This window comes from Gossypium hirsutum, chromosome A08 (genome assembly GCF_007990345.1).
Source record: "Gossypium hirsutum isolate 1008001.06 chromosome A08, Gossypium_hirsutum_v2.1, whole genome shotgun sequence".
Taxonomy (NCBI): Eukaryota; Viridiplantae; Streptophyta; class Magnoliopsida; order Malvales; family Malvaceae; genus Gossypium; species Gossypium hirsutum.
The window spans coordinates 62,264,339-62,336,427 of NC_053431.1; the positions used below are offsets into that span (position 1 = coordinate 62,264,339).

At 35.3% G+C, this 72,089-nt stretch overlaps 1 protein-coding gene across 1 annotated transcript; it reads right to left on the reverse strand.

The window, feature by feature from the left end:
* Positions 1-20,664: 20,664 nt before the first annotated feature.
* On the reverse strand, positions 20,665-55,628 carry LOC107945524 (uncharacterized). The gene is made up of 4 exons (XM_016879608.1): positions 55,424-55,628; positions 24,220-24,285; positions 21,221-21,434; positions 20,665-21,067 (listed from the first exon to the last, which is right to left on the reverse strand). The coding sequence occupies exons 1-4, from the start codon at positions 55,626-55,628 to the stop codon at positions 20,665-20,667; spliced, it is 888 nt and encodes a 295-aa protein (XP_016735097.1).
* Between the last annotated feature and the right edge of the window lie 16,461 nt (positions 55,629-72,089).

A 72,089-nucleotide genomic window follows, 5' to 3' on the forward strand; every position in this document is an offset into this window, starting at 1 on the left:
AATTTTGCGCATATAAACTATAATCTGTATTGGACAGCCTTGAGAGCCTGATGAAAGAACTCTGAGTAGATTCTGATAATATGTTAGTATCTGAAAAGTATTGGTATGCTTCCAAAGGAACGTTGACTTCGATCTGAAATATCGTGTAAGACCCTGTCTAGGACACAGGCTTCGATTTAAGATTTACGTGTAAGACCATGTTTGGGACATCGACATCATATCTGATTTCATGTAAGACACTGTCTAGGACAGAGGCATCGATATTGAATTACATGTAAGACCACGTCTGGGACGTTGGCATTGTACTTGTTTATGAGTATCTGTTTCGCTTCAGAATCGTCTGATGATAGCGTATGAAATATGAGAATGAGTATATGAAATGTATAACCTATGCAGGTACGTTTGTATCGTACTAAATTTCTGAATATGAAAGACTCTGTCTCTGTGAAATATATGTGGAAGTTGCAAATGAAGCATGATATAAATGCAATAAAGGAGCATGGTTAAGCTTATGATTTATTCTATGAAATGGTTATGAATCTTTATGGTTAAATTGTACTTGTATGCTTTAGTAATTAGACCAATTGTAATTGGCTTACTAAGCTCTTTGTAGCTTACTTTGTAAAATAGACAGTAATCACACAGAGTAAGCTTTTGAAAGTGTAAATACTTTTAAGTATGGCATGTATAGGGTAGAATATCCATGTATTAAGTTTTGAATTGTATATATGTTAAGCCATGCGAGTTGGTTAGAAAATGGTATGTGTGTGTTAAGATTTGGTATGGTTTTGAATGGGTTGTTGAATGATGATGCTATAGTTGTAATGAAGCATGTTTTGAGCATGAAATTGGCTGAAAATTTGTTGTATGAATGTTGCTTAGTATTGCTAGTAGGAATGACCTAAAAAGGGGTGGCGAATTGGCTTAAACCAAGCCTACATTATTCCACACAGTCAGAGGCCACGGGCATGCCTGGTGGCTGTGTTAGTTTGGTAGTAACCTATTAAAATTTGCATGGTTAGGGAACACCGGCATGTCATAAGGCCGTGGGCTAAAGTCAGTAGCTAGCTAAGTATCACACAGCCATAGTACACGGGCGTGCCTATTGGCCGTGTGAAAAAGTCAGTATAAGACCTATTTTTGGCACGACTGGTTCACATGGGCATGTCTAATGCTCGTGTGTGACACACGACCTAGTCACACGGGCGTGTGGATTTGACAGTTTTGAAATATTTGGTCAAGTTCTGAAAATTTTGAATAGGTTCGGTTTAGTTCCTACCTTGCCTTAAATGTATGTTTTAGGTATTGTAGACTATATTTGGAGATGATTGCTTATGAAATGATGTTAAATAATATCTGTGATTTTGAATTGGTCCGAAATGTTTTGTCTGTCTGGTAATGCCTCGTAACCCTAATTTGATGTCGGTTACGGGATTAGGGGTGTTACAAAGGGTGCATTACAATTCATGATCTAGAAAAGTTAATAGAAAATGTGCATGAGCAGAATCTAGGTGAGCAAGAAGAACCAACTAAGCCAGGTAATGATGAGTTAACGAACGAAACTGAAACTGAATTAGTTTCAAACACTGAAGAAGAAGAATCTAATAAGGAACCAGTTGAAGATCCTAAACCAAGGGTTGAGCCAGTAGAAGAACCAGTCAAGCTAAGTATTGAACTTGAATATACAACTCCCTTGCCGACTTCTACGAGTACTTCAAGGAAATCAGAGTTGTCAATGTTGATTGATATGTGCAAGTTCATGCATAATCAACAACAAGCTTACTGGAAATATGCAAAAATTAGAGATGATTCGATTCAAAATACTTTTAAGAATATCTCTAACACTTTTGTTCCTGAGTTCCCAGATGCTATCTTTGAGACGCGGATGGACGATACTGATTATACAAGCAGAGAAGGATCTAAAGAAGACAAGGGGAATGAGTCAAAAGAATAAAAGAGGGGATTCTTGTCTTTTTATTTATTTATTTTAGGTCTTTAGGAATTTGTTTCTTTAGTAACTAGGATTTAATTTCTGCAATATAAAATGTATGAAGCATGAATAAATGCTTCCTTTTGAAAGAAAAAGACTAAGTGATGTGGTAATGGGAATAAACATGTCTAGGATTGGATTTTGAGGAAAGACTTGGTATTTAAGCAGTCTTAATGACTCACCTCTCTTTCTTTTTAACCCTACCTGGTGTTCAATTTTCATTCATTACTTTGTTCTTGCAATGAAGACATTGCTTCTTTTTAAAGGAGGGTAAGGCAAATAATTGCTGCTCAAATTTTCAAGTATGTTTCAATTATTTTTTTCATGAGTATGTTTTTATAAATGAATGTTTAGAGAGATTCTTTTGTTAATAAGATAACTTGTATGCAAGCATGAATGATGATTTTATCTAAATGACTGTATGCTATCATGAAGAACGAAATGATTGTATGATCTTAGTCTTTGGTAATGTTTGCCATGAAAACTTAGTTTCTTTTGAGATTAGACATGCATGAAGGTTTATATCTTTAGAATTGACTTAGTAACTTTCTTGAGGCGAAATCCTAGGAGACATAAAAATCTAAAATGATATAGGCACCATTTTCTTTAGATCGTTTGAGCCTTTTCAAGCCCACCTTATGATATTAGACCCTTGAAACTATAATTTTGAGCTTAAAGGCCTATTTATTGCAATGAACCTACATTACAAGCCACATTACCATCTTTGTAAGTTATCCTAATTTTGTGCACTTATCTTAACTTGAGTTGTCTTGGTAATCAACATTTGAGGAAATTTTCATAAAGATGTATGTGCTCATGCTTATAAAAAAAAAAAAGAGGGCAAAGAAAAGTTTGCTCAATCTTCAAAAAGGAAAAAAAATATATGAGCTTAAGTTTAAAATAAGTTTGGGGGAGCTCCAAAGGTTCACGTAAAGAAAAAGGTTGTATTATGAGAAAACCAAGACAAAGTTAAAGGTTAAGATCTTGAAATTGAAATATCCTATCTCTTAAAATCCCTACCTTTGACTGAGCCCCATTACAACCTTATAAAAGACCTATTGATTTGATAATTATGTCACCTACATTAGTGGAGAGGAAGTCCTAAGTTCAACATATGAAGATTATAAATAAGCCTGATGATTTTTTTGCTTGATTAATGAAAAATTATGTTGAATGAAAGAATACTATCTATGGGGGCCATGCATGATTAATTACATAATAAAATATAAAATTATATTTACTAATTCATTTTAAAATATTTCATTAATAATTTGGATTTTAATTAATTTAATTAAGTTGGTAAAATTTAATTCTTTGGTCCTCTAACTTATTGATTTATTTTTGGACATGTGACAGCCCTAAATTGACCCTAGTCGGAAAGTGGTTTCGGGACCACGAAACTAAGCCATAAGAAAATAATTAACAGTCATATTTAATGCTTATTATATATGAACATGCACGTGTGAAAATTTCATGCTTAAATTTTGTATATAGTATGTGAAATTTATCAAATAGGACTTGTGTGAGAAAATTTAGGATTGTGCTAGGCAAATGTCAAAGTGGCCTATTAATGCATATTAGAAAATGCTTGTACTTGCATGTCAAATTACCCAAATTTTAGATAGTGGCCGGCCATGCTATGGGTTAAAACATATTATAAATATTTTGTGTTAATATTTTGTGTTAAAAATAATAAAATAAAAGGGTTAGTAATAAAGTAATAAAAATTCGGGGGTGAAGAAAACAAAGTTCATCTTTGTTCTTCCTTGCCGAATTGAAAAGAAGAGAAGGGGGGGAGACTTTCGGTCATGGAAGGAGAAGAAAGGTTAGTGAAACGTGTTAGATTTGTTTTGAAATTCAAGCTTGTTTTAGGTTAATCATCTTGTTTCTTACTTAGCCCATGCCAAAAATCTTGAATCTTGATGGATGTATGGCACATTCGGTTATGGTTAATGAGGAGATAATTTGATTTTAGCCTTTAAACTTTGAGGAAGAAATTGTTGTTGCAAGGAGTTGACCTTATTGATAGTATAAATTTCTAATGCACCTATGGTAATAGCCGAACATGTAGTTGTTTAATGTTTTGAACAAGTGCCGTTTAGATGTTCTAAAATTGTCTAAATTAGATGTTTAATCATCTAAGGGTTCGGCATTGTGCATTCTTGTTAAGAGTTTGATTTGAAATCATGAGATCTTGTTGACTTGTGTTTAAATGGCATTCGGTCATGGTCTATGGGTGTTTGCTAATCCAGTTTAAGTGCATAGGTGCTAAATACTTTGTATTGGAAATTTTGATGTATAAGTATAAGTTAATTAAGATGATATTGGGTAAATTTTTAGCTTAGTTGTGTTAAGTATTCGGCAATATTCATAATAATGAATATGAGAGTGTATATAAATACGTGGTTGTGCATAACTTAAGTAATCGACTAAAATATGAACACCACATAAGTATATATATATACTTATATGTATGTTAGTGCCTTATGTATGCACCTTGTGTCATTGAGACCTTTGAAAATAAATATGTATTAAAGTTATATTTGTAGTAGTTTAATGTGACTTACCAAGTACACAAATTTGAAAGCGAAATGGTGATAGACTTAAGTGGTAAATTGATTCAAATAAATTGGTTCTAAAATGTATATGAATGCCGTATGATTGTGTTTGATTGAGAGGTAAATGTTTGATTTAGCTCAAGAGATTAGAGGATCAAAGTTGGATAGGGGAAAGGAAAAAGTAATCGAATAGCCGTTGAAGTCGTTCGACAACATCCGAGGTAAGTCTTTGAGTAATGGAACTTAGTTTATGATTTGATTAAGTCATGACATATAAGCATAACAAATAAACGGTGATATAATGATTCTACTTGAATTATATATCGAGGTAATTAGTTATACTTATGACTGGTAGCCGAATGTGTATAGAGATCATGTTACAAAGCCAATCAAAACCATGCTCTTTGTATGTGGCTATTGAGCCGAAAATGGTAAAGGTTGATAAGTGTCTTGTGTTTGAGTTCTAGTAATGAAAATGAAATATAAATGTGTTATGATTTATTGATATATGTGCATGATTATTCGGATGATAACCGGACTTAGATCCGAAGGCATTTGTGCTAGTTACTATATCCGGGCTAAGTCCTGAAGGCATTTGTGCTAGTGACTATATCCGGGCTAAGTCCCGAAGGCATTTGTGCTAGTGATTATATCCGGGCTAAGTCCCGAAGGCATTTGTGCGAGTTACTATATCCGGGCTAAGTCCCGAAGGCATTTTGTGCTAGTGATTATATCCGGGCTAAGTCCCGAAGGCATTTGTGTGAGTTACTATATCCGGGCTAAGTCCCGAAGGCATTTGTGCTAGTGATTATATCCGGGCTAAGTCCCAAAGGCATTTGTGCGAGTTGCTATATCCGGCTAAATCCCGAAGGTACTTGGGTTTGGAAATGAGCGATCTTGCTGTAATAACTTCAATTAATACGCTCATAAATCCAAACGATAAGGTATGTTTCGTATATGCATTGGAAAGGTTGATTCCTTTTAAATAGTATTCGCTCAATTGATTAACAAGCTTCCGGCCTTTAGTTAGGTTTGATCCTGAGTGTATGAATATAATGGCTGAAGAGTGAAGTAAACATGATTTTGGGAATATGCGTATACGCAATCATTCATTTAGTCATACGAACGCTATATTTTAGTTGTAAATAATTTCATTACTTAAAACTTACTAAGCATCAAAATGCTTATTCTGTTGCTTTAATTCTCTGTTTTATAGATTTTGTTCATCAGCTATCGGACTCGGGAGTGTCAAAGTCGAAGTCGTCCACACTATCTAAGCCCTTTTGGTACTCTTTTAGTTGAATTTTGATAATGGCATGTATAGGGCTGACCCTTGTTGTTAATTAAGTATCTTTTGGTAATGTATATTCGTATATCCATGCGAAAATGGCTCGTATATTTTGAGTATAACATTATGGTCATTTTGTATATATGGTCTTATGACATGGTTATTAAGTGGTGTGGAAATGCTTGGTAATGATTAGCCATTGGAATGGCCGATCATGGTCCTATTGGTGCTACGTACGTCATGGCTAATCGTGATTATACTTGAAAATAATGTATGTCAATTTACTAATTGATTCATGGAAAATTATGAAATAGGTAAAATTTACCTTAAATATATGCTGACAGCAGCAATGATGTGAATTTGAAAAATCACTAAAAATAGTAGGAATGGAATTAAATAGTGAATAAATTATGTAATCGAATCTTGATGAGTCTATTTTCATATGAAAGAAACGAAACAATGAGAAGTCATGCTTTATATGTACAGATTCCTTTTTGAGTCTAGTTTCATTAGAAACAAATGGCATAAGTACTGAAGCTCAGTACAGGGAGATATCTAAGTCGTAATGCATGAAGGTCAGTGTAGTCGAACCCTGAAACAGGGGAGACTTTAACTATTAAACTGTACTAATTGGCTCGACCAAAAATTCTAGAAAAAAATTTGTAGATGGATATATGAGTCTAGTTTCAGGAAAAATTTATGGAATCAGTTTTCGAGTTTTGGAACTCGAGATATGATTTTTAAAGTGACGGTGATGCAGTTAGCCAGCTTGTCTGGAAATTTTAAAATGAACTGTGTAAGTAAATGAATTAAATCCGTTAACACCTCGTGTTCGACTCCGGCAACGGTCTCGGGTACGGGGCGTTACAGGACAGGTCTGAGAACTTTAATTTGATTACAAAACCGTCCAAATGGAGGGCCAAGACAACCCAAAGTTCGGTTGAATATGGAGGTTCATAAACCATCTTTTGGTTTAATTACACAAGGTCCTTGAAGAGTTGAAGAAATCAGAGATTTGCCCGAAGATTTGCTGGTGACCGAGTCTTAGTCTTGAGTTATTGTGGCACTCAAATTGACCAAGAATCAAGCAAAATCAGCCACATTCCCTCAATTCATGGCCGGCCACCCTTGGAAGGAGTTTTGAAAGATGGACACTCCTATTTTTAGCAACCTAGCTCCCATGCCTCACTTATAAATAAAAGCCCCTTTCTCACTTTTTCCCTCATCCCTCATTCATTCATCATTCTCTCCTCTCTCAATTCTCTTAGCTTTCTTAGCCCTCATGCCTATCATTATCTTTGCATAAATATTTTGAGAAAATTAGCCTCTTAAAGAACCCTTGGTCGGCCATCTCAGAGAGCCATCAGCAAAGGAGCAAAGCGAAGTAATGAAGGAGCCCTCATTAGTCAGAGTCTTGGGTGATAGCCACTCTGAATTGGGTTTAATCTTTCTTACTTTAATTTAATTCAAGAATCTTTGCTATGTATTCTTTTTTCTTGTTTACAACAATGATAGCTTAATTTTATTTCAGCTAGGATGATTGCTTTGATTTAATAATAATTATTTTATTCATGCTTATAATATTTGTGCCTCAACCGATCATGTTTTCAATTAAAATCAAGACTGTATTTTGTTTATACGTGATTGAAATGCACCTAAATTAGCTAAGCGATCCTAACCAGACGACCGCTAATGGACGCATAATTGAACTGTGCATGCTCAATTTAGATCCTACCCCGATTAAATTGCAGGTTACATAACATCCCTAACCAGGCTCTGTTATCTGCATAGTTTTTAGATTTGTGTGATTAAAATGTTTCAAACCTAACACGTCCCTGTTACCTCACACTAATACTAAGAAACCCTTAGTAAATAAGGATCAGTAAAATGCGTATTTACTAAGTAAAGGATTCTGAAAGGACCTAACATGGGTATTGGTTTCTAATTTGGGATGTTACAATTCTCCCTCCTTAGGAATTTTCGTCCCCAAAAATCTTACCGATAAACAAATGTGGGTATTGGTTTCTCATGGCCTCTTTGGGCTCCCATGTAGCCTCTTCTAACCCATGTCTATGTCATAACACTTTCACTAAGGCAATATTCTTGTTTCTCAACTGTTTGACTTCCTAAGCCAAAATCTTTTGTGAGGGGTCCGATTTATAATGGTGCAACATAGACACATGGAATACATCATGGATCTTCTCCAACTCAGATAGCAAAGTGAACCGATAAGCTACCAGTCCTATCCTTTCGATGATTTCATAAGGTCCTATGAAACGAGAACTCAACTTGCCTTTCCTGTCGAACCTCAGAGCCTTTTTCCATGGGGATACTTTCAAAAATACCTTATCGCCCACTTGATATTCAATTTTTTTTCTTTTTTAATCCGCATAAGACCTTTGCCTATCTGATGCCACTCTCAAACAATCTCTAATCACTTTTACCTTATCTTCTATTTCTTTGACCAAGTCAACCCTGTGAATCTAATTTTCCTTGAGTTCTGTCCAATACAAAGGAGTTCGACACTTCCGGCTATACAATGCCTAATAAGGTGCCACTTTTAAACTCGTCTGGAAACTATTGTTATAGGCAAACTCAACCAAAGGTAAGTACTTTTCCCAACTACCCTGGAATTCTAAAACACAACATCTCAACATGTCTTCCAAGGTTTGAATCACTCTCTTGGATTGGCCGTCAGTTTGTGGGTTAAAGGTGGTACTAAAATTCAATATTGTGCCCAAAGCTTCTTGCAATTTTCTCTAAAATCGCGAGGTAAACCTCAGATCTCTATCTGATATAATCGATAAGGGTACTCCATGAAGTCTCACAATTTCAGAAATACACAACTCAGCCAATCTATCTAGCGAGTAGTCAGTATGTGCCGAGATAAAATGAGCAAACTTTGTCAATCAATCAACAATGACCCACACCGCATCTTTCTTACTTGGCATCAAGGGTAAACCCGTTATAAAGTCCATTGTAATTCAGTCCCATTTCCACTTGGGAACCGTGATAGGCAGTAGTAATCCTGAAGGTACTTGGTCCTTAGCTTTCACTTGTTGACAAATTAGGCATATCGCAAAAAATTCAAAAATATCCCTTTTCATACCATTCCACCAATATATTTTCTTCAAGTTGTTATACAATTTAGTACTACTGGGGTGTACTGATAGATGACCATTTTGTGCCTCATGCAAAATCTTATGAATCAACTTAGCATCCTTAGGAACACAAATCATATCTCAAAACATCAAGCAACCATCGGAACCAATCCAAAAATCAGATCTAGTGTCTGACTCGTACTGGGCTCTCTTAGCTTGTAAATCCTCATCATTATTCTGAGTTTCACGGATCTTTTGGAGAAACATCGGCCTAGCTCTCAACTCTGCTACAATGGCACCATCATCTGATAAAGCTAACCGCGTAGCCATGGCTCTCAAAGCAAATAAGGATTTTCTACTTAGGGCATCGACGACCACATCCGCCTTTCCTGGATGATAGTCGATTACTAACTCATAATCTTTTATCAACTCTAACCATCTCTGTTGCCTTAGATTTAAATCCCTTTGAGTCATCAGGTATTTCAAACTCTTGTGATCGGTGAATACTCTGCATGTCTCACCATACAAATAGGGTCTCCAAATCTTCAGTGCAAACACAATGGCAGCTAGTTCCAAGTCATGTGTCGAGTAATTTTTCTCATGCAGTTTCAGTTGTCTAGATGCATAGGCTATCACTTTTCCTTCTTGCACAAGTACACACCCTAATCCATTCAAGTATGCATCACTAAAAATCACAAACTCCTTTCCCAGCTCAGGTTGAACTAGCACTAGAGCCTCGGTTAACAATGCTTTTACTTTCTCGAAACTCTGTTGGCACTTTTCTATCCACTCGAACTTAACATCCTTTTGTAATAGCCTCCTCATTGGAGTAGAAATCATTGAAATCCCTTTGATAAATCGTCTGTAATAACCGGCCAAGCCTAAAAAGCTTCTGACCTCTGTCACATTCCTCGGCGGTTTTCAATCAACAATAGCTGAAATCTTACTCGGGTCAACTCTAATACCGTCTCCTGAAACAATATGTCCTAAAAACTCGACTTCGCGAAGCCAAAATTCACTTTTACTAAACTTAGCATATAATTGCATATCTCTCAAAGTTTGCAAAATCATCCTTAAATAATCAGCATGTTCGGTCTCATCACGAGAATAAATCAATATGTCATCAATAAACACCACAAGAAATTTATCCAGATAAGGTCAAAATATTCTGTTCATTAAATCCATAAATACGACGGGAGCATTAGTTAAGCCAAATAGCATGACAAGGAACTCATAGTGACCATACCTCATCCAAAATGCAATTTCCGGTACGTCTGACTCCTTGACCCGCAACTGATAGTAATCAGACCTCAGGTCTATCTTTGAAAATACCGTGGCTCCCTTCAACTGATCAAATAGATCAACAATCCTTATCAAAAGATACTTGTTCTTTACCGTCACCTTGTTGAGCTGTCGATAATCTATACATAGCCTCATCGAACCATTTTTCTTCTTCACAAATAATATGGGAGCACCCCAAGGTGAAAAGCTCGGTCTTGTAAAACCCTTGTCAGTCAAATCCTATAGCTGAACTTTCAACTCTTTTAATTCAGTCAAGGCCATTCTATACGGGGCAATCGAAATAGATGCAGTGCTGGGAAGCAAATCAATGCCAAACTCTACTCCCCTAATAGGAGGTAACCCAGGCAATTCTTCCAGAAACATATCTAGATACTCACATACTATCATTACTGACTTAATCTTTGATTCAGACTCTTTAGTGTTCAATACAAAGGCAATGTTAGCTTTATAACCCTTCCTTATGCATCTCCGACTAGACATGGAAGAAATCACTATAGGCATGCTATTTAATTCACCTGGTTCAACCCGAAGAACATTACCATTCTCACATTTCAGTTCGATAAAGTTTCTTCCACAATTCACTACCACATCATGAGCGGTCAACCAATCCGTACCAAGAATTACATCAAATTCATCAAACGGTAATAGCATGAGATTAGCCAAAAAACAATGACCCCTAATCATCAAAGGGCAATTCTTACACACTTTATCAACTAACACATACTTGCCTAATGGGTTTGACACTTTTATCACAAATGTAGTAGATTCAACAAGCAAGTTCATATCAAACACCAATTTCATGCCAACATACGAATGGGTAGACCCCAGATCAATCAAAGCAACAATAGTAGTATCATAAATAGAAAATGTACCCGTAATCACATCAAGAGACGAGGCCTCTTCACGAGCGTGAATGGCGTAGGTCCTTGTAGGTGCCCTACCCTCGGGTCTCATAGCAGACTCCCTAGGTGTACCCTTACTACTCGTTCCACTACCCGAATTCTTCTGAAGTCTCCCCTTATTAGCAATGCTATCTGATCTTGTTCCTTGAAAATTTCCTCTTTCTATCCTTTCGGGACAATCCCTAATAAAGTGGTCAGGGGAATCGCACTTAAAACAAGCCCTATCACCCCATTGGCACTCGCCGGGGTGATGTCTCCCATACTGGGGGCATTCCAGTCTATTGGGTTGAGCATTCTAGTCTATTGGGTCAAGCATTCCCAGCACTAGCTATTGAAGTGGTTTGAGCTTTCGAAATCATGTACTGTTTACCCCCATTCTTGCTCGAATACCCAACAAAAGCATTAGATCGAGTAGTGAACTCTCTCGAATTTTTGGATAAAGATTGAAAAAATTACCCAGTTGCCTCTTCCTCGAGTCTTAGGACTCCAAATTGGCTTTTCACTTTTCTTTAGCCAATTCTTCGGCCCTGCATGCTCTCTCAACCAGCACTACAAACTCCTTTAGCTCAAGGATACCAACCAACGATCGGATATCTTCATTTAACCTATCTTCAAATCTTTTAAACATGATGGCCTCAGTAGATACACATTCTCGAGCGTATTTGCTAAGCCTCACAAACTCACGCTTATATTCGATAACTGTCATCTTACCCTACTTCAACTTGAGGAACTCCTTTCTCTTTTGGTCCATAAACCTTTGACTGATGTGCTTCTTGCGAAAGTCTTCTTGGAAAAACTCCCAAGTCACTTTCTCCCTCGGCACAACCGACACGAAGGTGTTACACCACTGATAGCCTGAGTCTCTTAAAAGTGATACAACGGACTTCATACACTCTTCCAGGGTGCATGACAGCTCATCAAAGGCCTGGATTGTATTCTCGAGCCAAAATTCTGCTTTTTCTGGATCATCATCTATATTAGCTCGGAACTCTTCAGCTCCTTGCTTTCTAATTCAGCCAACCGGAGGCCTTTCCCTTCTCACCATCTCAACAACTTAGAGAGCTACAGGGGTAGGGTGAGGAATAGGTAGGGGTGGGGGAGGTTGAACATCCAGTTTTGTCCGAACAAACTCGGTGTACCAGTCATTCATCATCTTTAGGAAGGCTTCTCTAGCCTCTCCTCCCAAACTAACGATCTCGGGTCTACTATCGAAAGGCACTGATCCTTGAGCGAGAGCCAGTGCGTTACTTTCTACATTGTCAGCAACTGCTTGTTCAGGATCCATTTACTATATATAAAACACAATTTGAATTGTCAGAAGTTGTCATACTATCATAATATACGTATGGCATGTATATCTAGACTCTTATACTCGCTACGTAGTCCTAGAATCGACTAAATCGTAGCTTTGATACCAATAAATTTAACACCCCTTACCCGTATCCTACACCGAGACAAGGTATGAGGCATTACCGGTCTTTGACATAAACTTTGACACAAACCGAGCCATACAAATTTCATCCGATCTTAAAAATATTCAAACATAAACACAATGTCCCTTCTATGGCCCACATGGCCTTTAACATGCTTCAAGGGTGGTTCAGGACTAAACTGAGTCCTTCTAAAAATTTTACAACACTTAGGAAAAACTTTCCAAGTTGGGAGAGTCACATACCCGTGTAGATAGGCTTGTGGATTTCACACGCCCGTGTCCTCAACCCGTGTAACTCTCTATTTATGATGTCAGCATAAATTAAAGATCACACGACCAATTCAAACGCCCGTGTGCTAGGCCATGTGGCGAATATAATTTTCACACTTAAGGTGCAGACTTCACACGGTCTGGGCACACGCCCATGTCCTGAGGTCGTGTCTTCCACACAGTTGAGACACACGGTCGTGTCTCTGTCCGTGTGATTACTACCATGCATACTGACTTACAAAACTAGGGTGCAGGAGACACAGGCAGGACAACACGCCCATGGGGCTGACCATGTGTTACACACGGCCTAGACACATGCCCGTGTATCTACCCGTGTGGACAACTTTGAGGCTATTTTCCAAGCCATTTTGTCACCCTTACTAACACATGCACAGTCTCGTATGCCAATAGTGAATATCATGGCATAAATGGGTTACTTAAACATCCAAAGTTTAACTCCTGCGTGACAATTACATGCCAAAGTAGACATATTTGGGACTTCATAACTTACTAGGATCGTTCAAAACATTTCCTTACTTTAAACCATTCTATGATCTAACCAAGTGACATCAATCATCCATCAAGCATAGATTCCATATTTTATTATTCATTGCCAACAACCAACTCATCACACACCTCAAAGGCATCAACACATCTCATGCATGCATCAATATCTAGGATTACAACCCAATAATCAATATGAGCCATACTTCATGGCCATATACAAAAATTAGTATACCAATATAGGCCCTCACTTTGGCCAACCAATATGACACGTATAACAAAATAATAAGTCCCCCCTATACATGCCATACTTAAATGTATTAAACCAAATATACCCCAAAATATTTGTTGATAGTGTGACTAGAGCTTCGACATCCACGATCCTCGAGCTAGCTTGGCGATGCTAAGAAAAAGGGAAAAGAGAAAGGGAGTAAGCATAAAGCTTAGTAAGTTGTCTATAACTAATAAATAACGTAGATCATACAATTTCATAAGTTAATCATGCTACTAATTACCACCACATTATCAATTTACACACAATAGACATAATAAGAATTGACAATAAATGTCATTGAAGTTCACAACTTATCTTACTCATGCTAAATTTTCCATCAAGAATCAAATTCCATACTCATGAGGTTTACGTACATACCTGTACTACTCATAGCTTATTCATATTTCTCCATCTCTTAACCTTAATCTTGAATGACCCGTTGAGCCACTTGGAATACGGAAGGACATTTGGGATTATCATGCACCAAATAGGGTGCCAAAGCCATGTCCTAGACATTGTCTTACATAAGACCACCATCGATGCCATATCCCAAATATGGTCTTATACAAAATCTCAAATCATTGCCAACGCCATGCCCCAGACATGGTCTTATACGAGACCTCATATCGATGCCATGTCCCAGTCATGGTCTTATACGAAATCACTTATCGATGAAGAAGCCATATCCCTGATATGGTCTTACATGGGATCTCGTTAATCATGGTGTCATGACATCCAAATCCTAAGTATTTCTTAAGGTCACCCGGGATTTCTGATATACAAAGCTATCATCAAATTGTTATTAAATCATTTCAAGTCAAATTCCATAAGGACATATACACATATTTCCTATAACATCAAACATTAAATACACGAGAATGAAATTGTTGAATTACTTACACACAACTTACCTCGGTCCCAAAATATTGCTACCTTTACGTTTTACTCCAAAACCTTACTTTTCCCTCGGTTTAGGTCCGAACTCCATTTTTCTTGATCTATAATAGAAAATTCCACTTGTTTAATTATCACATTGCCCAAATTAGTCCATAAATCGCAATTTGACAAAATTACAATTTTTCCATGAAACTTTCACAAAATTATAAATTAGTCCCTAAGCTCGTATAATAAAATATACTCATTTCATTTACTACCCAAGCCTAGCCGAATATTTCTTGTACTCATAGTAGCCCACATTACTCATCAAAAATAGATTTTTATCACTCAATTTCTCACCTTTTTCAATTTAGTCATTTTTAGGTGTTTTCATGCAAAATCACTTAGTAAAATATGTTAAACACACATCAAGCTCACATATTCCTTCATTAATCATCAAAAAACATGCATGTCACACATGGGTAAATTTTTAAACATAAACCCTGCTTCAAAATAAGGGTGGAAATAGGTAAATCAAGCTACGAGATCTTTAAAAATGTAAAGAACATTAAAAACGGGCTAGAGAACACTTACTATTGAGCTTGAAAATGTCAAAAACCCTAGCTATGGAGAGCTTAGAAATTTCGACAGCCACATGAAGAAGATGAGTCAATTTTTTCTTTTATTTTCCCTTTTTATTCTTTTAATTACTAATTAACCAAAATGCCATTAAGGTCTTTCCTTTAAATTTTTCCTATGCATATCTATTTTTGTCCAAAATTTTAGAAATTGGTCAAATTCCTAATTAGGACCTTCTAATTTATAATCTAAAGCAATTTCATGCTTGAAGCTTCTAGAACACAAGTTTTGCATCTTATTCAATTTGGTCCTTAAGGTTTAATTGGACATTTTATGCATAGAATTTCTCCATGAAATTTTCACACAAGCATGCATACCTATCATGGACATCATAAAAATCATAAAATAATTATTTCTATCTCGAATTTGTGGTCTCGAAACCACTGTTTCAACGAGGCCCTAATTTGGGATGTTACAGTATTAATCTATAACATAGTGGACGACAAGCTCACTAAATTGGACTCACAAATTCAATTCAACCCAACTTGGAAGATGGTTATTGAAAAGAATGAAGTTTTCTCTCAATTGGGTTGCTAAAACTGTCCAATAAGGGGGGAGAATAGCCCAAATTCGGCAAGCCATCAATAGCAATACAACTTAGCTTTGAGATAATTAAATTTAAGGCCCTCACACTCGTGAAAAAGGTCATAAATCAGCTCCCAAATAACTTTGTTAAAACCATCCAACCTCTTGCATGATTCATTCATGAAATAAAGTATGAATCAATCAACCATCAACCTCCCTCTCCACTTTCATGGCCGGCCAAGCAAAGGAGAAAACCAAGGGATCTCCAAGTTATTTTTAGTAAACTCTCATGCCATCCCTCTACTATAAATACCACCCCTCAGTTCTCATTCAATCATCATTCACTAATCTCTCAAATCACAACATTTCTTATATTTCTTTCACCACTTCCACGCATAAGCCTTCTCATTTCCCCATTTCCTTTAACTAGCATTTTCCCTTAAGGAAAAACACTCTTCGTTGTCACCTTGAGGAGCATTTTGTGAAGGAGCAATAACAAGAATTGGAGGAAGACACCATGATCGATCTTCGAAGAACTGCCAAAATCATCAAGAGTTTCTTCTTTCCCATTCTTTAATTTTGTTCTTAGTTATTCAAAATGTTTGCAAATTGTTTTGATGTTTCTCCGTTAACAATGATGACTTAATTTTGTTTTAGCTGGAATGATTACATTAAGTCGATGAAGTTCATTTAATTTATGTTAACGATGTTTTGTGTCTCAGTCCATCAAACTTCCAATTAAAATAATTTATGTATTTTATGCATTAAAATATGTTCTAATGCATTAGAATTAGTTTATCGATATTAACTAGATGGCAATTAATGGACAAAATTGGAAGGTGCATGCTTAATTTAGATCCTAACCTAATTAAATTAAAGGTTCATAATAACTCGAAAAAGCTTTATTACCTTGCATAGCTTTTAGGTTTGTTTGATTAAATTGTTTCAAACTTAACCCATCCCTATTACTTCACATAAATTCTAAGGAATTCTTAGTTAAATATGGACATAGAAATACGCATGTTTTTTTTTCTATGTATAAGATTTTGAAAGAACTTATATTAGATTTCAAACTAATGAAAGATCGAGTTGCCATGGAATTCCGGAATATTGTTTAGCATGATGAAAAAGTGAATTGAGTCAAATGTTGTAATTATTCTAGCTTATTCATGTTATTGTTGTTAACTTTTGAAAATTGCTGCTAAACCATCACATTGCATTTCATTTGCATTTAGGTTAACTTGCATTTAGTTAATTAATTTAATTTGACACCTATCACCCAAAATTATTGTGTTTTTCTTAACCAACTTGTGAATAGTAATTTTACAATTATCGATTTAAACATAGTCCCTGTGTAGATGATAACTCTCACACTTACTTATTACTTGGTAACAGCTGTGTATGCTTGCACATTCTATCGCGAACCAGCTATGTAGGGGAGCAAACCCCTATGTCAGATATATGAACAACGGTGTTCCGCGAGGTACATTATTTTGCAAAAATTAGGGTTTGCATGTTATTTATTTATTTTTCCTTTGTCAAATATCTTTGACTTTAGGAGAAGAGTAAGTTAAGTTCTTGCAAGTGAAGCAGGTTTGCATGTTATTTCCGCTACATATTATGAAACAAGTGAAGTGGGTTCGTGAGCTTGTTTTTCCTTAAATCTATACATGTTTTATGTTTTAACTTGTGGTTTATTGGAGGTTAGGTTGGGTTTAAATAGAGTGTCACTTGGGTGGCTAATATGGCGTTTCATAGTTAGGTTCGACCAAGTATGGGGTGTTACAACACGCACATATCTACGTAAATCATCCATCTCATTTTGCCAAGGCTTTGCATGTGCTCCCATAGCCTCATCTTGGAGAGGCGTGACATGATCCTGAAGATCAAAGTTGTCAAACTGCATCTTCCTCCTCAACTCCTCATTCTGCTGTTGTTTAAATCTAGAACTTTGTTAAGTCATTTGTTCCTTCATCAACCTCAGCTACTTTTGTAAACCAAATAGTTGTTATAGGGATGCGCCTTGGTCAAAGGGAAATGATAGTCCTTGACCAAAAGGATCATTGAGGTCAAAAGAATTGGAGGCACCTGCTTGGTCTGTGTTACCTAGATTTTCTGGTCGATCAGCAAACCAACCAGCAAAAAGTTCATTTCTCTAAGTTGATTATCAATGCTAGAACTTCCTGTATGGTCCAACGAAAAATTACCAGTGAAATTCTCGTTTAGGTGGGTCATTTTTGTTTTTTAGCAATATGAAAATTTGAAAATCAAAAGTTTGTCAATGCTCATCGCACCAAATTGTTGAGTATTTTAGAGTGTATGTCCCTTTCAGATGTGTTAAACTATGTATTTATATGATATGTTTATCGTTCATGGATGTGATATCATAGGTAGGTTCTCATGCATGTCGACACGTACCTTACTCTAGAGCTAACACGTGTTCTCTGGATGTGGGTTCACCTACATGGTGGTGCGAACCCATATCGTGCAGTCTCATAGAAGGGTGCGAGCACCTTACATGCGAACCCAAAGTGTGAATCGCGTAGAGTATGGGTCAGGACCCAATTGGGTTATCGGGTAGTGGGTCAGTAATAGTGAGTATAATAACAATTATTTTTCTTTACTTTATAAAAAATTTCTCAAACTTTTTCAACCAAAAAAATCATATTTCTATTTTTTTATACTAAATTTAATACTTGAATTGCTAAAATACATTAAAAAAAACTCTTTTGACAATTAGCGTTAACGGTTAATAGTAAAGTTAATAGCTTTTAATTTTTTATTTATTTTTAGTTATTTCAGCCATGTGCTATGTTGTGATTGTGACGTGTATTTCGAGAGGGCACCAATGAGTTTCTGAGTGCAAGAAGATAACTTTGTCTTTCTTCTTTCCCCGAAACACAAGAAAAGAAAAGGAATAAAAGAAAAAGCTAATCATCATTATAGATCATAATGGGAGCAGAGTTTAGATTCAAAATTTATTTTATCTTTTTCTTTTCTGGCTTCATCTGCCTTCCAAGTGCAATGGGAATAGCTCCAGAGTTCTGGTTCCCTCCTTTTTAAATGACAATCTGCTTGCTTCTTCCATGCACTCAAATGATCCGCTCCTGCATTTCTCTTATATGAACTATCCTCCTGTATTAGAAAATGCATGCTTAATTTCTTGAGCTTCATATTTATTAAAATAAAACTGGAAAACTAAGATATATAATAATCAAGGCGTTTGGAGGTACCCTAGTATTCAAAGTTACAGTGGTAATGGGAGCTGAGTTTCTGGGACAAAGGTGGTGTTGTGCTTATACTTTTGTGTCTCACGTGCTTTGTGGTTTTGGAACCAGTAGAAAACGTTTTTGCCTTCGATATTGTCGTACTTCCCCCCCCCCCTGTGCAGTGATTTGTCGTACGTTTGGGGTTCGCATCTCCCTATACTTCATCTCCAAATTTTTTATTTGCTCGTGTTGGACTCCACCACATACCTCCAGTTTGCATATCAAAATGTTACTCGAATTTGTCATGTATTCTATATATATATATATATAGAATAATTTCCTATATATTTTTTAGAAATTTCTAATTTTTTAATTTCTTTATCTTTGTGCAACATTTGTAATATGTTTATATCTTTTTAATATGTTCAATTTTTTCTATATTTTTTATAAATTTTAAATAGTTTTTCTATTTTTTTATATTTTCTAAAATTTATAATGTTCAATGTTTTTATATATTTTTAAAAAATTGTAATAATTTTTATATTTTTTATAAATTAAAATATTTTTTACATTTTTTGCCACTTGTCACAAACATTACGTGACACATGGTGAGGACAACACAAAAAAGAGAGAGAGTTATTTTTTTTTGTATTTATTGAAAGTTTTGTTACTAATGTCTGCTCTTTTTGACATAATATTTAGAATTATTCATAACCCCTATTCAATCGATAAATAGGAGGATAATATGTTTCAACTCACTTGAACTCACATCTATTTGCATTGGTTACAATACCCATACGAGTCGAACTAAGACTCTATCATCAAAGATATATACAATTTAAAAAAAATTTAACTCTAACATAATTCTTTGAGTAATATGTGTCATCAATAACTGACACATCATCATCATTATGTAATTATATTAACATTGTAAACACTGTTTAAATTACCCATTAGCCATTATGAAATCCTTAATACTTTCTTACAATATGTTAATAACTCAGTAGCACAAACAATGAAAAATAGAAGAAGATAATAGATTCAGAGATAATATCAGTTTTTCGTTTTTCGATAGCCTTTTTGCTTACAAACAAAATATTAAATAGTAATCCTCATAACCAATTCAATAGCAAACAAAATCCGTTAAATTTGTTGGCACCCTCCTTTCCTTCACTCCTCTGCGTCGGTGCGTATGTGCATTATCCTCCAGCTGGACATTCTCATGCTGCCTCGCATCTTGCTTAGGAGATCCAGTGTCAACATGGTCAATAGGGTCTTGCACCATGACATCACCCCTTCTTCAATTGGAACCTTGCCCCCAAGGTTCGAATGGACTTCTTGATGGCCATCATGGTCGAGTAGAAAGGGTAACGGTGTAACCTATTGCGCTGGTTGGCCCCGGCAAGGTTTAAGTTGTGAAATGTGAAAGACAGGATGGAGTCGAACGGATTCTAGAAGTTTCAATTTATACGCTACTGCTCCCACCTTTTTTTCCACTTGATATGGTCCAAAAAAACGTGGACTGAGTTTTTGTTGCCTTCTCAACTGAAAAGATACTTGCTGATATGGTTGAAGTTTTACAAAAGCCCAACTTCCTATTTCCAACTCCAATTCCCTTCGTTGTTGATTTTCCTGATTCTTTATTCTAATCTGAGGTTGCATCAGATTTTTCTTTAACACTCGAAGTATCTTATCTCACTCCTAGAGCATGGTTAACCAGTTCATTTCTTGAAGCACCTTCTAAATAATCTATCATAAGGGGCGGGTCTCGGCCACAAAAAGCTTTAAATGGCGTCATGCTTGCTGAGCTTTGATATGCTGTGTTATACCAGTATTTTGCCCAAGGCAGGTATTGTTCCTATTTACTTTGATCTTCATCGGCCATACTCTTAAGTACATCTCCAAGCATCTGTTTAAGGCTTCAGTTTGTCCATCAGTTTGGGGGTAGTATGCAGAACTCATACATAGCTCTGTACCTTGAAGTCGCGCCATTTTAGTCCAAATATCACTAGTAAACACTCTATGCCGATCACTAACCAAGGATTTAAGGATTCCATGTAGCTTCACCACTCCTTGGACCAATACCCTCGCTACTATTTTGCTATCAAACTTCTTCGGTAGTGAAGAAAAATGAGCATATTTGGAAAGGGGACCTACAAACACTAAAACAGTTTCTTTCCTATAAGATTTAGGCAACCTGACAATAAAATCTAATGATAAATCCTAAAATACTTGTTCTGGTATAGGTAGTGGTTGTAAAAGACCAGCAGGTTTCAAACTCTCACTTTTCATATGCTGACAAGTCTGACAATTCTTCACAAAATTTCTCACACCACGCTTCAAATTTTACCAGAAGAAATAAGCTGCAATTCTCTGATACGTACGGTTTATTCCTGCATGTCCTCCAGTTTTGGAATCAAGAAACTCTCTCATCAACAAAGTCCTGAATGCAATTTCATTTGGAACTACAATGCGCCCTTTGAACACTATTAGCCCTTCTTGCTCCTTGTAATCTTCGTGATCCTGTTGATTTTCCTTAAGTGAAGATCTTAATTGGCGCAATTCTGGATCCAAAACACTGGTCACTCTTATATCTTGGAGTACACCAAACCTAGGTTGGGATAAATGTAACAACCCTAACCCCTACCTGTCACCGGAACAGGGTTTCGGAGCATTACCAGAATATCTAGAACATGTTTCAATTCATTCATGCAAATCACTATTCATTAACCGAGATTATTCATAACGTCCCTTAGTTGGACCCTCAAGATCCAAAACGAGCATTAGAATCGAATCGAGACTTAATCGGGACCTCTAAGAATTTTTCATGAAATTACAAAATTTTTCCAAGTTGCAGGGCTCACACGCCCCGTGCTAGAGGCCGTGTTCGACCCTGTGTAACTCTCTGACATGCACACACAGCCATGCCACACGCCCGTGTGCTAGGCCGTGTGGTTAAATAATTTAATTCATATTAGGCAAAGATTTCACACGGCCAAGTCACACGCCCATGTTACCAGGCCGGGTGTCACACACGGTCTAGACACACGCCCGTGTGTCTGCCTATATGGACAAAATGAAGCCATTTTCTAGCTTCATTTCTCACCCAAAATCACCCAAAAACCTGCACAATAAACACTTAACCAATTTCAACCAATTCAAGTATTTAAAGTAAGCAATTTCATCATTTAACAAGGCATACCATTTCATACATAAATAGTTACCAACTCACCTTATCTTAAATTAGACATTCACGAAATTGGGTCACATGAACTTAGCATAACACATGTGGATATATATATCATAACAATTTACTAATCTTTTCCCAAAATGAACCATCATTAGCCATTCCAATGGCTAGGTTACAAAATGACACTTCAAGCCACTATTGGCCAAGTTTCCCTATACATGCCATTATACCAAAATGATTTCACTAAAATCATAGATGAGCTCATCAATCAAACATATACATGCCACTATTGGCTAAATTCCCTAAACATATACAATCAATCAAACATGTTGGTCACTAAAATCTTCATATTAATCAAGTAACATAGATGAGCTCATCAAGCAATGTTCTTTTAAGTCATTATCATTTATCTCAAGATTTTCATTCCAAGTCAAAATTTATATGTCCATTGGATCATTGAAATTCCAATGAAGTCTAAAGTAGAACACTTGAGGTGTACGATTCAATAATTTGTCAATTACTATCGAGGGTAACCCTTAAGGAACTTAACCAAGGAACACACTCTCGAGCCATATGTCGTATGACAGGATCACCAGTCCAAGCTAAATCTTTTATATAGCGTAGGCTCCAAAGCTTGATTAGGATTACCAGTCCAGGCTAAACCCTAATCTTAACGCATTGATTAGGATTACTAGTCCAGGCTAAACCCTAATCTTAACGCATACTCGAGAGGTATTGTATTAGGATTACCCGTCCGGGCTAAATCCTTTATATAATAAAGTCATTGGGATTACTCGTCCGACCTAAATCCTGTCCACAACAAATGCAGGACCTTATTAATTTCGGGAAAGCATATACATTCATCAGAATTCAATGTTCAATTGGGACTTAACCTTTTATCATCATTTCATGCATGTATAAATTTTTCCATCATAACATACAAGTAACGCACATTAACATAAATCACATTACATACAATAAAACATTCAATTTACATAATTACATATTCGGTTAAGTTACACGAACTTACCTCGACACTTGTCCGCATAAGAATCTACTAATCCGAAATCTTTTCCTTTCCTCAATCTAACCTCAAGTTTGTGTTTTTTGGATCTATATAAATGAATTTAATCATTAATTTCATACATTTCTTACTTAAACGGACTCAATTTACGTCCTAGGAAAAATTATCATTTTGCCTCTAACTTTACCAAAAATTATGATTTTGTCCCTAGGCCCAGAAAATGAAACTTGTGCAAATTACTCCCTATTCCAAGTCTAACTAAAACCCCATTACAAATTTTCTAGTACATGTTTACATAAAATTTCAAAATTTTTCCTTCAATTTCACAAGTTTACATTTTGGTCCCTAAATCAAGTTTTCATCAAAAATCACTTTGTAAAAGTTGTTTATCTATCAAGAATCTTTCATTTTCTACCATAAATTTCTAATTTCCTGCATAATACATCCATGACCCATTTTCATACCTTGATAACTTTTCAAATTAATCCCAATTTTTCTTTACAACCAAACTGGGATCTCTAGCTCTTGTGCTCTCTAAGGAGTCATATTAACAAGTGCCCCTCGACTTGCAGAATCTGTCATTCTCATTTCCATCGGGAGCAACCCCTCATAGAAATACTGCAAGAGTGACTATTCAGTCAGTCCATATTGTGGGAAATTTGCACACAACTTTTTGTACCGCTCTCAGTAATCTAGAGCGACTCAATCTCTTTTTTATGGATTCCTACAATATCCCTCCTTAGTTTAACTGCTCGAGCTTCTAGAAAGAACCTGTGAAGAAATAAATGAGACAAGTAAGACCATGTATTGACAAATCCTGGAGGTAAATAAAATAGTCGTTCTTTAGTAGAGTTGGCTAGCAAGAAAGGAAAAGCATGAAGTTTAATTTGATCCCTGGTTACTCCCTAAGGCTTCATGCTTGTGCAGACCATATGGAATTATTTGATATAGGCGTTCGAATTTTCATTTTGTAACCCATGGAAGGTGGGCAATAGATGAATCAGGTCAGATTTAAACTCAAACAGTTTTCTCCACAGTTGGCATATAGTTTTCTCCACCATCTCGTTTGGTTTGGCGAATGAGAAAATGCCATCTATGTAAGATACGATTTCGAACTTGGGATGTGGTCATTTACCATCTCGAATGGCTTCTCTTTGCAGTTTTCTAGCCAACTTCTCTATTTTGAGACCCCAGTTTTGATCTGGTCATAAAGAAAACAAAAAAAAAGTTAGAAAAAATTATTTCCAATCCCCAGCAACAGTGCCAAAATTTAATGGGCGTCGAAACCACCAAATAAAAATAATTTCTATAATAAAATAACTCTAAATAATAGTAAAGAGTAATAGGGTCGACTCCATAAGGATTGATGATTATGATAAACTTTCATGTTTTTCTCATGAACAAAATTTTTTCGTGTCGATAATCGTGGTAATAGACGTGCCCACGACTCCAAATGACCTGCTAAAAAATAAATTAAATAAATTATAGGAGTTTCAAAATGACTAGAAATTAAATAATTGTGATAGCATAAATAAATAATTAAATAAATGGAAACTAGAATTAAATTGGGAAATAAATTCAGATTTTGTAAACAAAGTTATAAAGTCTTCGCCCTAGACTCGGTGGATTTTGATTTTTTCAACCGATCCTTGAAAATTAGTTGATCCCTCCAAACAATAAGCTGGTTATAGCAGCTAAGAATGTCCTAATCGCCAATTTTTCCTCTCATAGTTGATCCCAGTACACCCCTGCAAACCAACCCTTACCGATTGTCTACCCGTAATACATGCATTCGCAATTCAAGACCCTGATAGCTTTGCGTTCTGAAGAACCCAACTCAGATTAATGGACTCAATCGCATAGGAAGTTTAAATCCGATCACAATCGCTGTTAACTTGTTCACAAAAATCTGAATACAGCAGGTCGACTCGTCTTCCCAACTGTATGCCAAATCGACTCCAACCCAATGCTCTTTTTGAATTGAAAAGTTAACTTTAAGGGACAAATTTGTCAATCCAAATATTCTAGAGAGATAGTGAATACCAATTTGAAGGATTTTTAATACGGATACGTTTCTCACGACTCCTGACCAGAAAGAATACTAGCCTAAAGCTAATTTGAATTTAGTGAAGCATCAATTTAATCATGCTTTGGTTGGCTATGCAAGTGGATTTGAATAGAAATAGTCATAGATGAAATGGGAAGGACTTGGGAAACAATTAAGCCAAAAATTGAAATGGGAACAAAAGTTGGTAGAATGCCTCCACACTTTCATGCAAAATAAGAAAGAAAAATAAATTGATTTCTATTCAATTGCCAGGCAAATCAAAGAGTCTTTTTTCAAGTGCACCACACCACCTATCTATACATAAACCATATGCTAATTTTAGGCTTGTTCCACCTACCACTAACTACATACATTAATATCAAATTTATTTTCTAATTTTGGCTTTTACAAGGTAAAATTCTAACCAGCCCCTCAAATGTCTAAAATTTACAATTTAGTCCTTATTATATTTCCCATGCTTCAATTTAATCCCTTCTTTGCTTGTCTTTGATTTAAAGCACCCGAATTTCATCCTTGTCAATATTTAAACACAAAATTCATCAACTAGCAGGAATTAATTCAAGAACAAGTCGAGTTAAGAATGAAAAATATGCAAAATAAATAAGCTATCCGTTTCTCACCCCCTAAGGTATTATATGTCTATAGGCGTAGGATTAGCAACTACTACTAAAGCGCAACCCTCTAAATCATATAAGGTAAAGCTCTTTTTCTAAATTTTACTTGATTATTTCACTCAACACTCACTTATATTACCCAACTTCGATCCAGGGAACCTCATCTTATCGGTGTCAAGCTACCTTAAGTCTTATTGAGCATTCATCAACACACTTTGAAGCATTTAAACAAAACAACCATTGGGTAAAGTAGTAATATAAACCATATCAATCCATAACATTAATCGAAGTTAAAACATCATCCAAAGCAATCCCCAGCCGTATTAAGTTAGCTCATGGTTGGGCTACACAAATTCAAGAACAGAATCATCAATATCCCAAAATATAAGTTTAGAACAGAAAAATTGAAACAAAATGCAAAGGAAGAAATCTAGGTTTCAAAACTCCAATCCCCCCAACTCGGCATGTAACACCCCGTACCCGAGACCGTTTCCGGAGTCGAACACAAGGTGTAAACGGGTTTAATTTATTACTTAAACAGCTCATGCAATTCATTTTAAAATTTTCTAGACAAGTTGGCTAACTGCATCCCAGTTTCATTAAAAATCATATCTTGAGTTCTGAAACTCGAAATCCAATTCCATAAATTTTTCCTGAAACTAAACTCATCTATCTATCTACTAAAATTTTTCCAGAATTTTTGGTCATTCCAATTAGTACAGTTTATTAGTTAAAGTCTCCCCTGTTTCAGGGTTCGACTACTCTGACCTCTGTGTATTACGAATCAGATATCTCCCTGTACAGAGATTCAATGACTATTTTGTTTATCTCAAATAAAACTAGACTAAAAATAAGGAATCTGTACATATAAAGCATGACTTCTAATTATCATTGTAAAATTTATGGTGAATTTCCAAAGTCAGAACAGGGGATCCAGAAATCGTTCTGGCCCTATTTCACAAAATTTTAAATATCTCATACAATATAGCTCATATATCTGTTTTACTTCTTCCATATGAAAATAGACTCATCAAGCTTCGATTCAATAATTTATTCATTAGTTAATTCCATTTCTACTATCTTTAGTGATTTTTCAAATTCACACCACTACTGCTGTCTGAATCTATTTTATGGTAAAATTTACCTATTTCATGGTTTCTATGGATTAGCTAGTAATTTGACATACATAACACCATATATGATCAACCATGCCATACGGCATAATAATCAAATAGACTTAGACTATTACTCCATCAAAACCGAATTATCAAGGCCAAATCTACTGAACCTTATAACTAAGCACCTATAAGGCTAAATTCAAACTTAGCATTTAAGCCATATTCGCATGGCTAAAAGTTTACATATTGAGGTTCAAACAAAACATAATAGCCTATACATGCCGTAATGTTCACCTATATAACTAAGAAAAGATACCAAAACGTTGCAAGCTGGTGTGATGACTTTGACGATGATCCAAACACGCAAAATGGGTCAAGGAAATCTAAATAGAAAACAAACAAACACAAACAAACAAAAAAAAATGAGTATTCAACCCAGTAAGTCATAAGCAATACTATACATACCGTTGATATGAGATTACGAGAAAAATAATATAAAATCAATCAATTTCAGTCATGCCGAATTATGTTACATTCACATATTTTACTGACCCAACCACAGGCCAATGCTTACTATCAAATCAACTATCAACCAACCAAATGCTTTAAAACCTTCTCTCAATGTATAAAACAATGTCAAATTATATACACTCATGCATATTCGTTTCAGGCCTCATTTTGATATTTCGATTAATAGCACAAACGCTATATGCTTTCCATATGCTACTTAAACCATCAACCGAATTCGCACACATAGTGCACAAGGATTTTCGCACACATAGTGCCAAGATACACCGCACACTTAGTGCCCCAAAAATTCAATCACGAATTTAACATTCAAATCAGCACACATATTGCCTTTCAACTACGCACACGTAGTGCTAGTATCGATTTCTTATAGTAAGGCAATTTAATTAACTCAATTGGCACATACGGCCACAATTATAAATGCATATATATATGTATAATCAATCTCATGAAAGCTTATGGACTTACCTTATATAGTTCGAAATGATTTCCAACCGTCTACTCAATATTCTTTGTTTTTCCCTTTGCTTGACTCCCCTCCTTTGGGTTCTTGATCTAGGATAATTAAATTCGGTAGTTTAATCACTTTGTTAAATACTTATACATATAATTCAATGATTTTTACATCATCTTACAATCACCATTATTCAAGACTTTGAAATTTCCACAAATGTTCATCTAATGCCTCTAGGTCAAATGTAATATTACATCCAAATTCACATAGTTTCTGTTATATCTAATTCTAATGTACATAATCATAATTCAATTCAACATTATAAACCATTATCACCCATTTAGCCGATTATAGGGAATTAAATATAATATCTCTAGGATATACTCTACATGGCCGAATATACCACATTAATTTTTTTAACATTACCTATGTAATTACCTATAGGTTCTTATACCTTAAATTTCACCCATTTAACCTTTTAGTGCCTATTTATCATTCCTTTGATCTTAACCTAAATGACAACTCCCATTCTCCATATGTCAACCGATTATTCATAACATCAAGACTAAAATTTTGCACCTTGAACTTCATACATTTATAAAAACTTTCATAACTCATTCGCCCCTATCAAGAACCATTTAACATGCAAGGAAAATAATCATAGAGGAAGGAATTAACATTCTAAATAAACTCAATTTTTTTTGACCGAATGTACAAGGTGCCTCTAAACTACTCATCCAAAATCTTTACCCCATTCTAGTCATTCCCCTATTGTTCCATACAATATGAAAATAACCCCTAATTCTAACACTTAATCATTCGGCATATTGCCCAAATCACCATCAGAAATCTCAACTTTCTTGACATTACCGAGAGTGCATCCACAATTTAACTTAGCATATTATAAAACCAAATCAACAAATTCAAAGCTTACCTCCTAATAGCTAAAGATGAATGCCGAATTGCTCTAGGTAAATTTTCCCTTCTTTTTCATCTTTGTTTCGGCTTTGAGAGAGGTAGGAAAAGAAGATGAACACCATCCTCTTTCTTCCCTTTTATTTAATTCATTTTATTACAATTATTAAATCATTTGTTAATATAAAATTTTTTTAAATTTGAATTAGTGAAGCATTATCATTTCTTGGCCGGCCACTATGTTTATTATGGGTAAATTGACATGCAAAACCACTCTTTTCAATGCATGTTCTAATAGACCATTGTAAGATTAACCTATCACTTTCCAACAATGTTTCATATAAGTCCATTTTAATAAATTCACATAAAAATGATCAAATTAATGCATGAAACTTTCACACATGCATTTACTCACATCATAAACACAGAATATAACTTTTAATTACTTATAAGACTCGGTTTCGTGGTCCCGAAACCACTTTCCGACTAGGGTCAATTTAGGGCTGTCACAACTCTCCCCCACTTAAGGAATTTTTCGTCCCCGAAAATCTTACCAGTGAAAATGTTTGGGTATCGTTCTTTCATAGAGTTCTCGGTTTCCCAAGTAGCTTCTTCAATCCCATGTTTGAGCCATAATACCTTCACTAACGGAACCTTTTTGTTTCGCAACTCTTTCACCTCGCGAGCTAGGATACGAATCGGTTCTTCTTCATAACTCAAATCGGATTTAATTTCAACCTCTGCTGGATTAATTATGTGTGATGGATCGGATCTATAACGTCGAAGCATCGAGACATGAAAAACGTTGTGAATCTTTTCAAGTTCAGGGGGTAAAATCAATCTGTATGCGACTGGTCCAATTCGTTCAGATATCTCATACGGTCCGATAAACCTCGGACTCAATTTGCCTTTACGGCCAAATCTGAGTACCTTTCTCCAAGGTGAGACTTTAAGAAACACCTTGTCTCCGACTGGATATTCAATGTCTTTTCTTTTCAAATCCGCGTACAACTTCTGACGATCTGAAGCTGCCTTCAAACTTTCACTGATTACTTTTACTTTCTGCTCAGCATCTTTAATCAAATCGACTCCGAAGATTTTACTTTCGCTAAGTTCGGTCCAAAACAGTGGTGTACGGCATTTACGACCATATAAGGCCTCGTAAGGTGCCATCTTAATGCTTAACTGAAAACTATTGTTGTAAGCGAATTCAATCAAAGGTAAATACCGCTCCCATGAACCACTAAACTCAAGGATGCAACATCTCAACATTTACTCGAGTATCTGAATTATCCGCTCGGATTGACCATCAGTCTGGGGATGAAAAGCGGTGCTAAAATGCAACTTGGTACCCAAAGCTTCTTGCAATTTCTTCCAAAATCGCGAGGTGAACCTCGGATCTCTATCCGACACAATAGAAATAGGTACCCTGTGTAATCTTACAATCTGAGAAACATACAATTCAGCTAGTTTATCCAGTGAATAATCCGTACGTATGGGAATAAAATGAGTCGATTTAGTCAGTCTATCAACAACAACCCAAATCGCATCTTTCTTACTTGCCGACAATGGCAACCCAGATACAAAATCCATCGTGACTCAATCCCATTTCCATTCAGGTATCATGATCGGCTGAAGTAAACCTGTAGGCACTTGATGTTCCGCTTTCACTTGTTGACATTTTAAACACTTCGAAACAAAATCGGAAATGTCTCGTTTCATACCATGCCACCAAAACTGACGTCTCAGATCATTGTACATTTTCATACTCCCCGGGTGAATTGACATTCGGCCACAACGAGCTTCGTTCAAAATCATCGAAATAAGTTTTGAATTTCTTGGAACACATAAACGACTTCTGAACCTCAAACAATCGTCATTATCAATTTGAAACTCTGATTCCATATTCAAAACACATTCAGCCCGTTTTACAACCAATTCATCATCGACTTTCTGAGCTTCACGAATTTGATGAATCAACAATAGTTTGGCCTTTAATTCTGCTACTAACACATTATCGAATAGAACAGACAAATGTACGTTCATCGCTCGTAAAGCAAACAGTGATTTACGACTTAAAGCATCCGTAACCACATTAGCCTTTCCCGGGTGATAGTCAATGACAAGCTCATAATCTTTTAACAACTCAAGCCAACGTCTTTGTCGCATATTCAGATCTCTTTGAGTCATCAAATATTTGAGACTTTTGTGATCCGAAAATACATGGCACTTCTCACCAAATAAGTAATGTCGCCATATTTTCAAAGCGAATACGATGGCAGCTAATTCGAGATCATGGGTTGGATAATTTTTCTCATGTGACTTCAATTGCCTCAACGCATAAGCTACAACTCGACCTTCTTGCATCAATACACAACCCAACCCAAGTAAGGATGCATCACTGTAAATGACAAACTCTTTGCCTGATTCGGGTTGCACTAGTACTGGAGCTTCAGTCAAATAAGTTTTCAACTGATCGAAACTTTTCTAACATTTTTCTGACCATTCAAACCTAACATCCTTCTGAAGTAGCCTCGTTATTGGTGTGGCTATCATCAAGAAACCCTTTACAGACCGTCTATAGTAACCAGCAAGCCCTAAAAAGCTTCGAACTTCAGTAACATTTCTCGGGGGTTTCCAATCAAGTATGGCTGAAATTTTGCTCGGTTCAACTCGAATTCCCGATGCAGATACTACATGCCCTAAAAAGCTAACTTCTCTTAACCAGAACTCACATTTACTGAACTTAGCATACAACTGCTTATCCCGTAAAATCTGTAACACTAATCTCAGGTGCTCAGCGTGTGCAGTTTCATCATGTGAATAAATCAAGATGTCATCTATGAACACAACTACAAACCGGTCCAAATACTGCCAGAAGATTCGATTCATCATATCCATAAATACTGCAGGGGCATTAGTGAGCCCAAACGGCATCACTAAAAACTCGTAGTGACCGTATCTCGTCCTAAAAGTAGTTTTAGGTATATCCGAGTCTCGAACTCGCAGCTGATAATAACCCGATCTCAAATCTATCTTTGAGAACACTGAGGCTCCCTTCAATTGATCAAACAAATTATCAATACGCGGTAACGGATATTTATTCTTTATTGTCACTTTATTCAACTGACGATAGTCGATGCACAACCTCATGGTTCCATCCTTCTTTTTCACAAACAATACTGGTGCACCCCATGGTGAAAAACTCGGTCGAGCAAAACCTCTATCCGTCAACTCTTGCAACTGAGCTTTCAAATCCTTTAATTCGGTTGGTGCCATGCGGTACGGCGCTATCGAAATTGGTGTAGTCCCAGGTACAAGTTCGATGCCAAATTCTACTTCTCGAACGGGTGGTAATCCCGGTAACTCCTCAGGAAAAACATCTGGATACTCACGAACCACTAGTACCTTTTCAAGTTTCTTTTCTGACTCTTTGTGACTAAGTACATACGCAAGATATGCTTCACTCCCTTTTCTCATATATCTCTGAGCGATCATCGAGGATATTATTTCTGGCACTCCGTTCAAGTCAGTAGACTCAATTCGGACTATCTCATTATTTGCACACCTCAAATCAATGGTCTTTCTTTTGCAATTCACCACTGCATCATGCACGGTCAACCAATCCATACCGAGAATAACATCAAATTCATCAAACGGTAAGAGCATCAAATCGGCCGAAAAACAGGAATCTCGGATTATCAGAGGACATTTCTTACACACTTTGTCAACAAGTACATATCGACCCAAGGGATTTGACACTCAAATTACGAACTCAGTAGACTCAACTGATAGAGTCTTACTGGATGCTAAAGTCTCACATTGTGACAGCCCTAAATTGACCCTAGTCGGAAAGTGGTTTCGGGACCACGAAACCAAGTCATAAAAATAATTTACAGTCATGTTTGATGCTCATTATATATGAATATGCATGTGTGAAAAATTCATGCTTAAATTATGTGTATATGGTGCGAAATTTATTAAATAGGACTTGTGTGAGAAAATTTAGAAATGTGCTAGGCAAATGTTAAAGTGGCCTATTAATGCATGTTAGAAAATGCTTGTACTTGCATGTCAAATTAGCCAAATTCTAGATGGTGGCCGGCCATGTTATGGACTAAAACATATTATAATTATTTTATGTTAATATTTTATGTTAAAAATAAAAATATGGATGATAAAAAAATGTTGAATTGTGGGAGGAGAAACCAAAGTTTCTCCATCTTTGCTCCTCATTGTCGTAACTAGAAGAGAAAAAGCTTTGAGAAATTCGGCTATGGTGGTTAGCTAAATGAAGGTAAGTTCAATGATGATTCTTGGATTTTTAACATTTTTGAGTTAGTCATTAAGTTCTTTGCTCAACCCATGACCAATTTGGAATGGTGTGGTGTCTTAAGCATTCGGCCATGGTAGAAAATGGAAGAGATATATGGTTGTTTTCATGTTTAATGAATAAGTTACAAATGGTTGTTAATTGTGATAGTTTAAGGTAATTTTAAGTAGTTTGAATAAATGAACAATAATAATAATAAATCATCTAGTGAATTGGTGTAATTGCCGAATTTGAACTAGGAAGTTATTGAGTAATGTTTGTACTTTAAGTGATAGAATAGAGTGAATGCTTGGAATGTGATATGTATGAATTATAAGTTGGATTAAAGGCTGTTATATTGCCTTATCATTTTCGGAAATGTGCTTTGTCAAAGAAATTGAGGGTTGATGTTTAAGTGATGTAAGTATAGGTATATTCGGCTTGTAGTTTTATAGATGTAATATGAGTGTTAGGTCGAAATGATGTTTAAGTACGAATGTATTTGGATGGATGTGCTTATAGGTATAACTTGAGATAAAATGGTGTTTAGTCATTATAAATAACCATATTTGTAGAATGTGTTAAATTATATATATTCGGCCTTAACATAGATATGCATATATCTATAAAGTTGTTAATGCCTAAGTAAGATGTTGGGTTGTGCATGACAAGAGAATATATATATACATATATATGCGTATGGTGTTTGATAGTTAACCATTAAGTCATATGTACCTCAACCTTATAATATACGTGTATTATATTAAATCGCCTATTTGATTTGAAATTAAATGAATTCAATTGTTTTAAATTAAGCTCAAGAGCAAAGAGGATCTAGATCTGATAAGGGAAAGGAAAAACTAATCGAATAGTCGTTGAAGTCGTTCGACAACATCCAAGGTAAGTCTTTGAGTAATGGAACTTAGCTTATGATTTGATTAAGTCATGACATATAAGCATAACAAATAAACGGTGATATAATGATTCTACTTGAATTATATATCGAGGTAATTAGTTATACTTATGACTGGTAGCCGAATGTGTATAGAGATCATGTTACAAAGCCAATCAAAATCATGCTCTTTGTATGTGGCTATTGAGCCGAAAATGGTAAAGGTTGATAAGTGTCTTGTGTTTGAGTTCTAGTAATGAAAATGAAATATAAATGTGTTATGATTTATTGATATATGTGCATGATTAATCGGATGATAACCGGACTAAGATCCGAAGGCATTTGTGCTAGTGGGCTAAGTCCCGAAGGCATTTGTGCTAGTTACTATATCTGGGCTAAGTCCCGAAGGCATTTGTGCTAGTGACTATATCCGGGCTAAGTCCCGAAGGCATTTGTGCTAGTGATTATATTCGGGCTTTGTGCTAGTGATTATATCCGGGCTAAGTCCCGAAGGCATTTGTGCGAGTTACTATATCCGGCTAAATCCCGAAGGTACTTGGGTTTGGAAATGAGCGATCTTGCTGTAATAACTTCAATTAATACGCTCATAAATCCAAACGATAAGGTATGTTTCGTATATGCATTGGAAATGTGACACCCCTAATTTGACCCTAGTCGAAAAGTGGTTTCGGGACCACAAAATCGAGTCATAAAAATAATTACCCGTCATATTTTATGACTATTATATGTGAATACGAATGTGTGAAAGTTTTAAGCTTTGATTTAGTAAATTGCATGTGAATTTAGTCAATAGGACTTATGTGTGACACTTTTGAAATGTGATAGGTCACAACATAAGGATCTATTAGTGCATGAAATAAAAAGGGTGGACTTGCATGTCAATTTTCCCCCCTAATTAGTAGTGGCCGGCCATGAGCATGAAAGTGGACAAAATGTTATGGGGTGAAACATGTTGGAAACATGTTGTGTTAGTGTGTTATGGGAGAAAGAATATAATAAAGGGTTAGTAATAAAGAAATGAAAAGGGAGGGGTGATGAGAACAAAGTTGTCTCATCCATGTTCCCCCCCCATTGCCGTGACTTGAGAAGGAAAGAAAAGAAGAAATCGGTTCTTCTTGGCCGAAATGAAAAGAGGAAGAAAGGAATGAAGCTAGAAAGGAGAGGGCAGCTGCATGTAGTGGAAAACCATGAAATTTCTTTGCTTAGAAGTTAAAATTTTCAAGTAGAAGGGTAACTCTTCTAAACTCTCCCTTGCCCATAGCTTTTCGTTGACAAATGCTGGTTGCATTGTTGATTTGATCTTGACGAATATGTGGGAGAAGAGAAGATTTTCTTTTCTAGTTGCAAATGTTGCATGTCTAGTAGATGAAGAGTTTCTCACTTGTGTTAAAAGAATTTAGTGAATGCTTGTGTTGTTATAATCCATTTTTGTAACTTTGGGGTTGATTGTATTTAGCTAACAAGGTAGGAGAAGGTTGTAGTAGAAAAGGGAAAGAGCAAATTGAATAGGTAGAATCGGTGTTGGGAACCTTAGTGAGCTTTCCTTGAACTTTTATTCTCTTGTGTTTGACAATTGTTGAAAATGTTAAATCATTGTCCGAATTTTACCTTGTTGGTATCGTTCATTGCTGCCCTGCTTATGCTATCTGATTGTGGTATTGATGTTGTTTGAATATTGTGTTGTTAATGACGTTCAGATAGTGGTGTATTTATGTTGTTTTAAGGACTGTTGTTTAGTGTTTTAATGCAGCAAAAAAATTGTTGTTTAGACGATAATTAATGTTATCTAAGTGATTGTAAATTTATATTAATAATGGTTGAAGTTGTTAATGAACAAATGATATATAAATGAGCTATTTAGATGTTAAAGAATGTTGTCTAAATAGGTGAAGACTATGATGTCTAAAACTGCTATTAATTGTTTTACAAGCTGAAATTTAAGGGGATTGAATGCCGAAATTAATTGTACATGAAGGTTAAAGTTTTTGTATCCGATGCTTCAATCCAAGCTGAGTGATTGTGTTCGAAAGTGCTCTGCGGCTTTAGCTTAAGAGCAAAGAGGATCAAAGTCGGATAGGGGAAAAAGAGAATGTAAACGAATAGCCGTGGATACCTATTCGTCGACCACTTCCGAGGTAAGTTTTAAGTGATCAAACGTTGAGTAAATTCAATCAAAATAGGACATAATGAGTTGAGTTAATAAGATATGATGTGGCCATGATATGTCTTAAACTCAAAAGGTAAGTTCATAAGTGTTTGGACTTGGAAATTTAAGAGCAAATTGTAATAATTTGCTTTGGACAGCAGCAGTAACGTGATTTTAGAAAATCACTATAAATTGTTGGCGTGGAATTATAGGCTGAATAAAATATGTAATCAAAGCTTAGTTAGTCTAGTTTCTTATAAAAGAGACCGTGGAAGCAAAGAAATTTCCTATAAAGAGATCTTTAAAGTTGTGTGGGACTGTGTCAGAATGACTCCGAAATCCCTTGTTCTGTTTTTAGAAAATCATTATAATTTGTACAAAAATGGTTATAAGATAAAATTTATATTCTTAGACTCCTTAATGAGTCTAGTTTCAAATGAAATCAAATAGAACACATTTTGAATTCCGTACAATGAGAAATTTGATTCGTAGTGAAGAGTGGTCAGATTAGTCAAACAGTGAAACAGGGGAAACTTTAAGAAAAATCTGGTATTGATTGGCCAAACCAAAAATTCTGAAATTTGCTAGATAAGATATGTATGAGTCTATTTTCAGAGAAAATTAACGGCACTTCATTTGGAGTTTCGTAGCTCCATTTACGAATAATTTAATGACTGTTGCTCAGGAAAAACAGCTTGTGCTGAATTTGGGATTTTGTTGTAAACCTTAATAAAACCATTTGAGTTGCTTATAAGCTATCGATTAAACATTGGTAATCAAAGTACCAAATCCGTATTAAAGTGAAGCTATAAGCCACAAATGACTAGTATACCTAGTCAATTTTGTTATGATGAAATTGATGTACAAGTATATATATGTGATAGGGCCGAGTGGCCAATGTGATGAATGTGAAAGTATATATATGTGATAGGGCCGAGTGGCCAACGTGATGAATGTGAAAGTATATATATATGTGATAGGGCCGAGTGGCCAACGTGATGAATGTGAAAGTGTATATATGTGATAGGGTCGAGTGACCAACGTGATGAATGTGAAAGTGTATATATGTGATAAGGCCGAATGGCCAATGTGATGAATGTGAAAGTGTATATATGAGATAAGACCTAATGGCCAATGTGATGAATGTGAAAGTGTATATATGTGATAAGGCCGAATGGCCAATGTGATGGATGTGAAAGTGTATAAATGTGATAAGTCCCGAAGGGCATTTGTGTCAGTACTATATCCGGGTTAAAACCCCGCAGGCTTTATGCGAGAATATTATCCTGATTAATGTCCGTAGGCTTCGTGCTCGTACTATATCCGAGCTTTAAAGACCCGACGGCTAAATGCTAGGATTCAAGTAAGACTTTGATATTGAGTATCTGCATTAAGTTACCATCAAATAAGTATTATGTATTTAAGATGTTCAGGTACGTATTACTTACTCATCGGTGGAGTGATTTCGAGGTGAATTATTAGTATCAAAGAGGTAGGTAAATGTGATTAATATTATAACTCCAAATATGAGAATGATCTAATTGGTAATGGTATGTTTGTATAATAAAGTATGCGATGAAATATTCTTATGTATTAGTGCATATTCTGCCCAAAAGCCTTATGATTTGAGTATGGGTTGGGTTGAGCTAGATGTGCCAGTACAAGGTAAGGATTATGATTTGTAAGCTTACGTATATGTGATAAGGAATATGTTTGGTTCTTTATGTGTCTATGGTAATTTAGTACTTGTCATGTTGAAATACTTAAAAGTATGGATGTGATTATGAACAAGTGGAAAGGATTATTGAAAGTTGAAAATCGATGAAGAATGTGCTTTGGAAATATTTGACCATCTAGGTCATTATTATTCGAAAGTATATATGTGGCAGCCAAGTGTTGCGTTTAATGATATTATAGATCGAGATGAAGCTCTAGATTAACTTCATCGAACAGTTGAAATGAATGACCAATGATAGTGATTGAGAACACTTTGTTTTGCTTAAAACTTACTAAGCATTAAATGCTTACTCCGTTCTTTGAATCTCTGTTTTATAGATTTTGGTTCGTCAGCTATTGGACTCGGGATTATTGAAGTCGAATTCGCCCACACTATCAAAGCCCTTTTGGTACACTTTTGGTTGAACTCTGAAAATGGCATGTATAGGACTACCCTTTTTGTTGTTGGTCATGTATCCTTCGGTTTTGTGTAAATTTGGAGAGCCATGCGAAAATGGCTTAAATATACTTTGATCATAGCATTAAAATCGTTTTGTATGTTGTTTGTCGAGAGGTATGGAAATGTTGGTAACGGTTAGCCATGGGAATGGTCATTCATGATCACTTTTGGTATATGTATGACAAACTCTAGTTGATCCATAGAGGATCATGAAATAGGTAAAGTTTACCTTAAAAATAGATGCTGATAGCAGCAGTGACGTGAATGTGAAAAATCACTAAAAATAGTAGGAATGGAATTAAATAGTCAATAAAATATGTAATCGAACCTTGATGACTCTATTTTCATAGAAAAGTAACGAAACGATCATATGAACAGTATGTTAAGAGATATTTAAGTTTTCGTGACACAGGGCCAGAACGGTTTCTGGATTCCCTATTCCGACTTTGGAAATTCATTATAAATTAACCAGAGATAATTATAAGTCATGCCATATATGTACAGATTCCTTTTCGAGTCTAGTTTCTATAGAAACAAACGGTATCAGTATTGAAGCCCAGTACAGGGAGATATCCAAGTCGTAATGCGCAAAGGTCAGTGTAGTCGAACCCTGAAACAGGGGAGACTTTAACTAATAAACTGTACTAATTGGCTCAACCAAAAATTCTAGAAAAAAATCTGTAGATGGACATGTGAGTCTAGTTTCAGGAAAAAAAATTACGGAACTGATTTTTGAGCTTTGGAACTCAAGATATGATTTTTAAGGTGACAGTGACGCAGTTAGCCAACTGCCTGGAAACTTTTAAAAGTGAACTGTGTAAGTAAAATAATTAAGTCGGTTAGCACCTTGTGTTCGACTCCGACAACGGTCTCGGGTACGGGGTGTTACAGGAAAGGTTGATTCCTTTTAAATAGTATTCGCTCAATTGATTAACAAGCTTCCGGCCTTTAGTCAGGTTTGATCCTGAGTGGATGAATATAATGGTTGAAGCGTGAAGTAAACATGATTTTGGGAATATGCGTATATGCAATTGTTCATTTAGTCATACGAACGCTATACCTTAGTTGTAAATAATTTCATTACTTAAAACTTACTAAGCATCAAAATGCTTATTCTGTTGCTTTAATTCTCTGTTTTATAGATTTTGTTCGTCAGCTATCGGACTCGGGAGTGTCAAAGTCGAAGTCGTCCACACTATCTAAGCCCCTTTGGTACTCTTTTAGTTGAATTTTGATAAGGGCATGTATAGGGCTGACCTTTGTTGTTAATTAAGTATCTTTGGTAATGTATATTCGTATAGCCATGCGAAAATGGCTTGTATATTTTGAGTATAACATTATGGTCATTTTGTATATATGGTCTTATGATATGGTTATTAAGTGGTGTGGAAATGTTGGTAATGATTAGCCATTGGAATGGCCAATCATGGTCCTATTGGTGCTACGTACGACATGGTTAATCGTGATTATACTTGAAAATGAAGTATGTCAATTTACTAATTGATTCATGGAAAAAATTTACCTTAGAATAGATGCTGATAGCAGCAGTGATGTGAATTTGAAAAATCATTAAAAATAGTAGGAATGGAATTAAATAGTTAATAAATTATGTAATCGAATCTTGATGAGTCTATTTTCATATGAAAGAAACGAAACGACCATATGAGCCGTATTTTATGAGATGCTTAAGTTTTCATGAAACAGGGCCAGAGCGTTTTCTGGATCCCCTGTTCTGATTTTGGAAATTCACCATAAATTAACCAAAGACAATTAGAAGTCATTCTTTATATGTACAGATTCCTTTTTTAGTCTAGTTTCATTAGAAACAAACAGCATAAGTATTGAAGCTCTGTACAGGGAGATATCTAAGTCGTAATGCATGAAGGTTAGAGTAGTCGAACCCTGAAACAGGGGAGACTTTAACTAATAAACTGTACTAATTGGCCTGACCAAAAATTCTAGAAAAAAATTTGTAGATGGATATATGAGTCTAGTTTCAGGAAAAATTTACGGAATCAGTTTCCGAGTTTTGGAACTCGAGATATGATTTTTAAAGTGGCCGTGATGCAGTTAGCCAGCTTGCCTAGAAATTTCGAAATGAACTGTGTAAGTAAATGAATTAAGTCTGTTAACACCTCGTGTTCGACTCCGGCAACGGTCTCGGGTACGGGGCGTTACACACATACATATGAATGAGTAGAACCAGCGTCAATCAATGCAATCACATCAGTATTAAAGAGAGTGAAAGTACCAGTGATAACATCAGGGGAGGATGCCTCCTCTCGTGCGCGGATGGCATAAGCTCTAGCAGGAGCACGAGTCTCAGATCGAACAGCCGTATCAGAAGTCCCTCTCTAACTACCACCTCTACCTCCTGAAATTCTCGGTGGTCTACCTCTAGTTATTGTTCCACTAGGTCTTGCACCTTGCATCTTATTTTTCTCATCGAGTTCCGTGCAATCTCTAATGAAGTGATCCTTTGAACTGCATCTGTAACAGGCCCTGTTAGTAGATTACCCCAACATTCACCTATGTGTCATCTTCCACATTGTGGACATTCAGGTTTTTCTTGGCGATTGTTACCCACACTAGCAACTGAAGTAGCTCAAGAGTCTGCTAAGGGTCGCTCTCTAATAGAAATCCCTGCAGTCGTCTTCGATTTATTAGTATCTTCCCTGAACTTCTTTACAGCCGAGAATAAGATTTTACCCGCCAATCTTTTACGAAAGTCTCTGGCTTCAACTTCAGCCTTCCTTTTCTCCTTTCCAAGTTCTTCTGCCTTGCAAGCTCGTTCAACTAGTGTTACAAATTCCTTTATCTCTAAAATACCTATTAGTAGCTTTAAATCTTCATTCAATCCTTCTTCAAATCTTTTACACATAGCAATTTCATCAGCTACACACTCCCGAGCAAATCGACTGAGTCTTACAAACTCACGTTCGTATTCAGATACTGTCATACGACCTTGCTTAAGTTCCAAAAATTCTTTATGCTTTTGATCGACGAACCGCTGACTAATATACTTTTTTCGAAATTTCGTCTGGAAGAAATCCCAAGTAACTCGTTCCTTCGGGACTATAGCAATCAAGGTTCTCCACCAATAGTAGGCTGAGTCTCGTAACAAAGATATGGCACACTTTAAACACTCATCAGGTGTGCAAGACAACTCATCAAAAACCCGGATGGTGTTATCAAGCCAAAACTCGGCCCTTTCAGCATCATCAGTAGTTATGGCTCGGAATTCCTCGGCCCCGCGCTTCCTAATCAAATCCACAGGAGGTTTACTCGGCCTTACAGGATCAGCATCTGATGGTATTATAGGCACCTGAGGCGAATTATTTAAATTCAAAAATGGTTGAGCAGCCGGGTTAGTTCGGACATATTGTGCGACCCACTCATTCATCATGGTAAAGAAGGCTTGTTTTGCCCCATCATCTTGATTATTCGCGGATGATTGAGGTTCAACAGGTGGTGTCCTTTGTGCAGGAGCAGCTGCTACACTTTCAACGTCATCCGCTAAGGTTCTCTCTAGATTGGGTTCCATTTACTAATCAAAACAATAATTTCAACCGTCAGAAGTCATCACACTATCAAATACTAACATTAAGGCATGTATAGCTAGACTCATACGCGCTATGGTAGTCCTAGAACCGATTAAACCATAGCTCTGATACCACTAAAATGTAACACCCCGTACCCGAGACCGTTGCAGGAGTCGAACACAAGGTGTAAACGGGTTTAATTTTTTACTTAAACAGCTCATGCAATTCATTTTAAAATTTTCTAGACAAGCTGGCTAACTGCATCCCAGTTGCTTTAAAAATCATATCTAGACTTCTGAAACTCGAAATCCAATTCCGTAAATTTTTCCTGAAACTAGACTCATCTATCTATCTACTAAAATTTTTCCAGAATTTTTGGTCATTCCAATTAGTACAGTTTATTAGTTAAAGTCTCCCATGTTTCAGGGTTCGACTACTCTGACCTCTGTGTATTATAAATCAGATCTCTCCCTGTACAGAGATTCAATGACTATTCCGTTTGTCTCAAATAAACCTAGACTCAATGAGGAATCTGTACATATAAAGCATGACTTCTAATTATCATTTTAAAATTTATGGTGAATTTCCAAAGTCAGAACAAGGGATCCAGAAATCGTTCTGGCCCTATTTCACAAAATTTTAAATATCTCATACAATATAGCTCATATATCTGTTTTACTTCTTCCATATGAAAATAGACTCATCAAGCTTCGATTCAATAATTTATTCATTAGTTAATTCCATTTCTACTATCTTTAGTGATTTTTCAAATTCACACCACTATTGCTGTCTGAATCTATTTTATGGTAAAATTTACCTATTTCATGGTTTCCATGGATTAGCTAGTAATTTGACATACATAACACCAAATATGATCAACCATGGCATACAGCATAATAATCAAATAGACTTAGACTATTACTCCATCAAAACCGAATTATCAAGGCCAAATCTACTGAACCTTATAACTAAGCACCCATAAGGCTAAATTCAAACTTAGCATTTAAGCCATGTTCGCATGGCTAAAAGTTTACATATTGAGGTTCAAACAAAACATAATAGCCTATACATGCCGTAATGTTCACCTATATAACTAAGAAAAGATACCAAAACGTTGCAAGCTGGTGTGATGACTTTGACGATGATCCAAACACGCAAAATGGGTCAAGGAAATCTAAATAGAAAACAAACAAACACAAACAAACAAAAAAAAATGAGTATTCAACCCAGTAAGTCATAAGCAATAATATACATACCGTTGATATGAGATTACGAGAAAAATAATATAAAATCAATCAATTTCAGTCATACCGAATTATGTTACATTCACATATTTTACTGACCCAACCACAGGCCAAGGCTTACTATCAAATCAACTATCAACCAACCAAATGCTTTAAAACCTTCTCTCAATGTATAAAACAATGTCAAATTATATACACTCATGCATATTCGTTTCAGGCCTCATTTTGATATTTCGATTAATAGCACAAACGCTATATGCTTTCTATATGCTACTTAAACCATCAACCGAATTCGCACACATAGTGCACAAGGATTTTCGCACACATAGTGCCAAGATACACCGCACACTTAGTGCCCCAAAAATTCAATCACGAATTTAACATTCAAATCAGCACACATAGTGCCTTTCAACTACGCACACGTAGTGCTAGTATCGATTCCTTATAGTAAGGCAATTTAATTAACTCAATTGGCACATACGGCCACAATTATAAATGCATATATATATGTATAATCAATCTCATGAAAGCTTATGGACTTACCTTATATAGTTCGAAATGATTTCCAACCGTCTACTCAATATTCTTTGTTTTTCCCTTTGCTTGACTCCCCTCCTTTGGGTTCTTGATCTAGGATAATTAAATTCGGTAGTTTAATCACTTTGCTATATACTTATACATATAATTCAATGATTTTACATCATTTTACAATCACCATTATTCAAGACTTTGAAATTTCCACAAATGTTCATCTAATGCCTCTAGGTCGAATGTAATATTACATCCAAATTCACATAGTTTCTGTTATATCTAATTCTAATGTACATAATCATAATTCAATTCAACATTATAAACCATTATCACCCATTTAGCCGATTATAGGGAATTAACTATAATATCTCTAGGATATACTCTACATGGCCGAATATACCACATTAATTTTTTTAACATTACCTATGTAATTACCTATAGGTTCTTATACCTTAAATTTCACTCATTTAACCTTTTAGTGCCTATTTATCATTCCTTTGATCTTAACCTAAATGACAACTCCCATTCTCCATATGTCAACCGATTATTCATAACATCAAGACTAAAATTTTGCACCTTGAACTTCATACATTTGTAAAAACTTTCATAACTCATTCGCCCCTATCAAGAACAATTTAACATGCAAGGAAAATAATCATAGAGGAAGAAATTAACATTCTAAATAAACTCAATTTTTTTTTGACCGAATGTACAAGGTGCCTCTAAACTACTCATCCAAAAATCTTTACCCCATTCTAGTCATTCCCCTATTGTTCCATACAATATGAAAACAACCCCTAATTCTAACACTTAATCATTCGGCATATTGCCCAAATCACCATAAGAAATCTCAACTTTCTTGACATTACCAAGAGTGCATCCACAATTTAACTTAGCATATTATAAAACCAAATCAACAAATTCAAAGCTTACCTCCTAATAGCTAAAGATGAATGCCAAATTGCTCTAGGTAAATTTTCCTTTATTTTTCATCTTTGTTTCGGCTTTGAGAGAGGTAGGAAAAGAAGATGAACACCATCCTCTTTCTTCCCTTTTATTTAATTCATTTTATTACAATTATTAAATCATTTGTTAATATAAAATTTTTTAAATTTGAATTAGTGAAGCATTATCATTTCTTGGCCGGCCACTATGTTTATTATGGGTAAATTGACATGCAAAACCACTCTTTTCAATGCATGTACTAATAGACCATTGTAAGATTAACCTATCACTTTCCAACAATGTTTCATATAAGTCCATTTTAATAAGTTCACATAAAAATGATCAAATTAATGCATGAAACTTTCACACATGCATTTACTCACATCATAAACACAGAATATAACTTTTAATTACTTATAAGACTCGGTTTCGTGGTCCCGAAACCACTTTCCGACTAGGGTCAATTTAGGGCTGTCACACGGCATCTTGTTCCTCATCTTCACCAAAGTTCACAGTCAGCTCAACTTATCTTTCTTGCCACAATGAGACCTCTATTCAAGCTCTAGTCGTCCTTTTTTCATTTCCTTTTTATTTCCTTTTATATTTGGGCTGCCCTCTAGGGTACAAACCGTCAGCCAATGATTTCTTTTTCCCTAATTTTGAGGTGAATATTCTCTATTACAGGTGTATGTGGGGACCAAACGCTAAGTGCTCTCATTGCTGACTGGGTGTTTGTCATTTTTTTCACCAGCATTGCCATGCCAACCTCTTATAATGCCTCTGGAAACCTCCATCCTTTGCTATCCTTCTCCCTTAAACCTACTATTCAGCCACAAGAGAACCTTTCCACAAGCAATTAAAAGTAAAGATGCAATAAAGTAATCACTGTAATGGCCTGATTTTGGGCCTAATCGGAACAGTGGTTTCGGAACCACTATTCGAAGGCCGTAGAAATTACTTTTAATATTATTTTATGTGTCATAGAATGATTATATAAGTATATGAAAATTTTGGTGAATTAATTTTAGCAATTGTGAGCTTAATTTAGAAAAAGGACTAAATCGCATAAAGGGTAAAAGTTTTGTTTTTGCAAGCTAAATGTGTTAACTAGCTAGAGAACCATAAATAGGGGTCTTTAAAGAGAAAATAGACCTTTAGGTAAAGACTTGGCCCGCCATAGAGATAAAGAAATTGAAAAGTCAAAATTGGTGTGTATTAGGTGACTTATTTGGTATTAAAATAAAACAAAAAGGAAAAAGTTGTCATCTTTTCTTCTTTCTTCTTCATCCACTGGAAATACCAGAAAATAGGGGGTTTTGAAAGGTCAAAAATATCAGCCACTCTTCACCCTTGCAAGTAAGTGATTTTGATGTCCTTTCTTGATAATTTTTGTACTTTTGAGACCCTTGTAGCATAATCTAGCTAATAAGGGGACTAATTTGCAAAATGGTTGAAAGTATAGGGTTTTTCATGTAACACCCCGTATCCGATACCGTTGCCGGAGTCGGACACGAGGGGTTAACAGACTTAATTCCCTTATTTTTATAGTCCATTTAAAAATTTCCAGACTAGCTGGCTAACTGCGTCACTGTCACCTTAAAAATCATATCTTGAGTTCCAAAACTCGAAAATCAGTTTCGTAAATTTTCCCTGAAATTAGACTCATATATCCATCTACAAATTTTTTCTAGAATTTTTGGTCGGGCCAATTAGTACAGTTTATTAGTTAAAGTCTCCCCTATTTCAGGGTTCGACTGCTCTGACCTTAATGCATTACGACTTATATATCTCCCTGTACAGGGCTTCAATACTTATGCCGTTTGTTTCTAAAGAAACTAGACTCGAAAATGAATCTATACATATGTGGCATGACTTCTAACTATCTCTGGTTAATTTATAATGAATTTCCTAAGTCCGAATAGGGAATCCAGAAACCGTTCTGGCCCTGTTTCACGAAAACTTTAAAATCTCATAAAATACTGTTCATATGATCTTTTCATTACTTCCCTATGAAAATAGATTCATCAAGTAATTTATTCACTATTTAATTCCATTCTTACTATTTTTAGTGATTTTTCAAATCCACACCACTGCTGCTGTCAGCATCTGTTTTTAAGGTAAACCTTACCTATTTCATGGTTTTCCATGAATCAACTAGAGTTTTCATACATAGCATCAAAATAATCATAATTAACCATTCCCAATGGCTAATCGTTACCAAACATTTCCATACCTCTCAATGAACAACATACAAGACGATTATAATGTTATGCTCAAAGTGTATATAAGCCATTTTCGCATGGCTATCCAAATTTATACAAAACCAAAGGGTACATGACCAACAACAAAAAGGGTAGTCCTATACATGCCATTTTCAGAGTTCAACCAAAAGTGTACCAAAAGGGCTTTGATAGTGTGGACGACTTCGACGTCGACAATCCCGAGTCCGATAGCTGACGAACCAAAATCTATAAAACAGAGATTCATAAAATGGAGTAAGCATTTAATGCTTAGTAAGTTTTGAGCAATAAAATTAGGCACAACTGAAGTATAGCATTCATATAACTAAACGGATAATTTCATATACACATATTCTCAGAAATCAGTCCTACTTCACATTTCCAACCCTTATATTCATACATAAGGGATCAACTTAACCAAAGGCCCGAAAGCTCACTAATCGACTGAGCGGATAATATTTAAACGAAATCACTACTCCAATGCATATACAAAACGTACTTTATCGTTGGGATTTTACGAGCGTATTAATTGAAATTATTACAGCAAGATCGCTCATTCCCAAACCAAGTACCTTCGGGGTTTAGCCGGATATAGCTACTCGTTCAAATGCCTTCGGGACTTAGCCCAGTTATAGTAACTCGCACAATTGCTTTCGGGACTTAGCCCGGTTATAGTAACTCGCACAATTGCCTTCGAGACTTGGCCCGGTTATAGTAACTCGCACAAATGCCTTCGGGACTTAGCCCGGACATAGTAACTCGCACAAATGCCTTCGGGCTTAGCCCGGTTATCAATCCGAATATCCATGCACATATCAATAAATCATGACACATCAATATTTCATTTTCGTAACTAGAATTCAAACACAAGTCACTTATCAAGCATTATCATTTTCAGCTCAAAAGCTACATACAAAGGGCATGATTTTGATTTGCTTATAACATAATCTAATCGAATCATAATCTAAGTTTCATTACTCGAAAACTTACCTCGGATGTGGTCGAACGATTTCGGCGGCTATTCGATCACTTTTTCCTTTCCCTTATCCAACTTTGATCCTCTAAGCTCTTGAGCTTAATAAACAAATAAATTTATTCAATTACTTATCCAACTTTACTATATACAAATATCTATTTATTTAGATTCATTTCGAACTAATATTAGGCAACCGATCATATATTCTCCCCATGGCGATATTCAAACATTGTAGCCAAAGAATCACAATTATCGAATGTTTAACTATGATCGGACAAATGATATTACCCGTATGTCTTCAGCTAATTGCCAAACCTATTGCCTCAATTTGTGTACATATCAAATATAGTAATCCTTACTTGAACTATTAACCAACCTTATCAATGAACAATTATACTTAAAATACCATATATATATATATATATATATTCATAAGTGCATAGATACTATGTTACCAACAATTATTTCCTTGCTTAGCAGCCGAACCAATATACACATTACTCCATATCTACCCGTCACGTTTACTCTACTTAAACCGAATAAACTTGCACATAAGGTCCTTGGCCGAACCTCACTAAAAACAAGTCAACCAAAATCTTAGTATTCATCTTGTGTATAACCTTATTTACCTTCCAAAAATCACAAAAACATCAAACTATTAATGTTTATGTACAAGGCCGAATCTTAACATGATCCAACCTCCAACTCATTCATTTCAATCACTCACACGGCATTTGTTCAATTCTTTAAACAAATCTATGTTTGGCCATTGTACTTATGAGCATTAAAATTTATAATTTGACTACTTAAACCCTTCTCTTCAACAATTATTCATAAAACATAAAGATTATAACCCAATCTCATCCTTTAATAACTAAAACCGAATGCTCAAGCCATCACCAAGATTTCGAAATTTTTGCCATGGGTTGTGTAAGAAATTAGCTAATTAACTCGAAACAAGTTTAAAATTTAAGAATCTAACACAACATACTAACCTCCCCTTAAGCTTAAGGTGACCGAAACCTCTCTTCTTCCTTTCTTCAATTCGGCCAAGAAGAACAAAAGAATGAAGCTCTTTTTTTTTCTTCTTTCAATTCACGGCAATGAAGGGGGCAACCACACACATTTTTTTTGTTTCTCCTCCTACTAACACTAATATGTTATTGCCCATGTTCTTTATTTTATTATTCCTAACATAAGCATTAACATAACATGTTTGTGACATGTTTTGCCCATAACATTTTGTCCACCCTCCTTGTCATGGCCGGCCACTTACTAATTAAGGGGGAAATTGACATGCAAGTCCACCCTTTTGATCTCATGCACTAATAGATCCTTATAGATCGACCTATCACATTTCAAAAGTGTCACACATAAGTCCTATTAGCTAAATTCACATGCAATTGGCTAAATCGAAGCTTAAAAATTTCACACATTCATATTCACATATTTTAGACAATAATCATTATATTCAAATAATTTGGTGACTCAGTTTAGCGGTCCCGAAACCGCTTTCCGACTAGGGTCACTTTAGGGCTGTCACATTTCATGAGAGTATTCATGTGTTTTTATAAATTTTTATGGAATAAAATGAGTCTTGGTTGTGTAATAAACAACTTTTGTGAAAGAAGTTTGCATGAAAACACCTAAAAAGGGCTATTTTGTAAAGTTGTAAAATAAGTTGTAAATGTGTGAAATAATTGAAAATGTGAGTTGTTATAGTTATAAAAAGTATTCGGCTAGGCTTGGTAAAGGAGGAAATTCGATAAAAATCGATTTACGAGCCTAAGGGAAAAATTGTAATTTTTGTAAAGTCTAAGGGCAAAACGGTCATTTTGCCAAATTTTGAATTATAGAATGTTTTAATTAATGTAATTATTAAATGAGTGAATTTTATCATGTTAGATTAAGAAAATCGAGATTTGGGCTTAAATCAGAAAGTACGAGGTTATGGACTAAAATGGAGTAATTGACCGAAATTGCATTCGAGGTAAGTTCGTGTGACTAAATAAACATGTTATCCACGTTATTGTTAATATACTTGAAATATATTTTGCTATGATTGTATTTAATTATATGTTGATGGAATATGACATTCCATTGAAACAAGTTGTAACGCCCTCACGCCCAAGACCGTCGCTAGAGTCGAGCTTGAGGTGTTACTAAACTTAATTCATTAATTAAACAGCTCAAACAATTTATTTTTAAAATTTCCAGACAAGCTGGCCAACTGCATCACAGTCTCTTAAAAATTCATATCTCGAGTTCTGAAACTTGAAATTAAGATCCGTAAATTTTCCTTGAAACTAGACTCATATATCTACCTACTGAATTTTTTTCTATAATTTTAGGTCAATCCAATTAGTACATTTTATTATTTAAAGTATCCCCTATTTCAGGGTTTGACTACTCTAACCCCTGTGTATTACGAATCAGATATCTCCCTGTACAGAGTTTCAATGATTATGACGTTTGTTTCTCATAAAACTAGACTCAATAAGGAATCTTTCCATATAAATAATTACTTTTAATTATTTTTTAAAAATTTTTGGTGAATTTTTAAATTCAGAATAGGGGATTCAGAAATTGCTCTGACCCTGTTTCACCAAAACTTAAATATCTCATAAAATATAACTCATTTACTTATTTTGTTTATTTCAAATAAAAATATATTCATTAAGCTTCAAATAAATATTTTATTTATCATCTAATTCCATTTATACTATTTTTAGTGATTTTTCAAATTCACATCACTACTGTTGTATGACTCTGTTTTATAGCAAATTTCACCATTTTATGGTTTTCCATGGAGTAGGCAATACATTAAGCATACATAACACAAATATAAATTTTGATTAGCCATTCCAATAGCTAATCAACAACAAGCATTTCCACATCACTCATTTACCATATCATAAGATCATTTTCACAAAGTGAGTATAGTGCTATACATTCCACACTCATAACATACAAGCCATTTTACCAATTTAGGTCTTCGGATAGTGTGAGCGAGCCTTCGACCTATCCCGATTCTCAAGTCAGCTTGTCAAAACTACAATGAAGGAAAAGGAGGGAGTAAGCATAAATTCTCAGTAAGTTCACATGCAAATAATAAGTAACATGATCATGCAATCCAACATAAACATCATTAAGACACACATAACATAAGAATACTTACTATCTTACCACAATTTTGTCTCACCAAGTTCTCAACCAGGAATTAAACTCATACCTGTCCATTTTCACTTCTTCAACACATTCATCATCGAATCACTTTCGTTTTAAGTATTCTCCATATTCTCTTAGGATTTTCCCGTTGAACACATCGGAATATAATTTCGGATACGCGGATAGTGTGCACGTAAGTGCTATATTTATAACTGAACAAGCTCAATAGCTTTTAAAATCAATGTAGCCAAGCTACCACGTAACCCGCCCATAAATGAACTCAGACTCAACTCAACGAGCTCGGTCGTTCGCATCCATAAGTGAACTCGGACTCAACTCAACGAGCTCGGATGCCTAGTTACATCTCACGAACTCGGACTCAACTCAACGAGTTCGGAACTCAACCATCCTAGTGACATGTCACTTGTACCCTAATCTATTCCCAAGGTTCAAACGAGATTCTTTTCAATTACACATTTCGATCACCTTCTTTGGAATATAGAAATCGATATTTGCTAACATCTCATACTTATTAAATTGTTCACATAATTTGCATATCACCAAATAATAATTCACAAAACATCATATTTCATGATAATAAGTATCATGTCATATAAATAACATTAAATCACTTAAAATAAAAATTATGTTACCTTATTTACACATGAACTTACCTAGATACAAAATATTAGCAATCGAGCCTATTCCTCGTAAACTTTATTTTTCCCTCGATCGCGACTTGAATCTCGTTTCTCTTGATCTATAATGCCAAATTAATTTATTTAATACATACATTCATCAAAACAGCCCCTAATATGAACTTTGTCAAAATTACCATTTTACCCCTAAACTTTCACATATTTACATTTTTGCCCCAAGGCTTGTAAATTAGACCTCATCCTATTTTCTTATGTCTTATGACATGCTGATCATTTTTCCCTTCTATAGAAACATCAAATTCACACTCTAGCATGTACTTATGAATATTAGGTATTTTACCGATTAAGCCCTTTTACTCGTTTTCACTTAAAACCGAGTAGCACAAGTTGTCTAACATAATTTAAAACCTCCTATTCTATCATAAAACACCAAAATACACAAATTTCACCTATGGGTATTTTTCCAAAAATGAACCCTAGGTTGAATTATTGCTAGCATAAGCTAAATCGAGCTACCAAGATTTCAAAAACATAAAAATCATTAAAAACGGGACTTGAAATCACTTACTATGAAGCTTGGAAGTTGAAGAAACCCTAGCTGTGGAGAAAGGTAAGATTCGGCCAAGGCATGGAGAAGATGAACACATTTTGGCCTTATTTTCCCTTTTAATTAATTTTAATTACAAAATGACTAAAATACCCTTAATACCTTTCTTTGAAAATTTTTATATACAAGCCCATTTTTGTCCAAAATTTTAGAAATTGGTCAAATTGCTATTTAAGACCTCCTCATAAATATTCCAAAACAATTTCATACTGAATGTAAGTTTTGCAAATTATTCAATTTAGTCCCTAATCTCAACTTAAGCACTTTATGCATAGAATTTCTTCACGAAATTTTCACACAATCATGCAATCATATCATAAACCTTAAAATAATTATAAAATAATTATTTTTATCTCAGATTTGTGGTCATGAAACCACTATTCCGATTAGGCCCTAATTCGGGATATTATACAAGTTGTACGTAAATAATGCAAAATTCAATGTTATCATGTATTATACGATTAGTATAGTATGAATTGTTGATTTGTATGGAGAATGAGAATTTATATAATAAAGACTTTCGGTTGAACATGAGGAATAGATTTGGATATTCATGCCATGACATTAGGTGATATGTGTGCTAGTGTAAGACATGTCTGGTACATGCATCGGCCTCGAGATATACAAGCCATTGTAAGACATGTCTGGGACATGCATCGACATTGAGACGAGAGCTAGTGTAAGACATGTCTAGGACATGCATCGGCCTCGAGATATACAAGCTAGTGTAAGAACTGTCTGGGACATAGCGTCAGCTTGTTGTGTGTCAGTCTAAGACCTGTCTAGGACATGCCATTGACTTTGATGTGCTAGCTAGTGTAAGACCATGTCTGGGACATGGCGTCGGTATCTTATCCCATGTTTGGGGCTATTAAATATCCTGTAGTATTCCAAATGGTTCAACGGGAGATTTACGGTTTATATCGAAATGAGAGAACTTATGACCATATGGTGAGTGGTATAGGTACTTACATGAAATTGATGAGATGTGAATTCAATTCATGTTGTATGATTAGAAAGGAATGAATATGAGTATGTTGAGTAACATAGGTATGTATGCCAAGCTCATGAGAAATGATTTCGGTTTATGATGCACATTGGGTGAAGATGTAAATAGGTAATTCATGCCTATGAGAATGATTTTGTGATGACTTTGTGATTATAGGTCTATACTTCTGATGTATAAATATGTATCTTTACCAATGTGGTGAAAATGAATTAATAAGGTGTGATAAACTTAGTATCATTAATTTACACTAAAATAGTTTTGGATAGCAGCAACAATCCAAATTTGAAAATCCACCAAAAATTGTGAAAATTGAGTTAGAGGCTGAATAAAATATTAAATTAAAGCTTAATTATTCTAGTTTCACATAGGAGAAATGATGTAAGCAAAGGAGTTTCATATTATGAAATATTTAAACTGTTACGAGACAGAGTTAGAATGATTTCAAAATCCCCTATTCTAATTTGAGAAAATCATTGAAAATTGTAAAAAAATAATTATGGGTTATAATTTATATGCTTAGAATCCTTGATGAGTCTATTTTCAATATAAATAGATGGTAAGATTATCCCAATATCGTATTATGAGATAATTAATTTTTAGTGAAGAGGGCTCGGAACTATCAGATAGCAAGAAAGGGGTAACTTTAAAGAATAAACTGTACTTATTGGCTAGACCAAAAATTCTGAAAATTTTATGGTAAGAAGGTATGTAAGTCTAGTTTTAGGTAAAATTTGTAGATCTTAATTTGGGATTCCGTATCTCCTAATATAAATAATTTAGTGACTATGACTCGAGAAAATAGCTTGACCTGAACATAGGTAAATAGACAATTATGAGAGTATTACCTTGAAATCATGTTGTAAGAATTGGTGGAAGCATATTGATAAATTGCTTATTATTTTTATATGGACTTACTAAGCGTGAACCTTACTCCCTCATTTCCATTTCTTGTAGCTTTGTCAGGTTAGCTCGGGGTTGTAGATCGTCGGAGGCAGCATCACACTATCAAGTCACTACCTTTGAGATAACGAAGCACATGTTAGAAATTTTCAAGTGAGTGGCATGTATAGGGATCTAGTTTTATGACATGTACTATCATGATTTTAGCCAAATGTATTGGCTTATATTAAGTTATATGTATTTGGTCATGAGATGTGGCTCATATTGATTATGGTTTGTAACTCTAGCTATTCATGTTATGTCCAATGTTTATGATGTGATTATGTTTGGTTTCCATGCATGGTTGGTAATATGACATGTGTGTTGGATGTATGCTCTATGACCATTTGAGGTGATGATAGTTACGTAGTAATTGTATGTTATAAAAATAACATGAAGATGGTTAAATATGACTGCCCGAGGGGTAAGTTGGTAACCTAGCATAATAGTAAAAGTGGTCACCAAAATGACGGGTCTTATGAATGTGAGTTAATGAATCTAGACTTGGTATTTTATGAGTAGGTGCATTACATGTAATAGGACATGTCAATGTTATGAATGTGTCTTACTAATGGGTGTTTAATCACTAAAATGATGCCATGATTTGTGATTTTGATGTGCATAAGGCTGTAAGGGATTATGGGTAACATGAAGGCTTGGAAAATAGCCTAAGTGTTGGCCACACGGGCTGAGACACAGCTATGTGTCTCAACCGTGTGAGGGACACGACCTGGAGACACGGGCTTGTGGCCCGGCCGTGTGATTTGATGTGCATGCTGACGTCATAATAGAGAGTTACACGGCCTGAGGACACAGGCGTGTCAAAGACACACGGGAGGGTCCATATGTCCACACGGGCATGTGACCCTGTTTCATAGGTAAATTTTCTAAGTCTTCCTGGAACTTCTCAAAGTTCTCGATTTAGTCCCGAATCAATCTTGATGTATGTTTTGGGCTTCCTAGACCCAAATAAGGGACGACATGCATGTGTTTAAAAAGCTTTGAATTAAAAGAAATTTTATGGCCTAGTTTTTGCATGTATATGTATGTTTAAGTCCGGTAATGCCTCGTACCTTGTCCCGGCGTCGGACACGGGTAAGGGGTGTTACAATCACCATCTCAAGTTCTTAGATGCACTGCTCGATTGACTAGAAATGATCATGCAATTACCTAAAATGAAGCTAATGTTACTTAAGTGCAAGCAATTAATTAAGTCTAAAAGTATGAATTATAACTCTTTTCGAGAGTTATCAGCAACTCATCAGGAAAAATATCCAAAAAATCCTTTACTGTCTGAATATCAATGACAGAAGGTTTTTCAGAACCAGAGTCAAACACAAAGGCCAGATACGCCTCACACCCTTTTCGAACCAGGTGTTCAGTTGTAAGAGTGGAGATTACATTAGAGAGGTAATCTTGACGCTCCTCGATCATAACCATCTCAACATCCTTATATGATCTTAGAGTTACCCTCTTAGAGGCACAATCTAAATTGACTTGATGTTCCACGATTCAATCCATTCCCAGAATTAGATTAAACTCTCTAAACAAAAATTCCATCATGTTAGCCAAAAACGCCACACCCTAAATCTCTAACAAAACCTATCTATACACTTTATCAACTTGGATCGACTGGCCCAAAGGACTAATTACAGAAATCCCCCTAGCAGTACTCTCAGTAGATATACTTAGATTTACAGAAACATTGGTAGCTATATACGAATGAGTAGAACTAATATCTATCAAAGAAAAAAACAAAATAAAATGGATAAAGAACATACATGCTATAATGTCGACCTCGTCTCTGTCCTCACAGCGCCTCGCTGCATGCACAAAAATAGGTTGTCGTGCCTAAGCCTGACCTGCACCTCTGCCTAATGCTCTCGGACCTTGGCTAGAACCGCTACCACCCTTGATTGTACCACAGCCACCCCTAAGTGGCCGCTAAGATACTCTCGATGGTGGAACAGAACCTGAAGCCAGAGCATGTGCAAAAGCTTGCACCTAATCAGATCGCTAGCGACAAATTTAGCTGTGCAGAAGCATTCTCTATTGATCCACATCGAAAATAAACCCCCAATTTCTTCCAGCACTCGTCCAAATGCCATCTCCCATAATCGCTACTGTAACACCCCCTAACCCCAAGCCGTCATCGGAATAGGGCTACGAGGCATTACTGGACTTATACACTAACATTTATACAAAATCTAGTTATAAACTTTACATTCCAGATCAATTCTTATCAAATTTCATCTTAAAGTCCTTAATATGGGCCTACAGGGCCGAATATATGTTTTAAAAGTGATTCGGAACTAAACTGACAACTTTAAAAAAATTTCCTTGAAGATAGGGGCATATGCCCGTGTGGCCTGGGACATGCCCGTGGGTAGATCTGATTTTCTCACATGGTCGTGGAACTAACCTATGGCCAATTCTAACTTTTCCACACGGCCTGGGCACACGCCCATGTGACTTGGCCGTGTGAAAACATGATTTTTGACCATTTTAAAGCTATTTTCACATACTAAACACACCTAATTCATGCCCAAAACATTTACTTATAAATCTTGATCAAATAACATTCATCAAACCTTTCAAACTTAGCAAATTCTCATTCATTCATTTCATTACTTCTTAAGGATTATGCACCACATTTACATTCAAAATACAAAACATTTACAAGTGAAAAACACCAAACCTAGTACATGCCACATTTCTAAAAGATAGATACATCACCAAAATTGAGCTGAGGTCAGGATTGACTCGGATGCTTGACTGAACTTCAACTTTACCTAGCCTGCACACAGAAAACAACCGTACACTGAGTATTGGAAATACTCAGTGGTATTATCATAATTCAAATTATAACAACAATAAAATATCATAACGTACATAGATAATTAGCAAATCATACATGCAAATCATACATACAAATCATACATATAAATTCATACCAAACTATCATATTTCCATTATATCATTTCCAATGATAGATCCAATAAATCATAAATGATATTTCAAATAACTCATCAACCTTTAATTCATCTCTCAACCACATATAATTATTCAATTCACATTTCAAATATGAACACTTCATGCACCTTTGGTTCATGCCTTCAATCCCTTTACAAATTTCATTTTACATTCCATCATACATTATCACTTTCTCATTTTATTTGATAGCTCGATTAATCAAATTCATTTAATATTATTATTTCACTTATTTTAGCCTATTAACATACTCTGATTTTGGCAGATACACGGATCCAACCAAACACACCAGAATGGCGACCAACGCCTCATCGGATAGTTCGAAGTAAATAAGTGACGACCAACATCTCATCGGCTAAGCCGAAGCAAAGTGGCGACCAACGCCTCATCAAATTCATCCGAAGTAAATAGGACACACTAAGTGTCTCATCGACTCGAGGTCGAAGAATCCCTGAACTCTTCCTATCCTATGGCATGCCAACTATATCCACCCTAGCCCGACTAGTTAATAGGGTATCAAAATCACATATTCATACCACTTTCACTTTCAGTTGATCGTAATCATTTGAATTCAAATCCATCGCAATAACAATTCAATCACAATTTCAAATTCACCACAAATCATTACACAATTCAATTTCACATATGTATACATTCATCAATCAAATCCAATTCTCATTCAATTCAAATATCACTACTTACTTCACATTCAAATTCCATACACATATATTAAAATTAAACATTTAATAAGAAATAACTTGAATTATGATAAAACAAACCGATATTTTTCTCGAGTTATTCCTCGATCACTTTTTTCTTTCCTTCGTATTCGACGTCTCGGTTTCCTTGTTTGCTACGAAAATTAGCATAAGTACAATTAATTAATAACACACATATTTTATATAAAATAATAACTTTTCATGCAACTTTTACCTAAATCCCAAATTTGTCCTAACCATTTTCATCTTCTCTCTTTTTACAATTCACATTATTTTCTTATTCAATTTCCATCAAAACTTCAATATAACCATCAAATTTTCATCATTTTTCCATAATTTCAAATTTCTTCCAATTTAACCCCTAAAATTCAAAACTTATAGGCTAGTTCACAAATTAGTCCTTTAATTAATTCTAATCAACAATTCTATCAATTCTATCCCTAATTTCATCATTTATTCAACATAAACCCTACTCAAAAGTCTATAACTTTCAATATTTCCACACAAATTCAAGAGTACTTTACTCTAAGACTCTAAAAACATCAAAATCACAAAGAAATGGACTTAATTGACTTGCCAATTTAACTTCCAAGTTTTCAAACCCTAATTTCTCCTTTTTCTTTTCTTCTTTATTTCTTTCTATTTCGTTTGGTTCCCTGTAACTTTTTCTTGCTTTTTCTTTCTTTTATTCATTTTTATTTCATTTTATTTACTTAATTAATATTTAATTATAAAATATCTATATAATAACAAATAAAAATAGTACATGTGTATTTATACACACATGTACACATGTGTTATTTATCACCATACAATTGTAACTATATCAATTAATAGATAAAATATAATAATAATAATAATAATAAGTAAATATCTTTTACTTAATAAATAAGTAAATATATATATGACATTCATTTGTACTAATAATTTAAATACACATATATTTATTCTCTATCTTACACATGTCACTAATTTGGTTTAATTACTAATTTAGTCCCTTGTCATTTTTTTCTATTTTAAAATTAATCTTTTATGCTCTATTCGATTTAGTCCTTTTTAATAATTACTTCTAATTAAACTAAATTCACCTAATCAAAATCTAATTCAACCATAACTAACTTCATAAATATTTTTAATAAATATTTACGGACTCGTTTTCCTAAGACGGAGGCCCTAAATTCACTTTTTCGGTGCCCGTGAAATATGGGTCGTTATAGCTACAGTTTTGAATCTCAGTCGATGCAGCTGGAGCCTCAGTCCTCAGAGTTCCATCAAATCTAGCTCGTTTATTAGGGCTCTAAACAGAGCTAGAGGGACCCGAATCCCTCTTAAGCTTACTCTAACCTCTTTCTCGGTCTCTCCTCTCATGCTCAGTGTGCTTCACCTTCTCAACTATCTTCTCCTTACAACTAAGGCTATAAAAACCCGCTCCCTTTGAGAAGCTATCAAAACTCTCAAGTCATACCTTAATCCCTGTAACATCCCAAAATAGGGCCTAGTTAGAATAGTGGTTTCAGGACCACAAATATGATTGTTTTTATGATTGTTATGAGGTTTATAATATGAATATATGTATGTTTTAAAGTTTCATGAAGAAATTCTAAGTATAAGGTGCCGAATTGGAAATTAGGGACCAAATTGAATAAGTTGCAAAATTTGTGTTTTAAAAGAAATTTGTATGAAATTGCTTTGGATTATTAATTAGGAGGTCTTAAAGAGAAATTTTCCCAATTTCTAAGTTTTTAGACAAAATGGGCTTGCATGGAAAAATTTGAAGGAAAGGCACTAAGGGCATTTTGGTCATTTGGTATATTAATGAAATAAAAAGGGAAAATAAGCCAAAAATCAGCTCATTCTCTCCATGTTGCTGCTGAAATTTTAGGGTTCTCCATAGCTAGGGTTTTCAAGCTTTCCAAGTCTATAGTAAGTGCTCCCAAGCCCAGTTTTTAATGTTCTTCGTATTTTTGAAATCTCGGTAACTTGCTCTCTCTATTTCTACCCATATTTCATGCAAGGGTTCATGTTTAGAAATTTACCCATGCATGATAAGCTTATGTTTTGATGATTTATGGAGGGATATGATAGTTTAAAGGATGGTAAACAACTTTTACTAAGTAGATTTTCATGAAAAGGGCTTTAAGGACTATTTTGTAAAAGTTGTAGAAAAGGGTAGAAAACTGTAAATGGAAGGAAAATTTGGGATGTTATGAACATGAAAAAAATGTTCTGCTAGGCTTGGGTAACTAAGAAATCCTATACATTGTATTATTCGAGCCTAGGGACTAAATTGCAAATATATGAAAGTATAGGGGTAAAATAGTAATTTTACCTAAATATGAATTTTGGATCGTTTTGAGTAATGTAAGTATCAAACGAGCTAAATTTAGTATTATAGATTAAGAGAATCGAGATACGGGCCTTGATCGGGGAAAGAACAAGGTTTACAAGGTTTAGGCTCGATTTCTAATATTTTGTACCTAGGTAAGTACATATGCAAATAAATACATTAATTATTGTTATTAAATGATTTATTGATATTTGTATGATTAACATGCTTATTTGGCTAAGTTGATAATATAACATGTTTTGATGCCTTACTATATGATTATGAGACGTTGGCCATGTGAAAGAAACCATTTACGCGAGTACATTCGGTAAAGGTCTGGAAGTCTAAAATCCTGTTTAAACCTTAGGAATAGTTGAGGATACAGGTGACATGTTACTAAGATAGTCATGTGTGTTATGAGCTCATTTAATATGTGATACATGCTAGGGTCCGGGTGCTGCGTATCCTGAGTTGTATTCGGATACTCTATTAGCTCTTTGAGTAGCCCCGTTAAGAGCGACATGTGATTCTGTGATATGAGGCACTTTGGTGTACTCTCTGTTAGGTAGCCAAGACTACATTCAGGCACTTCTGTGCATTTCTTCCATGTGTCCGAATCATATTCCAAGTGTTCAATGGGTAACATAATATGAATTCTGAAAGTAAAATTTAAGTAAGCCATATATGTGCAAGATGGCACAGGTATGTACTAAAACCCTATAATGACTTATTATATAATGATATTATGGAAAGATATGTATTTGGATAAGCATGAGCATATGAATATGGAAGGTAAAGTATATATATAACATGATGAAAAGTATCATAATGGATAAGTAATTATGCGTAGATTATCAATAATTGCAAATATGTAGATTATTTGTATGTGTACTTACTAAGATTTATAGCTTACCCTCCTCTCTTTTCCCTTCTCTTTGATACGTCGAGTTAGCTCAAAGGATAAGGAGACGTCAGAGCTTGGATCACACTATCTTCAAGGATTTTGGGTATAAAAGGGTTCAATTATTTTGGTCATGGCATGTATAGGAAACTTGTCAATTTTGTGTATATGTGTCATGTTAAAGTAGCCAAGTGTAATGGCTCATTTGGGCATTGATTATTTTATGTGTGGCCATGTGATTTGGTCCATATTAATGATCAGGATGTATCCCTAAGTTTACCTTTGCATGCATTCTAGGATGTGTATGTGTTGGTTTGATGGATGACTATTTATTTACTAGTATGTGGTTGCATGATTTAGCACTCATAATGGATTGATAATAAGGAATATGGTAAATCATGAAATTGGTGTGGAATGACTAAAAGATAAGGTTGTGTGAATACAAATGGACTAGTATAAAAAGGGGTCATAATGATGCTATAATGTTGTATGTTTAAGTGTCCAAATATATCATGAGATATGCCATTGAACATATGGAAGTGTATAATTGTTTAAGGGTGACTAATGGCTTGGAGAGTAGCCTCCAAATGGTCCACACGGACAGAGACACGGGCATGTGTCTAGGTTGTTTCTAACACACGGTCAGCGCCATGGGCATGTCGTTCTGCCATGTGTCCCCTACACCTTGAATTTTAGGTTAACATGCATGGTAGTAAACACACGGGCAGAGACACGGCCGTGCGTCTCAACCGTGTGGAGGACACGACCTCTGGCCACGGGCGTGTGCTTGGTCGTGTCCCTCAAATTTGTATGATGACGTCATAAACAGAATGCTTGCTAAAATCACATGGACTACCACACGGGCGTGTCCCAGGCCGTGTGAGGAACACGGGCCAAGGACACGGGCGTGTGCTCAGCCGTGTGAAAACCCCTGTAGGTTCGAATTGGAAAATAAATCCAATAATTCCACATAGGTGTGGGACATGGGCATGTCCCCAAGCACACGGGCGTTTGCATTGCCTTCACACGGGTGTGTGAGGCTTTAACCTAGAAATTTTCTTAGAATTTCCATGAGTTCTCGGTTTAGTCTCGAACTGCTAATGATATATGTTTTGGGCCTCGTAGGTCTATAATAGGGACAAATTGACTTTAATTGATTGGTTTTAGTTTGAATGAAATTTTGTGGTCTGGTTCTGTATGTTTGGTTCTGCTTAAGTTCGGTAATGCCTCGTACCCTGTCCCGGCTTCGAATACAGGTAAGGGGTGTTACAATCCCCCTTGAACCGGATACTCCTCTCATAGTCATTCAGAACCAGACTGTGAGCATACCTGCTCAATCTCAAAAAATTGACCCTATACTCGGCCACAAACCTCTCACCCTGAACTAAGTTCATAAACTAGCATCTACGAGCCTCTACATAACTCGCTCTCACATACTTGCTCTAGACGACGATCTTGAAGAACTCTCACGTAATCTGTTCAAGCTCGGTGCCCTACAAAACTTTCAACCACCGCTAGTAGGCCTCATCTTAGAGAAGAGATACAACACCCATCAGTTTCTGTGTGGGAGTCCAATTGTGTCGTTTATAATACGCTCAGTGGCTTCTAAGCAGTACCCGACCACTATAAGGGTGACTATTGTGACACCCCTAAACAACTCAACACCATTCGACCAGAGTCGTTCAGTAACCGACTCTTAGCCCCTAGATCCAAAATGGGTCCCAGCAACCCTTTTCAAAACACGCAACATAGCCTTGAACAGTATGTCATCCCCGACTATCGGAGTCTAAGACCCGGTCTCATCAGTAGGAGTACCAATGGTCTCGCTGGTCTCTAAATTGGGCATACTAACCATAGAGGATGACTCTGCTCGAGCTTCTCCTCGGTGTCAACGATGCCTACATGAACCACATCCATGACTACCGTACGAACTCATTATATCCACTTATCTACAATGTTAGAAGTTTGCAACTCAGTTTAGAATTCTCATCAAATAGTTTATTTCACAATCCACATCACAGTCTATAACTAAAACCACAAGGTCAGTAGTTATAGTAGTTTTCTAGCTAGTTAGTCTAGCTAACGTAAAAAGACTTACAAGTTCAGTGTCGGAGACTCTGTCTTTTATAAAATCCATTTTCAGAGTTACTCAAATAATTTTTTCCTTTCAAAACGTATTTTAGAAAAATAAAAGCCTAGAAACACAGCCCAAGTTTTGTAAACTTGGCTTTGATACCACACAATATAAAACCACATACTCGATCTAAAAGTTGAGACCAACTCTAGAGGCTACATCAATTGATATTAAAAACAAACCAACCTTTAAGTATTTTAAAGTTCTTCATACAGAAAACATTTAAACAGTTAAACCAACATAAAAATCTGAGCTTACAAACCGTAGGTCAAAATAAAACATACGTTAGTTCAAATTTTAAAAAAATTAAAATATCTAAAAAAGAGAAATGACCGAGCTCCTGGTACATCGAACCTCCTGAGTCTATGGGTTACCTACAATTCAGACAACAAATAGAATGATTTTTTTTAACTAAATGTGTGTAATAGGTATAAAAGCAAGACATCAATATAAAAGAAACAGTAGTTTCTCAAATTTGGATACAGAATCATAAACAAATGATACTCAGTATAACCGTAATAGTTCAGATAAGATGCAGAACAGATCAAATACAGATGCAGAATAGATCAGAATCAAATGCAGTTTCCTACCCCTATCTGCTACACACCATCTCCAACCATCCCAACACACCATATAAGGTATCAAGTACTCATCCAACCCTACACACCAATTACTGTTGGTATGACACATTTCAGAGTGATTACAAACTAGTTATCAGATCAGTATGAGATAAATCGTTAGAATCAGATACAGTTTTTCTGTTTAGCCATTCAGTTTGACAATCATTAAACTATCAGCACTTCCTTCTTTATACCATTCTGACCTAATACAGATGTTGATTATAGATATTAGATATCAAGGATATACATACAGTTATCCAAATACAATTCATAATCAAATAATACAGATCATTATCATTTAACGGTTATCGCATCAATTATACATATAAATAATTGATTATTCCGCCTTAAAATATTGGATATCAGTAATACAGTCTAATTTAGATCATATAGACCTAGCGAAAGGCCCATGTTCAATTCAAATGACACTTACAACCCTAGGGAAATTTTCAGTATTTTTTCCCACACACCCGTATGGATTAGCACGACCTTGATGTTTGGCCCGTGTGGTCCATACGGTCTAGCACACAGCCGCATGGCTCAAAACAATGAGTTACATGGTCTGACACAGCGCCAAGCACATGCTCGTGTGACTCACAACCTCTAACATTGCCTAGACACAAACTCGTGTCCCTATCCTGTGTGACCTTAAATCCAAAGTAATGAGTTACACGGCCTAGACATACACTCGTGTCCCTAGCTCATGTGACCCAAAAATACAAACATTGAGTTCCACAGCCTAAACACACGGCCCTATCCGTAGCCTGTGTGCCTCCAATTCAAAAATAGTGAATTACACAGCTTGGCACATGACCTGTGGCTCACATGACTTGCCGACCATGCGGCATCGACAACCCTATTTTTCAGTGTTCAAAACTTGCAAAAAATTGGGTTTTCATTACACACTTGTTAGAAATTCGATGTAGAACAATGATAAATGACCCAAAGCCCTAAAAACGGCAATCAGAATTTTAATCAATGGTAAAAATGAAACACTTCGCATAAACAATAGTCAACCAACTATGTCGGAACTTCGATGCAAACTCCCAACACAAAAACAACCATTACATCCGTACGATATAATAATTTACAAATCTAAGTTGTCTAGGGAACGGTTTTCCTCGGTACCTTCTCTTAACGAACACCAATTGAACATTCAAGGAAAGAATTCGAGCAATTTAATCAAAAAAACCAATTTTTGACCAAAAGCGAACAACAACGAAAGTTAGCAGAAATTTAACACTAGAACTTACAGAATTAACATTTACTCAAAGAACAATGAAAAATGAAACTTTCTCGACCACAGCAGTAAAAATTTAACAAGCAGAACTCAAGAATCTATATGGCGAAAAAGAAGAGAACAAAAAGAAAAGAAAAGAACAAAAAGAAGGGGAACGAGAAAGGAAAGAAGGAAGGTACGTTTAAAATAAAAAAATATATATATTTCAAAAGCAAAACTAAACTAATTCTGCAAAGTAGTTGAAACATATCTTCGCTTCGCTTACATAGAGACTCGAACACAAAGCTAAGGGATATACAGAAGCTTAACCATTAAACCAGCAAGCTCATTCTTGATATATATTAACATTGAATTAAACCTAAGTCGAACGTTCAGGGATAAAGGTTGAACGAAAAGAATAATAAACTTTCCTAAAAATAAGATTTGAACCCCTGACCTTAATCACACAGTAGAACACTTAACCACTAAAGTAAAAACTTAATTATTGATAGAAACTAACAACAACTGTTTAAAAATTTGGAGTGTTACATTGCATATCATTATTTTTCTTTAACTCATGCATTTAAATAACTTATGTTATGTTATAATGATCGTATTATGGAAATACCACAGAGTTATACTCAGCATGCAGTTTTTTTTTGTATAGGTTAGGTCTTAGTTGTGTAAGCTTATCGATATCAACATGTGGAAGAGATCACGTACTAAAAAAGTTGGTGGTGTTTTAATTTGTTAATGGCAGGTACCTAAGGGAGTCATGTGTTTATATAATGTTATATTGCGGATGATGTTGAGATTTTGAATACCATATGTATATATATGTTGGAAATGGTCTTTTCTAATGGTGTTATTGTTGAGTGATTTAGGCATATATATTTAATAGCTTAAATAGAAAATAGGTAGCATGCTATGTAATAGGTTTGGTCAAATAAATAGTTTTAAGGAATGAATGGTATGCTTATGTTAGGCTTAAATAATTTGGTAAGTTTTGGTGCATATTTGTAGGGTTGATATTGAATCATTTTGAAATGCTTGTGTAACACCTTGAAATTGGGGTCACACGCTTGTGTGGCTTGGGACACGCCCTTATGGGTAGGCCATGTGATTACACACGCTTGTGTCCCTAACCCATGTAATTCTCTATTTATGACGTCATCAACAAATTGAAGTCATACGGCCAAGTCACACGCCCGTGTGCTTAGGCCGTGTGTGCGATTTAATTTTCATAATTTTTCATAAAATAGATGCAGACTTCACACATCTTGGGCACACGCCCATGTCCCTAGGTCGTGCCCTTCACACGGCTGAGACACATGGTCGTGTCCCTGCCCGTGTGGCCAATTTAAAACTAAAATTCAAGATGCAGGGGACACAGCTGGATCACACACCGATGGGGGAAGCCGTGTGTCACACACGGCCTAGACACATGCCCGTGTGTCTACCCTGTGGACAAAAATAAGGCTATTTACCAAGGAATTTTGCCACCCTTACTTGCACCAACCTACACAACAACAAGCAACACCCAAGCATACACATACAATCAATTCAGCCACAACCAAGTCATCCACACATCAATTACATGTTTTTTGCTATCTCATACAACATCTCATACTTATCATCTTAAACCAAGCAAAATCCATATTCATGAAAGAAATATTCATATTTATATATACTTAACCAATATTAGCCAATTTCAATGGCCATTTACAAAATGAATCATCAACCATTATAAGCCAACAAATTTGGCCAAATCGAATATGATACATAACAAAATGACCAAGTCCCTATACATGTCATAACTTAAAATAATATAATCATAAGTACCCAAAATGATAATTTGATAGTGTGAATGGATCTCCGACCATCTTCGATCCCCGAGCTGGCTTGGTGACACTATAAGACAAGGGAAAAAGAAAGGGGAGTAAGCTTTAAAGCTTAGTAAGTTCCTATACAAATAATAGGTATCATTAAACACACTTTAACATATAATTAATGCAGTAAATTAACGTAAATGTTATTGTAAATTTCATAATCAAGCTTAGCATAGATGTTATTAATACCTTAACATCATAACTTACTCAATCAAACCATACCGTAGGTTCATCACATATCGATCTCATTAAGCATGAATTTTATGTACAAACCTGTACCAAACTTGCAACTTACCATAATGTTTCACAACATACCATAGTCTTTCACAACTTAAACTTTACCGTTAAGTTTCCGGCTGAACCACTTAGAATACTAAAGGATACTCGGGAAATCTCACACCATAGTATCATACCAATGCCATATCCTAGATATGGTCTTACATGGGATCTCATATCGATGCCAATAGCCCAGCTATGGTCTTACACAAAATCTCATATCGATGTCATATCCCAGATATGGTCTTACACGTAATCTCAACTAACCCTAATATCATGACATTTGTATCTTAACTATTCCTAAGGTTCAATCAGGATTTTCTTACTAGTCGAACTTTGTTGAATTCATTCAAAGAGTAAATCACAATTCATACAATAATAACACAATTAAAGCATAAATAATAATGCATTATTTATATATGAACTTACCTCAGTACAAAAAATAGTAGAAAAGGATCTAATCGTCAAAAACCTTATTATTTCCTCGATCAAGGTCCGAACTTCGTTTTTCTTGATCTATAATAGTAAATTTAACTTATTTAATATTCACATTACTCAAATTAGCCAAAAATTCCTATTATGGCAAAAATTAAACTTTTGCCCCCCAAACTTTGACATATTTACATTTTTTCCCTAGGCTTATAAAATGAAATACACTCAATTTCTTTGTTATCCAAGCCTAGTTGAACCATAAACATGCTCAAATCAACCCATATTTTTCATCAAATCAGATTTTTACTACCCATTTTACAACTTTTTACAAATAGGTCCTTTTTATATATTTTTACTAAAAATTGCTTAGTAAAAGTTATTTATCACACCTTAAACATACAATATCTTCCATCAAGCATCAAAATAAATGCATGTCACACATGGGTAAATATTTAAACATGAACCCTACTTCAAAAAAATGGTAGAAATGGAAAGATCGGGCGAATACTACTTCAAAAACGTAAAGAGCATTAAAAACGAGGCTAGGATGTACTTACAATCAAGCTTGAAAGTTGAAGAAACCCCAGCTATGGTGACCTTCTAAATTTTGGCACTTGGAGAAGAAGATGGAAGAATTTTTGCTTGATTTTTCCATTTTTGTTCTTTTATTAATCAAATAACCTAAATGCCCTTTTTGCCAAACTTTAAAATTTTATCTCACCATATCCATTTTTGTCCACTAACTTAACAAATGGTTTAATTATCATATAAGGACCTCTAATTTAAAATCTCATAGTAATTGGACACCTTTAGCATATAGAACTCAACTTTTTTACTTTTTACAATTTAGTCCTTTTTACTAAATTGCGTGCCCAAACGTCAAAATTTTCGAACGAAATTTTCACAAAATCATTTCGTGAAACTGTATACCATAAAATATAATAAAAATAATTTTTTTCTATGTCAAATTTGAGGTCCCGAAACCACTATTCTGACTAGCCCTAAAATCTGACTTTTACAAAAAGTTTTAAAAAACTTCTCTCACATTCTGTTTTCATTCTCTTCTCCTCTGATGCTAGTTTTCTTTATTTTTCCAAATTGGAAATTTTATCTTCTTTTGGAAACGACGTTTTTTGCTAACATTTTTCCATTTTTTCTTCTGCATCTTCGTTCGTTTAGGATTCGAGTAGGAGAAGCATAAGTGTGCTTTTTTGAGTATTGATTGTTTTTTACTCTTAGTTATTCTTATTTTTGTTTGATCGATTCTGCTTATAGGTTCTTATGTATTTTTGTAATCAGGTTTCAGATTAGTCTTCGTGGGGGTGTTTTTGAACGACTCTTAGTGTTTTGAAAGTGACTTTCAGGTGTATATCCTGAACGATCTAAATTAGGGGTGAGATTGTAGTCGAATTTTAGGTTTTGCAGCAAATTTTAGGGTGGTTTTTGGACCATATGGGTGGTCACATGGGCGTTTTTTGCATACGGACGATCCATACGATCATGTGTTGCTTAGAAATTAGGTTATTTTATTGTCACACTATCTGGGATGGGTCACACGGGTTGGCCACATAGCCATGTGACCTATGTTAGGAAAATTGACAGTGAATTAATAGATGGTACATATGGGCATATGGATTGGCTACACGGGCGTGTGTCTTGGCCATACCGTCGTGTCTCCTCTACATCGAAATTTGACAGTGAGCTACATGGCCTAATCACACGGGTGTGACCCTTAGTCACACAGGTGTGTCCCTTAGTCACATGAGGGTATGCCCTATCACACGACCTAGACCCCTCCACACGACCTGCCAACACAGTTGTGTGGCCCTGTTTTTATAGTTTTTACACCTTTTGCAAATTGTTTCGTTTTGGTCCTCGAGTGATCCCTAACTTGTTTAAGCCTTTATAAAATTGGTTAGAACACTAATTCTTTTGTGGAAGATTTATGTAGGGGCGTGTTATCCCATGAACGGGAATAAGCATATGAATTTATAAGATCTAATTTATTGTTCGCATAAGTGTGTGTTGCTATGATATACTAATTTGAAGTATGTAAATGTCTAGATGTGATAATTGGAAATTGTGTATGTTTTTGTTTTGTTATTCTATATCCGAATACAAGTATGTCTGATTCTGTATATCAGTATTGATTTTGTTATCTAGAAATAGTTGCAACTAATTTTGAATATCTATGCTGATTTTGTTTTCTACATTTGTATCTAAGTTTGCAATCTGAATATGAAGTGAAGGAATTTTAATTTGGCAGTTTAATTGTGCTATTTGATTATGCAGTAAAACCACAATAATTTGAGTGGAAAATGACCACAAAATGGTGTAATTTGGCCAGATGGGTCTACCATAACCAAAACTAGTGTGTAGAGGATAGAAGGGTCTAGTAAACCCTTTTTTGTGTGATTCGGCAGATAGAGATGGTGTGTAGCAGATGGATAGGTAGGACCATTTCATTCGTTTTGGCATTTCATAGTGTATTGCATATACATTTGATTGTGTTATTTGCGTATTGATTCGTTTATTCAATGTGTAAGGACATCGTGAATGATTCAAGATTTCTGTTGTGCTTAGATGATTGTTGACACCCCTTATTTACGTTTGTCTTGGAATCACACTAAGCTTTCATAGTCCACTCCCTTAGTTTTCTCTCTTCCTAGTAAACCGAGTAGATAGGTCTCAGACTCAGCGAATCAAAGGATCTCAAAGTTTTTCATTCTGGTTTGATTCAAATAAATTTTCTATAGTATTTTGATTTGGTTCAGTTTGTTTTATAACTAAGTTTAAGTTAACTTAATTGTTTTTGTGCTTCAAAATTTGATTTAAAGTATACTGGTTACTTCGAAAATTAGACAGTTTTAATTCTTTGTTCAAAATTTCAATTTACTATAAAAGAGGTTTTAAGATAACTGAATGACATTTTATTTTGAGCTATCTCAATGGCCAATGTGACCTTCAGAATCTAGTCGAAACTTCTAGGCCAAGTATGGGTTGTTATTGGCATCAAAGTCAGGTTTGCAAAAACTCAGCCTTTGTTTTAACGTGTTCGCCTGCATGAATTTGAAAAAAGGGTATTTTGACAAAAAAATAGACCGCAGTGTTTTGAACTTGTTTTCTTTAAACAAAATGTCTGAGACTCCGATGTTGGTCCGTGTGAAACTCTGAGATTGTAATGTTTAAATGTTTATCTCTGATTCTTTTTCTTATTCTAAAATGACGGATACTTTAATATTATAGGCAATGACTATCATGGAATTTGGTGACAAGTTAAATTATGAGGATCATCCTAGTGGGACTTTAGATGAGTCCTGTATTTCTCCGGGACATGTATCTTCTCATGAGACAGAGGATGTTATAGTTATGCCAGCTATTAGTGGTGGTAATTTAGAGGCTGGTGTTCATACATTGACCCAGTCAATGTTAGGAGTCTTGGAGAAAGTTTTTGAGACCATGTTAGAGAGGGCTAAGGATATATATGTTGAGTATGAGAGTAAGGGAAAGAGTAAGACTTGGAATAAGAGAGGTTCTAGCTCTTTTAGTTTGGAACTGCGATCTGTGGAGTGGGCCAGACCTAAGTGGAATCTTGGAAAATGTAATGTAGGAGGATCTACTAATAGCACAGATATTGTTGTAGGTTATTTTGATTTGTGTTTTTTTTTGTTATGTTTGGACACTGTTTGGCCTTCTATTTTTTGTTGAGGTACTGTGTTTGAATTGATGTGCTTTTATGGCTAAGTGCTGTGTTTGTGAGTGCAAGGTTCTGGGTTCGAATCCACTTTAAAAGAAAGTATTTTGGTTCAGTAGTTAGGGGTTGTGTTTATGTGTGAAGGTGACTTAGATCTGTAAGATTGTTCTTTTTATTAAAATTAAGGTTAAGTATTGTTTGGGTAGTGTGTTAGGGATTTGACTGCGCAGCAAAAGCATGGTAGCAATTTTGTGTGGGTTAGCAACTGTTATGTTAGTGGGAAATTTTGGGGACAAAATTTCTTTAAGGAGGGGTGAGTTCTAACACTACGAAATTTGGGTTAGAAGGATCAAAGTTTGCAAAGGAGTCAGTGGTCACTGTCAGACTTATATGATTTTTTTTGTATGATTTAAAGTCAATGATGAGCCTAGCGGTTCAATGGTTAAGCTTTTGTATACCTTTGGTCTTGCATTTGAATCCCGAGGTAAGCAATGAGAAACTTATTTTTGATATTAAGGTTTTTTTAAACTTTTATCTTTTTATTTTATTTTTATTTTATTCTAAAATTTTTAAAAGAAAGTTTCAAAAAACTTCTCTCATATTCTATTTTCACTCTCTTTTCCTCTCATGTTAGTTTTTTTCATTTTTCCAAATTGGAGATTTTCTCTTCTTTTGGGAACGACGTTATTTGCTAGTATTT

Excerpts from the sequence above, each read along its gene's own strand:
- LOC107945524 (XM_016879608.1), bottom strand. The coding sequence starts at position 55,628 with ATGGTTATGATCGAGGAGCGTCAAGATTACCTCTCTAATGTAATCTCC. Across the intron at positions 21,435-24,219 it reads AAGAGAAGCCATTCGAGATG|AATTGCGCCAATTAAGATCT; the intron begins GTAAATGACCAC and ends TTTTGGATCCAG. Across the intron at positions 21,068-21,220 it reads ATTGCAGCTTATTTCTTCTG|GTTGCCTAAATCTTATAGGA; the intron begins GTAAAATTTGAA and ends TTTTATTGTCAG.